At 37.4% G+C, this 69903-nt stretch overlaps 8 protein-coding genes across 11 annotated transcripts; 2 read left to right on the plus strand and 6 right to left on the minus strand.

The window, feature by feature from the left end:
- Positions 1 to 63: 63 nt before the first annotated feature.
- On the minus strand, positions 64 to 5790 carry LOC122036329 (integrin-linked protein kinase 1-like). Its single transcript, XM_042595624.1, has 12 exons — positions 5129 to 5790; positions 4977 to 5051; positions 4797 to 4901; positions 4169 to 4254; positions 3775 to 3895; positions 3488 to 3567; positions 2992 to 3054; positions 2755 to 2876; positions 1945 to 2030; positions 858 to 982; positions 601 to 732; positions 64 to 260 (listed from the first exon to the last, which is right to left on the minus strand). The coding sequence occupies exons 1-12, from the start codon at positions 5555 to 5557 to the stop codon at positions 254 to 256; spliced, it is 1431 nt and encodes a 476-aa protein (XP_042451558.1). The 5' UTR covers positions 5558 to 5790; the 3' UTR covers positions 64 to 253.
- Positions 5791 to 6914: 1124 nt separating this feature from the next.
- LOC122036332 (KH domain-containing protein At1g09660/At1g09670-like) lies at positions 6915 to 10833 on the plus strand. Its single transcript, XM_042595628.1, has 7 exons — positions 6915 to 7289; positions 7849 to 7934; positions 8416 to 8561; positions 9629 to 9760; positions 9836 to 9952; positions 10129 to 10272; positions 10350 to 10833. The coding sequence occupies exons 1-7, from the start codon at positions 7174 to 7176 to the stop codon at positions 10494 to 10496; spliced, it is 888 nt and encodes a 295-aa protein (XP_042451562.1). The 5' UTR covers positions 6915 to 7173; the 3' UTR covers positions 10497 to 10833.
- Positions 10834 to 11189: 356 nt separating this feature from the next.
- On the minus strand, positions 11190 to 14078 carry LOC122036326 (PHD finger protein ALFIN-LIKE 8-like). Its single transcript, XM_042595621.1, has 6 exons — positions 13917 to 14078; positions 13730 to 13829; positions 13621 to 13653; positions 12752 to 12980; positions 11795 to 11924; positions 11190 to 11716 (listed from the first exon to the last, which is right to left on the minus strand). The coding sequence occupies exons 2-6, from the start codon at positions 13827 to 13829 to the stop codon at positions 11435 to 11437; spliced, it is 774 nt and encodes a 257-aa protein (XP_042451555.1). The 5' UTR covers positions 13917 to 14078; the 3' UTR covers positions 11190 to 11434.
- Positions 14079 to 15016: 938 nt separating this feature from the next.
- Positions 15017 to 18047, minus strand: LOC122036331 (inactive glucose-1-phosphate adenylyltransferase small subunit 2, chloroplastic-like). The gene is made up of 9 exons (XM_042595627.1): positions 17797 to 18047; positions 17395 to 17685; positions 16878 to 17141; positions 16582 to 16743; positions 16364 to 16464; positions 16154 to 16265; positions 15853 to 15951; positions 15457 to 15579; positions 15017 to 15223 (listed from the first exon to the last, which is right to left on the minus strand). The coding sequence occupies exons 1-9, from the start codon at positions 18037 to 18039 to the stop codon at positions 15107 to 15109; spliced, it is 1512 nt and encodes a 503-aa protein (XP_042451561.1). The 5' UTR covers positions 18040 to 18047; the 3' UTR covers positions 15017 to 15106.
- Positions 18048 to 18943: 896 nt separating this feature from the next.
- LOC122036321 lies at positions 18944 to 19932 on the minus strand. The gene has a single exon (XM_042595613.1). It carries the CDS (start codon positions 19907 to 19909, stop codon positions 18944 to 18946), a length of 966 nt encoding a protein of 321 aa, XP_042451547.1. The 5' UTR covers positions 19910 to 19932.
- Positions 19933 to 20326: 394 nt separating this feature from the next.
- LOC122036327 (UPF0301 protein pc1755-like) lies at positions 20327 to 23260 on the plus strand. 2 transcript variants are annotated; one of them, XM_042595622.1, is made up of 3 exons: positions 20327 to 20629; positions 21400 to 21557; positions 22459 to 23260. In XM_042595622.1, the coding sequence occupies exons 1-3, from the start codon at positions 20392 to 20394 to the stop codon at positions 23131 to 23133; spliced, it is 1071 nt and encodes a 356-aa protein (XP_042451556.1). In that variant the 5' UTR covers positions 20327 to 20391; the 3' UTR covers positions 23134 to 23260. The 2 variants fall into 2 exon arrangements, with proteins under 2 accessions (XP_042451556.1, XP_042451557.1); XM_042595623.1 differs by having other exon boundaries at positions 20328 to 20629; positions 21403 to 21557.
- A 2074-nt stretch (positions 23261 to 25334) lies between these two features.
- On the minus strand, positions 25335 to 31552 carry LOC122036322 (probable serine/threonine-protein kinase At1g54610). Of its 3 annotated transcripts, XM_042595615.1 has the most exons (9): positions 31376 to 31552; positions 30030 to 31167; positions 29286 to 29570; positions 28872 to 29189; positions 27921 to 28148; positions 27421 to 27521; positions 27159 to 27237; positions 26655 to 27092; positions 25335 to 25878 (listed from the first exon to the last, which is right to left on the minus strand). In XM_042595615.1, exons 2-9 carry the CDS (start codon positions 30657 to 30659, stop codon positions 25675 to 25677), a joined length of 2283 nt encoding a protein of 760 aa, XP_042451549.1. In that variant the 5' UTR covers positions 30660 to 31167; positions 31376 to 31552; the 3' UTR covers positions 25335 to 25674. The 3 variants fall into 3 exon arrangements, with proteins under 3 accessions (XP_042451549.1, XP_042451550.1, XP_042451548.1); XM_042595616.1 differs by having other exon boundaries at positions 27159 to 27234; positions 30030 to 31552; XM_042595614.1 differs by having other exon boundaries at positions 30030 to 31552.
- A 31766-nt stretch (positions 31553 to 63318) lies between these two features.
- On the minus strand, positions 63319 to 64798 carry LOC122036323 (F-box/LRR-repeat protein 25-like). Its single transcript, XM_042595617.1, has 3 exons — positions 63857 to 64798; positions 63595 to 63756; positions 63319 to 63495 (listed from the first exon to the last, which is right to left on the minus strand). The coding sequence occupies exons 1-3, from the start codon at positions 64796 to 64798 to the stop codon at positions 63319 to 63321; spliced, it is 1281 nt and encodes a 426-aa protein (XP_042451551.1).
- Between the last annotated feature and the right edge of the window lie 5105 nt (positions 64799 to 69903).

A 69903-nucleotide genomic window follows, 5' to 3' on the forward strand; every position in this document is an offset into this window, starting at 1 on the left:
TTTACAATAAACAGAACAGACATATAATACAATGTGGAGGAAGGCCCTCCATGTTACCTAACAACTATGATTCTAGGAAGATAAAGAGAGCAATAGAACATATAACTTCGGTCATGTTGTATTTTAACTATCAACAAAGTACACTGTCTGAGGTTTGAGAACGAGTAAAAGTGTACATCAGTTAATGAATGATTTGTTGTGTCAAAATTGTACAAGTTCTAGTGAAACAAGACCTTCCGGTAGCTCTCTACCTTCACTTCCTGCAAAAGGATGCTGAATTTCGCGTCAACATGAACAAAACAAGAATGAAAATTTGAGACAGCGAGGAACAAAAGTGAAAGGAGTTTCTTTTGTGTGGTGTGGAGCAAACATTAGATTTTCTTAATGTGATTGAATGAAGCATTCACAACTGGCATTTGGATTAAGAACAGTTTCGGAGGAAGAAATGCACCACAGTTAATATTATGGTTTTAATAGATATTCCTTCACCTGAGAACAACCATCAACCATTTCAAGAAGGATTCTTATTGAGGCTTCTTTCAGAAAATTGAGTTCTATATATGAATGTGTATCCTCAAGTATCAGTATATGAGGACGTACCAGGGGAGTTTAAAGGTGTCTTTCCACCGTCCCTGCTTAGCACAAATGGAATAGACTTTGTCTAGTCGAATAATAATTTCTGAAAAGGTTGGCCTAATTACAGGCTCAGGATTCCAACATTCTTCAATTAACCTGCAAAAGGAACAATTTAGGATAACATTGTTGTAGGTTGTAGTTTGGATTATATTGTTTTAAAAACTCTGTGATTGAATGGCTCTGGTAAACATATGTATTGATAAGCAACATGTTAAACTCACTCCTTAACATCCTGAGGATAGCTTTTAGATTTGTTCTTTAAAGGAGGTCTCAGTCGATCCAAGCAAATCATCTTGGTAGCTTCCTCTGGGCTTTTTGGGTGGAATGCCGGTGCTCCTTCAATCATCTGAGACCATTAGGAATGAATGTAACTGACAAAAGAATATAAATGCAAATGGAAACACTTTGTAAAATAAAAAAACAAAAACATGAAAACACTTTGAAATAGAATCAACTACAAGTTTCCAATCTTTGACTGGGAATGTGATATAAAAATCTGATTCTTTGTTTAAGATGATACTGAGACTGTATAAAAATTAAAATATTCATCTTAACAATGGGGAGAATTGCATTCTTACCCAATATATTGATAAAATATATGCTGATAATTGAGTGTTGGAACAATCATAGAAATGGAGTTTCTTGCTTGGAGAATCTACCATCATTGCGAAACATGCATGCATATAATTCTCAGATACAAGTAGAACAGGAAAATGATTAATAGATATAGCCTTAATGTTTTCCAAATTACATTTGCAACTCCTGAAGAAGAAACAAGACCCCAACAATGACCATCAAATTGATCAACAGTTTTATAAAATAATAAATGCTAATCAATTCATCCTATCTATTCTGAAACTACAGCTGGTAAGCTTTCTGCCTTTCATTTCCTACAAAAGCCAAATGCTACATAAGTTACTTTGGTAGTTTAGCATGATCAGATTACACAGACAATGTCAATGGTACTTCATGAGGTTGCAAATTTCAAGAAAGAAAGAATGCATAAAAGATACAACATTGGCCAAAATATCATCTATTTAAAAAATTGCCAACAGTTTAACTATAGAGCCACATAGTGCACAAGCTATTATGTTATGAAGCATCACTAGCTGACATGAGAAAGGAGATACTTTAGGTATCTCTCTCAATATAAGCTTACTCTTCCAACTCAATACAGAAATTAATCAAATATTTTTTGAATTGCATGTTACACTTCTTTTTGGTGCTAAGAGATATTATTGGATATAAAGATGGTTTCTCGAGAAATCTAAATGGTAAACTTGGAAAAGAAATTTAGCTTGAACAAACCTCAAAAAGAATGAGACCAAAAGAGAATACATCGACACTGGCATCAAATACTTCATCCCTGTAAATTTCAGGAGCCGTGTACAAACCTATCAGCAGATCAAGTCGCTGAGTCAGAAAGATTTGTAAGATCACTAATTTGGATTAAAACAAGGGTCTCAGTTTATTTGCAACAATGAGAAATATTAAGCAATGCATAAATGCTGTCCTTCTTTATAAGGATTATTTTTTAACACGTACTAATAGATGAAGATACCAATAATATACTATTAACCCATTTCTTCTCTCCAAGAATATCAACTTGTTATCTTTGATTCCTTAACCTAGATCAGTTCAAGGATATGAAAGACGAAGTGTGATTGGACATTTAAAACCAAAGATAAATTATGTTGTGTTCTACTGTTATGTTAATGGAACTATATTATTAAATTAATGAAGGTGGTCTATCTACTATGAATTAACATGTATTCTTATCTTCAGGTCTTGCATTGAATTAGTTCAAATTTGAGGAAACTCAAACAAGATTTGAAGCACCATATGTAATGTATAGGAATCTCTAGCCATCATATTTTAGACGATTCCACATTGATAGTAAGAGAATATATAGTAAAAAGGACAATATAACCACATATGGAGGTTGAAGGATAGTTCTTAGCACCAGTATATATGTACTGGCTGTTGAACAACTGATTTTCATTTTTTGTGTATTGAACAATATGTGTGAACTGTGAAGTAAAAGAAATTTCACACTTCAATAATTTGTTTGTTAGTATGAATTTTGGCAGGAAAATTATAATAAATCAAAAAACTTACTGAAGTTGTCAATTTGAACTTTCCCATTATCCAATTTTACTTTATCAGGTGAAACTTTTAAGAGATTCATCATCCCAAAGCCTGCCACCTTCAATTGTCCCCCATAGTCGAGCAAGATATTTCTGGCACCTTACCAACACTTTGAATAATTAAGTACTGTACATAACCAAATAAGGACCACAAATTTTAAAGCATAGTCTATCTAGTTTGGAAATGAGCTCACTTCCTCATTCTTACTTTGGCTTTAAATTGCAATGAATAATTGGGTCTGGTTTACATTGATGAAGATAATTCAATCCCCTGAATATCAAGCAACATCATAACTGTCAGGAAACCTTCTGTTTATTGGAAGAGCATTCAGATTTCGAAATGATGAATGAATAAAGAGCGTCTACTCCAGTTTATAACAATTTGGTTATATGTCATATTTTCTAGGGGATCGTAACTCCTTTTTGTTATTTAGTGCAGACAAATTTGGTTGATTTTGTTATATTGCAGTGTTAGATTACCTACTAATATCTCAGTAGCTAACAAAGATTAATTTCTTCTCTTGCTAGGAGTGCCATAATGGACCTTTGTTTGTTTTATAACCATAACACTGTATGAGCACATGATTAGTATCACAACAAAGACTAGGAATTATGAGTTTGGAGCATCATATTAGCAACAAATTTTCTTTTGTTCATGATCCTTTTTTCTAGGAATTAAAGCTGTGAAAGAGTGTGTGACATGCCTGGCAATCTCAAGAGCATATCTTAAAGCTTTATGGGGTTGCAGACGTCCTTTCTTTTGAAGATAGCTCCCTAAGTCGCTCTGATTATTAACATAGATAGAATTGAAACATTAAGATTAAAACCAACATTAATCTTGGTTGGAAAATATTTTTAAAAAATTGTGACAAGAGGAAAATTAGCACAAATTTTTTCAAATAATGCTAAGAGAGACACATTAATCATAGATCATAAGGAAATGAACCACAAAGGTATAATAATATATACATAACAAGCATTAAAAACTTACTTTTGGATGATACTCTACCGCAATCATCATAGGTATATTTTGAGTAACAGCTCCTACAAATTGGATAACATTTGGATGCCTAGCCTTTTGCAACAGATTCAATTCATGCTTGAAGGCATTTCTGTATAAGTGCAAGTGACAAACATCTTAGACATCTAAAAATAAAAAAATAGAGAAGATCAAGAAATTGGACTAATCAATTTGTGCAAGTAAGGGACGGGCATATAGAGTAGAATGAAACATGGGAAAGAAGTCCCCTAGTGAATCAGAAAAGTCAGGCAAATATTTGATGAGGCATCTATACCATCATAACTCCCAGATAATATTGAAACAAATCACCCTAGGTTAAGATAGTCTAAGAGAAGTTTCACAAAATAGTCATGTTTGAACTTACACACTATCAGGATCTGAATGGCTATCTTTGTCAAGAATTTTCACAGAAACCTTCGTGCCATTCCACTTGGCAACTTGATAAGTACCCTGACAAAGTGTGTAGAAGAAGTGAACTTTCATCCTTTTACTAACTAATATGTGATTGAAAAGAAATACCAAGAATGAAATGAGCAAGTAATCACTTTTGAGAAGAATGTAACTTTAGTACAAAATAATTTGTTTTGTATTTTGTGCTGAAGCCAAGGCAAAAAAAAAATGACAATGAAACCAACACACATATCAAAAGAAAATTACAAATGCTGCACTGTTGCCTTCTGATGCAGTTCAAGTACTAAAATCAATTTTTTACAGTAGATTGATCCTTTATGGCTCAGATAAGAGTGACCAAAACTTAATCATGGTCTTTTAAACTGCTCAGGCCATAATTCCTGAAACACTAAGCTAGTATTGTCACCCAAAGACTGCTGCCAGGAAAAGTGAACAGATAGAAGCAGGACAAGATTGTGGTGGAAAGTGAAAAACTGGTAAATAGCACAAATTCATGTTTTTTTTTTGTGTATGCACTAGTTAAAATTTTATTATATATGTTTAGTTCGATATGCCAGGAAAAAAAAACAAGAGATACGTGCCTTTAAGACTTCTTCACCTCGACGGAATTGTAGTTCCCCTGGGTTTAGCTCATACTCCGGAACTTCTCCGGGATTTGACACGGCCATGGGAGTCCTCTTAATCTTCTGAGGAAGTTTGTGAGGAAACTTAAGGAGGTTAATTACCCAAATGCAATAGATGTCAAGGAACAGAAGAAATACCGGGACTTTGGCTCCTCGAGCTTTCAAGACATTGTAGACTTCAACATTACCATAGTACTTGGCATCCACGGCAGCCTACCATGCAACACCAGGAAATCAAACCTAAGTTCAATAGTCTAACAATGGATGTTGAAGAAAAACAAGATTTTTACCGTGCTCCCCCACCGATCCCTTGCGTCGACATTGGCTCTCCAGCTGAGCAACAACTTAACGACGTCCACATTCCCCTCGCACGCCGCTATGTGCAGGGCCGTCCTGCCATCCAGATCAATGCTGTTCACATCAACGCCATCCTTCAACAGCTCCTCCACACCCTTGGCGTCCCCTAGCGACGCGAGAAACAATAGCTGCATGGTGGAGTCCAGGTTCTCCGGCACCGTGAGCTCATCCATGCCGGTCGGGCTCCTGCACTCGCGGTGGGGATCGAGCGAGGACTGCCTGCCGAAGCTAAACCTGTTGAGCCGCGGGTTAAAGGAGAGGTTGCGCTTGAAGCTGAACCTCCCGCTCCTCCTGCCGGAGTCGCCTCCGGAGAGCTGCCGCGAGATGCAACGCTTGACCTGCGCCGGCGGCTCCGCCTCCATCGATCCCCTCGCCTCAGATCAAACCCCTAGAACCCGACCGGTTGCACGGAAACAAGAAGGGGGCAAAGGGACGCCAAAAAAAAATCATACCTTTTTGGGGGGAGATTGGGAGGACGAAGAATGTGCGAGATCGAAGGTTGCAGAGGAAGGAATCAGGAGCGGGCGAAGAAGAAGGAGAGGAAGAGAGCGAATGGAGGAGGAAGCAGGGACCGATACGCCATTACCAACCCTACTTTTTCGCGGGAAGAGAGAGGGAGAGACACGCACTTTATGGCGCCAATAAATAACGGTAATATAGTTATTTTAACCGCTTTAACCATTTCTCTTTTTAAATTTTATTTTTCTTTTAAATTTTAATATTAAAACGATGATAATATATTACCTCGATAATCTCGCGCCTAATTAAAAAATTAGCTAGCTTAATCGCGAGTTTAGCCACACGGCCTTGGGATTTATAACTAATATTTTAAAAAAATAAAATAACAAATAACAAATGTTTTATTGACTACGTTACATTCCGATCGATGTGATCATCCAATAAACAATTGCTTTAAATAATTCTAATTAATTATCTCATGACATTAATTTAATTGGATTCTCTTTTAAAAAAATATTTGATGCATATAAAAGGCACAAGCTAAATTGGGTCAACTAAGCTACAAGTCAACTTAGCTAAGTCAATCAATGAATTTATTCTCAAATTAGAGTTAATTAAAAGTTTTCGATGAGTATCAAATAATCCTTAATCCATTGACTAGTTGCACTATTTCAAATTTATTTATTTTTTAATTTTAATTTTTTTAAGTGTTTGATGACTTAAAATTTTCAAATTGAATCGTATATAGTCGTAACAAGTAAAAGGTAAAATTATTTTCCAATTGTTGTTCCCCTCCCGAGGGTATGTTCTTACCTGTTACTCATCTGTTCGTCACTGGAAACTTCATTTCCCGTTCGACTTGCATGCGTTAAGCATATCGTTAGTGTTCATTCTGAGCCAGGATCGAACTCTCCATGAGATTCATAGTTGCATTACTTATAGCTTCTTTGTTCATAGATAAAGCGGATTCAGAATTCTTTTTCATTCTGAGGCATAACTTATATCCATGCGCTTCATATTACCCTGGAGTTCGCTCCCAATAATATAGTCATCCCTATCCTATCACGTCATCTTAATGACATTTTTAAGACGGTCTTATGTATTCTAAAAAGACTTATTTAGTCTTAGTTAAGCGACCTTCCTAGACAGGGACACGAGAACTTGTGCGAGATTTAAATGGATAAATTAAATTAGTTTGGAAGGACAATAGTTTAAGAAAATTAGGGCTAAATTTGAAAATGGAGTACTGTCTTTGATATTCTAGCAACTTAAGCAAAGCTTTGAAAAAATTGCCTAAAGGAGAATCCAAAGTTCCCAAGGTCCTCTTTTTAGGTCTCTCTCCTCGCTACCATCACAGCCGCCGCCGCCACTGCCGCCTCCAGCAGGGAAGCGGCGAGGATCAGCCTGGTCTCCACTACTTTTCGCTTCTTTATCTGCAGAAAGTAGATATCTTTTTTGCACTACCTTTTCTTTGATTTATCGTTCCCAATCAGTCGATAACGTAGGCAGCCAAAAGGCCATGGATGAGAGGATCCCACCTCCTGGTTACTTCCACTATTCCCCCTCTGGCGTCCACTCGTCCCCTTCGCCTCACCACTCCATGAGGCCTTCCGCCGCCACCTCGGATAGAGAAAGGTTCCTCCTTTTTCTCTCGATTTATGAATCATGTTCTGTTTTGTGAGATTGGGTAATCGGATACACTAATTACTTGGTGTCCCCATTTACGACTCTGGAATGGTTTCGGATTCCCCACTAGTTGGCGATCCTAGTGCTGAAATTTTAACTGATTAAATTGGTTGTTAATAAAAAAAAAACTTGTTGCTTATCGTGATACTATATGGATGTTCTTTGTTTGTTATGATAAGGTATGTTGCATTTCTCTGCTGAGGAAAAGGAACTTACTTTAGGGTGTAAACGCAGTTGCTTGTATTTTTAATTGGTTGATGTGGCATGGGCATCTTTCAAACCACTCTGACTTGGTTAATTGTGATTACTAAATTGGCGTGGAATCTGCATATTTGGAATTTAATGAAGTTTTGATTTACATCCGAGTGAATGTAGCAACCAGCATATGACAGATGCAGCAAATACGTATATGATAAGCATAGAGAAGCAAAGTGCTCGTTGATTTTATAGTATTCTTCGTTCAGAATTCATTGACTGTCGATGTGAAAGAACTGGAGCTATTTTGCAGGTATTTAGCTGAGCTACTTGCTGAGAGGCAGAAATTAGGGCCATTTCTGCAAATATTACCATTTTGTTACAGGCTTCTAAACCAAGGTATAGTTTCTTATGTTTCACTTGTGGAAAATCGTTGTGTTTTAGTTGGTTCACTTTTTAATAATCGAAGTTACTCATACTGAAGCAAGGTTTTACAGTATCATATGGTTTCAGTATAGATGAAATTGTAGTCCAACTTTCTCCTTTCTTTTGAAAACGGGTTTTTTTTTATCTTCAATATCTTATTTTCTGGATCGACCTATGTTTTTAATCTTCAGAATTTGTGGCCTTTATTTTTCCAGCTATGCCAGCCTTTAAATTTCTTTGGCTCTTGATTAACTATAACAACTCTTGGTAGAATGTTCTGCTTCACCATCTCTCCTTATCCAGAAACATAAGTTCCATTGAAGCCAATTATTACGAATCATTTATTTCATTTGATAGATTGAAAAGAAAATTCTGCATCTTGGATCAATGAAGTCTCTGCCACATCCAACTTAATTTATTATTATCCTGATTAAGATATCAATTATTGTTGCAGAAATTTTGCGGGCTTCTGCTTTTATATCTAACCCATCATTTATTGATCATGAGAGAATCGAGCATGCTTCTCCTCTAAGGTTGACTGGGCACCCTTTCAATGGTGGACCCATGGATTTGGAGGCAAGGTCAGGAATGCACACAGAGGTATGCTGCCATTTGCTTTTCTTTCAGAATCATAGTCAATGCAACTTCGTGTTCAATCTATGAATGAATTCATCTCTTCCAACTGCATCTTCATGCAATTATGATCCTTCTATTTGTTCTAGGAGATCACATATTTTTGTAAGTTAATCATAGAACTTTTTCGTCGATCTCATCGTTTTGCTGCTGTTTATGTGTAATCTTCAATATGTTCCATTCTGATCATGCTTCTTTTTTCCACAAGTTTAAGCAAGATGTTGTTTATTCAAACAAGCACTTTCTCCTTAGAGTTACTCATTCCACCTCCAAGGGTTCAACAAGTGCATCTGATCGATATGATATACAATGGAGCTAATTGAACTCATATCAGCAACATTCTTTTTTACTCACTCCGGTTGTTGTTGTCCATTTGTTTCCTTGTCGTCTGTAGCTGCCTCCAACATCAATTGATATTGCAGCCTAGCTCATTGATTATCTCAATCCTCTTTATTATCACTCAGTCTCAGCCATGTGTGATGTCATTCACTTCCTCATTTCATCATTGCAGCATCTTGCTATTGACCAATATCTGCAGCCCCAAACTCATCGCTTATTGTCATTGACCAGCCTTCACAGCCCCATGGTGTTCCAAAGTTCCAAAAGGCATTCTTTTCCTCTTTCACTCACTTACTATGTACTGAAAGGAGTTTGAATTACAAAGAAAAGTCGAACGAAGCATAGTAGGTGACATAAAGGCACCATTTGAACATTTTTTAAATAATTAGAGAGAGAATGAATTTCATGGTTAAATATTACAGCATTTTTTGAATTGATGTATTACAATCTTTGTTTTCTGCAGTTTGGCATAGTTATAAATACTAGTTTGTCACCGGATCCATTACTATGCTTCCTGCAACTTGACTACTTTATGAACTTCTGTCTTGATATTGTTTGATTTAAGAAGTTACTCAATAAGTTGTTTTATAAAGCATAGAAAGTTCACTGCTGGAATTTTATTGCATAAAAAATTGTTACTTAATTATTTTTTTTTAAAAAAAAACAGTTTCAGATAATCTTACTTTGTTTTTCAGGAAAATGAATACTTACACAGAGTGGGGGTCCTCCCAGCATCAAGTCCTGGCTGGGGTGGAACTCCTGGACTTGCTAAAAGTCTTGTAAAGAAAGTTGTGAGGCTAGATGTTCCTGTTGACAAGTTTCCTCATGTATGTTAACTTTATCTAGATTCAACTAGTTGATCTATCAAACAGGAGCTAAACTGCTGGTTTCGTGCAATTCAGTTCAACTTTGTTGGTCGTTTACTGGGACCACGTGGGAACTCCTTAAAAAGAGTTGAAGCCTCAACTCAATGCAGGGTTTATATACGAGGTCGCGGTTCAGTGAAGGATTCTATAAAGGTATGTGGATATCATGTATTATATACATCTTGATGAAAAAATGTGTTTCAATCTCCCAAACCTCGATGAGTATTTTTTTCCCTTTTGTTATGCGAAGTGTTAGACAAAGACATTTTTAACTGGTTAGCAACATAGTTTCTCATCTTGAACTCATGTCTTTCACCGTTTCTGAACAGGAAGAAAGCTTAAGGGATAAACCTGGCTATGAACACCTAAACGAACCACTTCACATACTAGTGGAGGCCGAATTTACAGCAGATATAGTCGATGCTCGCTTAAACCAAGCTGTCGCCACCCTGGAAGACCTCCTGAAGCCTGTGGTAACTAAAAATTTCAGCTGGGTTGTGTTTGCATGTTATTCTATGAACCCTATTATTGGAACATTGTCACCCTTCAGGACGAGTTTATGGACTACTACAAGAAGCAACAACTTAGGGAGTTGGCCATACTCAACGGCACGCTGAGAGAAGAGAGCCCACAAATGAGCCCAAGCGCATCCCCATTCAACAGCACGGGCATGAAACGCGCAAAAACAGGATGGTGACTGTGTAGTTTTGGGTTCCAATACCTTGGTCACAGATTCTCAATACATATGGCAAATACGAGATGACATCTCTACAAGCAGGGCCCTCCCATCAGTTCAAGTTGGCGAGATATCATTTGTTACTCAGTAAATTCACATTATAATTCCTTAAACTTCTCCAGGCAAATGACTAGTGAATTTGTTTAATTGCTTATTCTTTATGAACTTTTCCTCTGAAACTGAAGAAAAACTCTGGTCCGTGTGTCTCACACATTGACCATTGTGTTTATTGTATCGTTGCTGTTGTAATCACTTATGTACTGAAAATCAATGACATGCTTAAAATCTGATCTGTAAATTGCCTTGTAATTTTTTGTTCTTATTCCGACGTGCGGCTATATATGGTATAGCTCTTTTGCTCGATCGAATTTTAACTTGGTTACAAGCACAAACTTGATTCATGGTGAAGTTTTAGATGATCTCCAGAGTTTGCACCAGTCTGAGCTAAAAGCAATTTTCAAAGTTGAGTTTTGATGTTCCAATCTTCAACAAAAATGAAAATGTGCTAGGTACAGGCTCAACATTGCCATTGTCACCACTGTCATTGCAAATCTCATAGGTTTCATGTGTCACTACAATAAAGCCAGCTCAATTGTACTGGATTTTTTATCCAGACTCGATCAGAAGTATCACTCAACCAATTCATCCTCGGCCTGATTTAAAACACTGATCACAGGCATTAGCAAATTTAAACATAATTAGATTACACATTAAGTGAATCCTAACATTTTTTCCTTAACAGCCAAATTAGCGATATCTAGCAAAATAAAACAGGGACAAGTACCAGACTTTAGCCTACAAGCTGACAACAAAGCCGAAAGGGTTTAGTCTACAAGTTCAGAGGCATGCAAGAGTGATCTTTTGGTGTTAGAGTAACCCCGTCCTTCTCGCCTCTTTCATCATACCTTGGCCCGCTTAGTGTTGCTGCAACTCGGGCATTTGTACTGCTTGATGTGCTCGGCACGGGCGGGTGTGATCCTAACGCACTTCCCGTGAAACCACTGTTCGCACAAGTCGCAGCAAATCCAGAACTCATCCTTACCGTAACTTTCTCCGCACGCACCACAGAGAGTGCTGTCATGCTCGTCATTGTAGTCTTCGGGACTCTCCCTAAGGTCGTCTTCTTCTTTGAAAGAAGGCATCGACGGTGGTAATTTGCCAGACTCTGCTTCACTGTACCGCTGAGAGAAACAATACCGAGAGATGGTTGAGATGGATATTAGCGAGGAATAAAATATGGAAAAGAGAGTGAGCGCTACCTTCTTGGAGCTTGACTTGTTGCTCTTGCTGCTGCTATTAGGGTTCTTCTCTTTTGACTGCTTCTTGACTGTTCCGGTTACAACTTCATATATAGTAGACAGATTGTTGATCATATTAAAAAGCCGCCTCCTGTAGTATTGAATCGTTGCATCGCAAATAACATCAGGTATGCTATTATTTGGTAAGTGAAATTCTGAATGATATAAACCATGATATTAATATCAAGGTAAAGCACAAACTCCTTGAGCTAGATCCACACAAAAAAAACAACCTGATAATAGTCTTTACATTTGATTGCTATGACCTATTCTATACTAGATTGTTGACTTCCATGTTGATTCGCCAAATCCAATAAAATTAGAATGGAAGAAAGCCAAGTCCTTTAACAACAGCCAACTGCAATACCAGAGTCAACGATGTACCTCCTTCTAAAGATTAACACAAGAGGCACGGATAGTATGATATATGCATTAAAATTATCAATTAATTATTCTTCTAAACTACAACTGTCAGTATCAAATACCCATAGCTTATAACAAATGTGCTGAGATGTGATGGAACAATATTTCACTTTGTGTGCCTTTAAATTCCAGATGAATATTGAGTAGACAATAAAAAAAATCAAAACTACAGGCTCAAATTTGTTGAATAATAAATCAAGTTTCAATCGAAAAATATGGCTAAAATTCCGAGTATATTGGCACATGAAACATAAGACTGTAAGAAATGTTATTTTCCATGACCTCATAAAGAGGAACAATCATCCAAAGAAAATCACAAAAACTAGTAAAATAATTACAAATCGCGACAACTGAAACCATTATTTGATGTGCTTAAACTACAAAATGTACATCAGAACTTAACATATCAAATTTATTAGTGAAAAAAGACAATATAAATGGATGCTTTGAAGAGCAAATAGATGATAAAAGCCTCACTGTGTGATGATCAATTACCTTGACTCTTTGTCAAATCCAAAACGTGCACTAAAATAGAAGGCAACTGCGAGTAACCATGAATCACTGTGAACCGCAACTAGTGCTAGCCAATCTTTCTCGGCCATTCCATCCCTAGCAAAATTGATTCCTAAAGCTGGCTCAGGTAGTTCTGGTGGCACTTCCTCAGCTGGCAAGTTCACTTCCCAAGTCTCATTAGGAAACCCATAAAGTGACAAGTTCTCTTTTTCTGCAATTGTTTTCCATACAATGAGAAAATGTATGTAATAATGTCCATGTTATTAAAGAATCAATATGTTTAAGTTCCAGATGAGATTATGTTATATAGTTTGATAGAAGAAAACCATCTAGTGGTCTCTTAAACAAAGCTACAAGTATGTTTAGCATTCACACAGTAGTCAAATCTTTCTCTAACCACACTCGCAGAAGCTCTTTGGAAAGAGGATACAGAACAAAAGCAGCAGAAGGAACATCTGTGAGTGATAGTACACCGACTATTTTCCTTTGGTAGGGGGTACTCTTAGCAATCGAACATAGGTTTCTCGACTCACAGATTAAAGCTCACAATTTACTATAACATAGTTCTAAATTACTACTGCATAAAAGCAGGGAAACAAAATCAACAATTTAAGAAAAACGGGGTGACAAAGTAGCCAAACTAGAAAACTGTCTCGGCTCTTTGTGCATGTTGATAAAGGTGAAATTATCTGCTAAAGTTTCAGCGGCTAAAATAAGCAGCTTGATGAAAGAACTTGTTTTCAGTCATTAATTACAAGCCGACAGTTTCTTGGATGAAAGAAAAAACACAATCAACGCAGCAGGGCTAGAGAAATTCGACCACTACACAAGCGCAAGGCCATCAGCCTCACCTGGATCGCACTTCTGGTAGAACTTCTCGACCTCTGCAAACCAAAAGGGGCCATCAAAAACCACCAAACAGAAAGAAGAACCAGAAATAGAGTAGGAAAGGAGAGAGACCAGTAGTGAGAGCCTTTATCATGCCGGCACGGCGGCCTCTGAAGTCCCGGAAGACGTCCTCGGGCGTGCGAGTGACCCGTGCCGCGCCACCGCCGTCCATCTGCGACCCACCACCCGGAGGCGCAAGGGGAATCAAAAAGGGAACTTTGAGAGCCGGAGTCGGAAAGGAGGTTAGGGTTTTGCGTACCTGGGAGGAGCGAAGGATTAGGGCTTTGGTCGGAGTCGGAGCCTAGGTGCGGCGGCGCCGGTAGAAGGAGAAGCAGAGGAAGGCGAGACGAAAGCGACGAGGAAGAGAAGGTGGCGGTGGTGGCTGTGGAAGATGAGTCCTTGCAATTAATAGATTGTGCGGCGAGGATACTTAGACGGGCGGCATAATATTACCGGGTAGGTGACCGGATTCAAGTGTTTATAAGGGGATAAGCCCTAAAAGACAAAATCCATCGATTTTTTTACTCTTTTGCAGAAAACCCCAAATATGCCCCTGATTTCCAATTTTTGTTTTAGAAAACGGGAAAAAAAAAAAAAATATATATATATATATATATATATATACTTATTTTCATTATCATTAAAAGTGTTATATTTTATAAAATATTAAAATAATTTGACCAAATTATTTATTCGAGAGTCAAACTTTCTATATAAGTTGTAATAATAATATTAAAATGATTTTAATCAACTTAAAAAATAATATTTATATGTAACATTTTTAATAATTTTACTTAACATTATAGCAACTTTTGTTAAAGTTGTTAGACCGAGCTTAGAATAAGAACATTTTTAATGAAAAACATATATTTTTAAAAAAATAATAGTTTTAATGATAAAAATAAAGACTTTTTTATTTTTACCAAAAAAAATATTATTTCAATATAAATTGGGTGGAATATAAATAGATAATCATCAATTTTATGTACAAAATTAGCACCTTTTGTATATTTAAAAATACTACTTTTTTAATTTCCATTGTAAAATTTTTGTGAGATGGGATTGGTCATATTTAAAATTAGTCAATTAAAAAAAATTAGATACTTGGATTACCAAAAAAAATTGTCACTTCTATAATGAGATAACCCTTAGTAACCATCAATTAGGTCAAAGTACCAAGAGAAATCTTTACACAATTGAAGCATTAAGCTTTAGAATATGGTTCTTTTCAAAAGGAAACACAATGTCAAATGCTTCTGTAACAATGCATAGTGATCATTACTTCAAAATGCAAGAAACCATAATATTTATTGCTAAACAATATAAATGTTTTGCACATTTCTTTATTTCACCTTTTTCTTTTATCTATCGACAGGCATTCAATCTTTGTAGTGGTTTTGGCCAAAACTGAATTAAGTTTCACAACAAGTCTAAGCTATGTTAAAACAATTATAGGATGCTACCATCAGGTATGATTGCATTCTTCATGACAATGACAATGCCTCCGGAAATGATGTATCCGCATGCCTCTCTATCGCATTGTTGGACACCGTCTCGGTTAATGATCTGTTAAGAAGATAACAAACAAGAGAGCTGATATCTCTTATGATTCTTCTTTCTAATCCTTCAATTGCTTGTGTAGAAAATGGCAGTAAACTTAGTTTATCAGAATGCAGTGTTTCAGGACACACTGATACTTTGATCACAATTGCAATATTTGAAATAAAATCTATAGTTCTTTTTGTTTGTTGATTGTCAACTGAGATGATCAAGCTTCAAATTTGATGAACTTTGGTTACCTTAACATTCTTTCCAATTCTTGCATTTTTATCGATTATAGCCTTTTGAATGTGAGTCTTTTCTCCAATGCCAACTGGAATATCTGAACCTTGCAGCAATGTTGTGTTCCATTGTAACTCTGCCTGTTCACCATTGAAAAAAGCATTTATGGCAAGTGACAACTTGGTATGAACTTGTAAGTGTTGAATCGATTGGTATGAACTTATAAGTGTTGAATCGATAGGTACAGGTTTTTTTTTTTCAACCCTCTTTTGTGGCGAGGTACGAACCTATAAGTGTTGAATCGATAGATACAGCTTTCTTCTTTTCAATCTTCTTTTGAGGGGAAGGATTTTGACTCTTACTTAAAAGACAATATCATTAATGAAACAACATTGATGTTAAACAAGACAGACCTGGTATATATCGCTCCCCATCACCACAGATTTCTCAATCGTTGCTCCATCTCCAATGCATGTTCCCTTGCCGATCACAGAGTGACTGATCTTGCACCTCTATTCTTAACATAATTAAATATAGAATGTTAAATCTTGGTATTGATTCATAAACAACTATCTCACAAGTCTGAGCTGTACACGTATGCCAGATTCTATCGAAATGAATTATACAACTTTGAATATGGAAGATAGAACCATCAACTTCTTAGAGTGTGTGTTTACTAGATTTTCTTGATGATGGTAGAAATTAGTCACCTACATTTAGGAGACAGCCGTCACCAACAATGCTGCTCTTTACAACCGCATCGGATATTGTAGTTGGAGGAACATAATTGGGCAATGTGTACACTGCAGGCTGCTTATTGTGGAAGCTAAAACCAAAAAAACATTTTTAGTAGAGCAAAAGATAGATATATCGTAGTTGATTGATGAAAATAATGTTCTTTGTCAATCTAAGAAGAAACGTTACTTGATATTGAATGGTTTAGATAAGCTCTCCATATTGGCCTGGTAAAATGCTTGGATGCTCATGAGATCATCCCAATGTCCATCAAACATATAAGCATGGACCTAAAAAACATTTTAGAAAATAAGAACAACAACAAGTTTCCTATTTGTTGGCCTGTCCAATTTCAATGGAAAATTTCTGAAACAAGTGAGATCAGTTAAAGTAATCAGGGTGCAAACCTTCATCCCCAAGGAAACTGCACCTTGTATAACTTCAGTTTCAAAGTCATACGCATCGGGTAGTTCCTCTTGTAGAAGTCTGAACAGCACATCCTTGCTAATGACATATATTCCCATGTTCTTGACATCCAAATCTGGATATGTTCGGGTGCCGGTGGTGACCTGAATGTACCACAAACAATGGGCACAATTTAGTTCAGAGAAAGCTACATCTCTTTCTCTCCATTTGCTCGGTTTAATTTAGTGTTCAAAGTTGTAGCAACGAGCAAAGTTTTGGCTTAGTGTATTGAACTTACTACGAGAGATTGATCTTGAATTGAATCCAATGTCAACTTCAGTTCATGAACAGGATCTCGTAAAAGGAAATTTAAAGATGTATCATAATTCCTCCTGCCGTTAGCTGCCATTGCCATCGTTATGTGAGCTCCAGTATCTCTATGAGCACTAATTAATCTTCCATAATCCATTTCATAGAGATGGTGACCAGGAAGAACCAATACATCTTCCACTTGATGCTCTTCCAATCTCCACAACCATTTTCTAACTGCATCAGCATTTCCCTTCATACAAAAATAACAAGTCGAAACAAAATAGTTTATTTTGTCGGATACAAATTGAACTAATGGGGGAATGTCATGTTGTAATATGTTTGCAAGAATCAAAGATTCTATTCTTGAAAAGAAACTTAAGAAATCTGAGAGAGTTATTTTTCAGAGCTTGTGTGAAGATTGAAGACATTCTCAATGAAGTTGATATCGAGAAAGAGATATGTTGATCCAGAAAAATATGAACACACATTTTCACCATGCTGACCTTAAACCACCCTAGATCTTCAGTGCTCTGATAAGAAGTCAAGACCTCTACAAAACCATCCTTTCCAAGGCCAACATCAGAATAAGCTCTTGATATGTGAGAATTTAGAGAGGTAGAGTTAAACTGAGTTAGAGCATATATCTTCGTGATGTCACTGTTGATACAGTTGCTCACCACAAAGTCAATTATCCTATAATGCGCCGCTATCGGAAGCGCAGATTTCGACCTTCTCTTTGTCAACGGATACAGCTTTGTGCCTGGTTCCTCATCACATATAATTGCCAAGACACTCTGCAACGATCATATGAAATTTCTTTGGTCTCATTTCAACATCTTACATTCGCTTGAGAAGTTTGTCAAACAATAGAAATGCAACACTGAACCAGCATGAAAATAACTTGCCTGATTCAGCAGCTTCTTCTCGGACTGCCACAAGCTTCTGCTGTCCACCCCATCCGAGGACACCTGCGACTGCTTCAAGCTGCTTCTTTGGAGCTTCAACTCTGAGTGTTGCATGGAGATGGAATTGTGCCTGCGGATCAGATAGGAAGGAGGAGCCAAATGCAGCATCACCATGGCAACAAACTTGGGCCTCCTCCAAAGGAATGTGATGCCTTTGCTGCCACCATGAACCCTAAACTTCATGGTATAAATAGTAATGCTTGAAGAGGAAAGAAAAAGTATTAGAGAATATGTAGCTTTCCTCCTCCTTCATGAACACTACTTGGAGAAGGTTTCTTTTGCCAACCTCAAAGGCCATGTACCTTAAAATTCTTGGCTTCCTAAAGATTGATGAGATCATGTTGATCCAAAGACAAATCTTTCATAGAATTGCTATAAAAAAAAAAAAAACAATACAAGATCTTGGCTCCTCCCGGTTGCCTTGATTTTTTCTTCTTGGGAAAAGAAAAGGAACTAAAAAGGCAGTATAACTCCACAAACCAACACAATTAAAGAGGGAGACAAGAACTCAAGAAAGCTTGCAACTTCAACCACTGATAAAGCTTCCTCTTCGAGCTCATCATTTGATCAAATGGATTGGAATGGAGTGGTTAGCAAGATAAGCATGTTGCCACATGAACATGGACAAGAACAAGATTTTTATTCTCCGATAAAAGAATTAATGCTACTAGTAAACGACCATCTGTACCGGGTCGACGACCGGTTCAATTTGGTGCAATCGCGAGCTGAATTTTCCCACCAATTTCAAAATTTGGCGCGCACTCACTTCTCCCAGCGCTGTCACCTACTCTACAACAAAGGCATTTTGATATTGGGCGATGTTATTTCTTCTGTAATTTGATGATTTCCAACTTCTCTGTTATCTGTTTTGCTCCTTTTGAATTCTTTTTTCTTTGTTCTTTTCTGATGAATATTTGACATTGATTCATTTGATTAATGTGAGAGAATTTTTAGTTCGAAAGGAAATCACAGAAGATTTAGAGTATTTCTTGCTGTTCGCTACGCAATTGCTTGCCTTCGAATTTGAATCAATTACGGTAGTTTAGAATTACAGGAGATTTTGAATCGATCGTCCTAGATTTCTTACCTACGCCAACTGCGCGGTTTTCTTCAAGGCTTCCTCAGAGTACTCCGAGTTTGCCGTGATGGTCGGCTCCGCAATGTCGTCTCCGGGCATCTTCCCCAGCCGCAGTAGGCTTCTCGCCGCCAAAATTTCTTGGGGCTTCATGTCGTGCGTGGCCCGGAGGTATAGTCGCTCCACCGCGGTGTATGCCACCGCCTTCAGCTCCTCTGAGCTCGACGGCGCCAGAAGGCAATGCCCCACGATCCTTATCGCCGGCTGGAATAGCTCCCATGGAAAGGGAACGTTGTAAGACCTCGCCGGCGCCGGCTCTGGCTCCTTCCCGTCGCCACTCTCCTCTTTCCCTTCGCAGGTTTTTTGCCCCTGCCAGACCCAAGCCAGGCAGAACTCGCAGAAGGCCAGCTTCGACGACGCCGGCATCGACGAAATCTTGTTGTAGTACAATTCCAAAGCCACGCCCACGATTCTCGCTCGCTTCGTCGATCGAACAGTGCCATAGGGCTCCAGAACCGGCGACAACACGGCCACGGTGAGCTCCGCCGCCGACTTCTTCGGCGACGCCTTGCCCTCGTGGTAGACGCTCGGATTGGAAAGGTCGGGGAGAGTCAAACTCTCTGCTTCGTTTCCCCGTGTAACGGTCTCGTACGCGTACAGGGCCAACAGCACCGCCTCGAATCCGGCTAGCGGCTGTCGCGAGACGGCCCGGGAGAGATACACGCCGGCGACGGTGGGCATGAACTTGAGGACGACGAGCTGGAGATCGGGGTCGTTCGATTGAAACGTGTCGTAGAGCCATCGACAGAGATTATCGTCGCCGGCGCCTGAGTTCGGCCCGCGAAGGCGCGTCGATATTTCGGCGCCGACGGCCTCGTCGTGGAGCAGCGCGACGGCAGGACTGTCAGCGACGGCGAGGGAGTCCGCTACGGCTCCGAGGACCTGGGAAAGCGATTGAACGGCGTCGACGGTCGACATGGACGGGGAAGGAAGGAAGCAGAGGACGGCGAAGGTCCGATTCGATTCTCTCGATTGATGAATTTATACGGAGGCGAACCAAGCCGGTCAACGGCGGGTCGAGCGAGCTTGTAGCTTTGCATGTTTGACCAGGAGATTTATCAGCAATACACGTGTCGCGTCTACAGCGAACGTGAAAGTTTTCAATATATTTCTACGAATATTTTCGTAATTTACAAAATAAATTTTATTTAGAAAAATGGATAATTCGTGATAATTTTTCTGGGATTTATCGAAGCACATTCTACTCCGGTTCGGTCTCCCCCGGTCTTCTCACTCGCTTCTTCCGGACTGGCGTTCCCGAGCGACTGAATTTTAATTCCTCCCGTAGCCAGAGAGGTTATTGTCACCTGGAAGTGACGGGACCCGCTCTTATCGTTTTCTTCTCTCCTATTGCGCCGTGATCGATTGGGGGAAAAAAAATCCTCTCCGGATCGGCGCTCATGGACGTGTGGGCTCTAAACCTGAAGGGCGCGGCCGGGATTCCTTTTCTCGGGGCGGCGAGGAAGTGCGAGAGGGGAGGGCGGCTGGTGGCTGTGCGACGAGCTGGCGGAGGGATCGACGTTGGGGTTTTGGTGCGAAGACGGAGGTGGAATTCGTCGGCGCCTGCGTATCGGTCGCTCGTGGTGACGGCGAGCGGCGGTAAGAAGAGGAGCAACCGCGGGGGACACTCTTCTTCTGGTAAAGGTCTCGACTTTGTAGTTGATTTAGCTTGTTGATTGGAGAATAGAAGGTATTTCATCAGGATCGGATGGGAAAAGTCATATAATGATGCATTTTTTCTTTCTTACTTCTGCATGTATCTTTTGGATTCAGTGATGATTGATTGTGTATGGCAATCTTGGTTGTAGAATATATACGTTCCCTTACTTCTGCCCATCACGCTAAAATTTATCTTTTGAGGTTCTAGATTCATAAAAAGTGATCATTGGCACTGAGGTCGAAAGTAAGTATTTTTGTAGAATACTGACAACGTATGGTGTAGTAATATACGTAGTCAGATACTTTGACCTTGGCTAAGCTAGCCCATGAGATATGGCCATGTCGAGCTGATAAATCTGTGGAGGAAGAATAACATAGGAAGAACGGGAAGAACGAGAACGATTAGGAAAATAGGAAATATAGAACTAGGTTAGAGGAAGAAATAGGTGGATACTTTATAAATTACTTTCCTTCATCTTTGTCTCCAACCCCCCTTCATTCGCATCTATAGTGACACCAGAGCAATTGTTCATAGCTTTCTTTTCTAGCATGGTTGTTTTTATGTTTCATTTCTCTTTTTCCTTAGTGGCATTGTCAATTCGTGGGCTCGATACCATTTTATAGACTTTCAGTGTACTTTGATGAGGTAAGAAACGACCTACTTGCTCCAAATTGCTATGCAGATCCATTAATATGTCATCATCTTTGGTTGATGTTTGTAGCATTTTTTACTTGAGCCTTTTGGTCAGCAGGGGAAAATGATCCTTCAATTCCTGAAGAAGACGGTCTTGATGTAACTACTCCTCAATATGATGACAAATCAAAAACCAACGATTGCTCCAGGAAGCCCCAATTTACATTGTCTAATTGGCGAGATGTCAGAGCAAATCTTGTTGCCAAAGAGCAGGTTAGTTGAAAAAGGATCATGGCATTACCCTAAGGAATCTGGTGCTGTGTGCTTGTTCTCAAGTGCAATCCATGCTATTTTATGTTCTAATAACTTTTATCATATTTTGAGCGGTCTATGCGACTTCCACATAACTGGTCATTCCTGGATTTGAGTGCAACAACTAGGAGCCTGTGGTTTCTTTTTTGAATTAATGCTTTTTATGAATTTCAACCATAGTTGTTTAAGACAGTCGAATCATAACTGCAAGTCCTTGTTGTTGATCAATACTTGTGAGTATTTTTGATGGCCGAGTGTTCATTCTGAAATAGCACTTAATTTTTTTACGTTTTAGTCCTAGATAACCAATATTTATGGTTTAATATAACCACATTTTATCATTATTATTGCTTGATTTACAAATTTGGATTGCAGATATTATCATTCTTGTTACTTACCCTGCATGCATCTCTTGTTTTATTATAGAATCAGTTAGAAAATGATACGAGAAACAAAGCCCAGTGCACTTTTGCCATACTAAAATTAGTAAAATATCTATTTACTATAATGGAATCCCTCTTTCCCAATAGAATCTTGATTTAAGATCTGAAAACACTTTTTTTTTTATGTTGATGCAGAAGTCAAGAATGCTAAGTTAACTGAAAACTCTAATTAGGTTATTTATTATGTACAGAAACTAATTTCCATATAGTCATAAGATTTTGATACTTGAGGTTAGTTGGAAAGCTTCATTTGATTGCTTTGCATGTTCTGTTTATTATCATTACTCTTAACACCATCGCCACTGTTAGTTCTTAGGGATTTTTTCTTGTCTTAGGCCTGTCTTTGATATACTTGTCAGTTTCAGCTATATTAGCCAAAAATTGAATTGAACATTTACTCCTTTTGTTTAATTCTTTAGGAACATCTACTTGATACTGATGGCCAGGGTATCACCTCAAATGAGCAAACCCAAATGCTCGGTTCCAAGTGGGCACACCCCATCCCAATGCTGGAGTCTGGATGTGTCTTACTTGCTACTGAAAAGCTTGATGGAGTCCCAATGTTCGAGAGGACTGTGATCCTTCTTCTCAGTTTGGGATCTAGAGACCCAAGAGATCGCCCTTTTGGAGTCATCCTGAATCGTCCACTCCGTCGAAAAATCAAGCATATGAATCCATCAAATCCTCACCTTGCAACCATATTTTCTGACTGCTCCGTTCACTGTGGCGGACCAGTTGAGGCAAACATGTTCTTACTGAAATCGAGCGACGGCTTACTGCTGCCAGGTTTTGGTGAGGCAGTGTCAGGTGTTTACTTTGGTTCGAGAAACAACTTAGATGATGCTGCAGTGCTTGTCAAGAAAGGAGCATTCATGCCCCGAGATTTCATATTCTTTGAGGGTTATTCGGGTTGGGAATTCGATCAGTTGCTCGATGAGCTCGAGTCTGAATACTGGGTTGTCGCTTCCTGCAGTTCACATCTGGTTCATCAAGTTTATGGAACATCGTCATCCAACTTATGGGAGGAGATTTTGCAGCTAATGGGCGGGCAATATTCAGAGTTGAGCAGGAAGCCCAAACAAGATGATCCTTGAAGTCTGAGGTGTAGAAGTGAGGCTATAATTACCTTTTTGTACAGTCGTTGCCTAAGGATTTGTAGCTTGTATGTTATTCTAATAACAAAAGTACTTTTTCATGGAATAATACCAAAAGTTCTTGGTAGTTTTTCCTCTGGAAGAATGGTGTTTGCCTTCTCATTACTCCTGATTTCTACTTTGTACTAAAGGAAAAAATGAATTGCCTAATTTCCATCTTGCTCCTATTGCTTGGACCTTTTATTCTGAGAAAGTTGCTGGTTGTATATCTGTTATTTGCTGGTTTGGTGTTAGATATTTGGCTCAAAGTTAGAGAAATAAAGATTTTTTTTAAATTTTTTTATAATCAAGATGTCTAAATTTTGTGAGATAGATAGCTTTCCCTTTGATTCACTTGTACATATTCAAATGTCAAATATTTGTTCTATTGGAATTCATCTATCAAGGGGCATGTATTACATGAGAATTGTGGATTTTGTCTTTATTTCTTTGGCAATTTATAAAGGTGTATCCAAATTTTTGAATTTATCAAAAAATATTTTATTATTTATCAGAAGGATGTACCTTTTTATATATTTTTCTCATTCTATTCTCCTGATTATTTTTCTTTTTATTTTTTTCTATCATTTCTCTCTCTTTTCTTTTCTCTTATGCATGCAACGTTTTTCTCTTTCCTCTCCTTTTTTTTCCTCTCTTTTGCACGTTAATTCTTTTAAAAATATTTTAACATCTTTAAGAAATCGAAATAAATAATGAATAACATATTTGAACTTCTTGCAACCCCAGAAATCCATAGAAACTAAAATGAGTGCAATCGGAGCTCTCTAGATCCATTAGTGGATTTTGGTCGAAACTCACGGATGGACCTAAAGAGCTCCGATTGTATCCATTTCAATTCCTGTGGATTTCTGGAGTTACAATGAGTTCAAATATGATATCTCTTGTTTATTTCAACTTCTCAGAGGTGTTAAAATGTAATAAGAAAGAATCGTCAAAATTCTCCACATTAGACCCGATATGAAATTATACCAAGCCCAATGTGGGCCTGATATGGAATTATATCAGGCTCAATGTGGGCCTGATATAGAATTATATTAGGCCCAACATGGAGAATTTTGACGATTCTTCCTTATTACATTTTAACACCTTTGAAAAGTCGAAATAAACAATGGATGATATATTTGAACTCCTTGCAATCTCAGAAATTCACAAGAACCGATATAGGTACAATCGAAGCTCTTTAGGTCCATCAATGGATTTTAGTCAAAACTCATTGATAGACGTTGAGAACTTCGATTGCACCTATTTCAGTTTCTATGAATTTCTGCGGTTACAAGGAGTTCAAATATACTATCCATTGTTTATTTCGGCTTCTCAAAGGTGTTAAAATGTAATAAGGAAGAATCGTCAAAATTCTCCACATTAGATCTGATATGGAGTCATATCAGGCCTAACGTGGGTCTTATATCATTCCATATCAGGCCCACGTTGAGCCTGATATGATTCCATATTAGGCCTAACGTGAAGCTCCGATTGCACCCATTTCAGTTCCTATGGATTTATAGGGTTGCAAGAAGTTCAAATATGCTATCCATTGTTTATTTTGACTTTTCAGAGGTGTTAAAATATTTTTAGAAGAATCGACGTATAAAAGAGATGAAAAAAAAGAAGAGGAAAAAGAAGAGGCGTTGCATGGATAGGAGGAAAGAGAAGAGAGAGAGAGAAAATAAAAAGAAAAGTAATCAGAAAAATAGAATGGAAAAAATATTATAAAAAGATACCTCCTTTGATAAATAACAAAATAGCATGCATCTTTTGATAAATTCAAAAATCTAGATACGGCTTTTGATAAATTACCATTATTTTTTTTCTCAAACCTTTTTACCCTTTATTATACTTTCTTTTTATCAAGTCTCATATGCATTCATTTTTTAAAAATAAATCAAAATAAACTCTTTCCCAATAAAATCATGACAAATGTAAAATTATGATAAATATACCCAACAATAAAAGGGAAAAAACTTAATTAATAATAATAAAATAAAATAAAATTTATTTAAATATAAATTATAATATAATAAAAAAATAAAATTCAAGTAAAAAAATCTATACAACGGACCTCATCTAGATTTGATTGTTTGTGTTGTTCCACACGAAAACCATAGAATAACCGTACAACAAGACAAATTTATGTCAACTGATAATGTTGCATGTTTTTGGTTCTCTTTGTAGAAATCATTCATAAATTGATTCCCAATCCAGAATACACTTGGGTAACACCAATAGAGGTGCCAAATTTTGCCATAAATAGTTCCTGTGATATATATATACAATTTATCATTGGGTAGATTTCACCTACACATTGGGCATCCAGAATCAAACCAATGCTAAAGCACAGAATCAACTTGGTTCCGCAACTTACGGTTCCTCGTAGAGAAGTGGATGAGTTGATTGCATCTTTTATGTAGATCCCAGGAAAGTGATGTGCTTCACCGAATGTTGTTTGCATAGTTCTATTCTATTTGTGCACGTTTGATGAGTTTAATTGCCATTTCTGCTAGCATAAAGCAAGGCCTCAAACTGAGCCCTCTCACCATACTTTCGCGGTTTGGTTCTGTTGTGGCGGGCTCTGCGTACAGCCTGCTGGATTTGTCGCTCGTGCTCTTTGAGAATTTCATCAATGTTTCCTCTTGGAGGCATCAGAGGTCCAGAGTAATGGATTCGGTTCTTCCTAGGGGCATGACCCTGAACAACATGCAAAAACATAAATAAGAGATATAACCATGTCATATACAAGATTAAGCTGATCATTCGATCTGAGGATTTGGATGAAATGCATAAACATAGATCCTATGACAATATGACGAGTTAAAAATTTGAACTACAAACATGTGTAGTGATTTCCATCTTCTCTATGCTTTCTTAAAGATCTCCCATAAAATAAGAATACAAAGGCCCCATTTACTCAGGAATTCCAAAAAAAAAACAATAGAGGTCCAGATTGTACTTAGGGAAGAAAGAGAAAGTAGAGGAAAGTTGTTAGTTCGAGAAGAAGAAGAAAATAAGGTTAGAAATCTTAAACTACATAATTGTCACTCTTCCTTTTTCTTCTGCCTTTCTCCTTCTCAATCCATTCTCCTCTTCACCTTGACACATGCTGCCCATGAGCTCAGTAAGCGCTTGTCGGCAGTTGGCACTTCTACAAGTATCGAGAATGGAAAAGTGGAGAATAGTGTGGGGGTAAATGGGTTATCTCAAATCATTTGAGTATCTACATTTTATTCCCACCCCGAGAAGCTTAGTTGGGGAAAAAGGAGAGGAAATATTTTGATTTTTATACTTTTCTTCACACTATTTTCCCTTGGATTCACCAATATATTTTTAGAACCTTAAATCTTTCCAATTTCCAATGATAAAGATTCAAAAACTAATTAAAAAACATGCATGCATATCTAAGATGTTTCAACTTTCAATAAAATATGCAGTATTTTGCCAAATCTCTAAGTCGGACGAGCACTTACAGTTGTTTGTTCCTCTTCTCCAGTTTTGTCATCGTTCTTACGAGAAGATGAAGGGACATCCAGCAAGTGGTGAGTCCATTCTGGCTTCTCAGATGAATCGGATTCAGGTTGACTGTATTTGGAGGCCAGATGATTCTCTGGCAAATGTGCGTGCCTAGCGCTCTGTCTACGGTCCAACTTCGCAGTATGGCTTCTTGCAACCAATAGACCTGTGGTGAGAGCATTCCCCCCACCCTGGGGAATGTATGATGCATGTGTTTTTATTTCTTGGCCAGCGGGCAGTTCGGTTGTAGATAAACGACCAGAGTGCATCAAAAGACCACCATGAGGGAAACCATTCTGAGCTGTTCCTCTTGGATGATCTATTCGGAAACCTGACAGCACATCATCTTTTGGTTTGTACTTATCACTGCTTGTTCTAAGACTTCCATGCAATTTCTGTAACCGCAATGAGAAACATCTTATTTCTGTAACCGCAACGAGAAAAATTATTAGTCAATATACCTGTGACTCAATGTTGCCGTCATGAGAAGGCATTTCTTTCCGACTTCCATACTCTTTGATGGCTGCTTCTCTCTGCCTGCTAAAAAGGCCGCTCTGTTAGTTATCTGATATATTTCAAGGCATGGTGGAGATCATAAACCACAGACATTTTTATTCTAAATGGCTTCCAACTTTGGGTTAATCATATATTTCTATTAGCTCGACAACACATAACAAGAGAGTAGAACTTTCGCATAGCACACTCAAGCTTATAGTAAAGTACCTTCTCGCTTCCTCATTCCGAAGTTTAGCATCGTATTCCTTGCTTGGAGGATACTTGGGCAAACTTGAAGGGTCACAAGCAAAAGGCTTTGTACTGAAGAACTGAGAAGAAGTAATAATCAAATATTAGAAAAGGATATATGGAACTAATATGACATCGTATTGGAAAATTTAACGAGGAGAATGAAAAAAAAAATATCAACTTTTGGAACTGAAAGAGAATATGCATAAACAAGTCTAATGCAACATATCCAATGTGCAACATAATTACATATAGGAAGTTTTTCATGCTTTTCTTTCACAAACGCATTCATGCAGGAAAAAAAAAAAATCTTAAATGTGAGAACCACTGTAAAAGTTTTCAAGGTTATATAGAAATTTTAACCTGCCTACATGTTGAAGCAATAAATGCAAAAACACAAGAAAGGACATTACAGCAGAAGGAAGAATAATCTACAGAGAAGGAATTAGGTGAACCAAGGAAAGGTAAAAAAAATTTACATCGCTCTTAAGGGCAGAAATTGCTGTCCCACGAAATAATGGATCTATTGAAAGTAGACAATCAAGAAGCGCTAAAGCTGGAGGAGGAAAATCCTTAAATGTCTCCTGAATGCAACGTGGATAGGGTTGTTGGGGTTTAAATGATGTAGCATGGGGCAACTTTGATGTTCTCCAAAATTCTTCCGCAGGTGAGCCACATAACTTGAATATCTTGTGCAATTGTTCCACCTAAAAGACAGGAGATAAAGTTAGATTGTCAAGCAAATACAAGTTGGACATAGCAAAAGAAACAGAGGCATGTATAACTTGGATTAAAACTAGCTTTGCAGTACTCATTGTGAAGTGCTTGTAGTGATTGTACGAAGAAGCTTTTATGCACATTGCATATATTTCTTTTACTAGTTGAAAGGGTGAAATAAATAGCATAAGTTTCTGGATGTTATAATGTGTGGATGAGAATGCAAATTGAATGAAGTCTAATTCAGTTCCTGTGCAAGGATTTGGGGATCAATAGTATTAGTCTAAGACACAGAATATCAAAACTTCTCACTGCCAGTTCAATTAACAAAGAAAGTCAGCGAACAACTTCGTACATAGAAGACTTATGGAGTTGGCCTTATTTATGAACTATTCTTTCTCATCGACATGTTTACCTCTTCTTAGAATAGGCAGCTTGGTTTATTGTGTTTCCGGTTAAACTAAAATAGTATTGTTTATCTATTCGATTTAGATTAGTCCTTCCCCATACATCTTGGTTATGAGTGTTGTCTGCTTAATCATGTAGTTCTGTGTTGAATGTCATTCTAGAAGATAACATTTGGATAAAATTAGACAAGTTTACACAAAAACTATTTAGATATGATAATCCAATTCTTTAACACACCACACTGTTCGCTCTAGAGGCTTCAAGTCAAACCTATTAATCTATAGGTCCGCAAAGACAAATTATACCTCGGTTCTTCCTGGCATAATAGGTCTCCCAGAAAGCAATTCTGCAAGAATACAACCAGCACTCCACATATCAACAGCAACACCATATTCTGTGGCACCCAGTAAGAGCTCAGGAGGACGATACCACAATGTTACTACTCGACTAGTCAAGTGCTGCTTCTGGCCAGGATTATAAAATGTAGCCAGTCCAAAATCTGCTATTTTTAAGATCCCATTGTTGTCAATCAAAAGATTTGAACCTTTGATGTCACGATGCAACACACCATGATTATGGCAATGTTCAAGACCACAAAGTAGCTGCTGCATATAGCACTTGGCCTGGACGTCATTATCCACAATGAGTATACCGAAGAGGAAAAACATGGAATCAGTAAAATTATATAATAAAAAAAGTATTTGTGTCATGGCAAACACCTGGGGTTCAGTAAACTTGATGCCAGGCGTCCCTAGAAGTCCTGCAAGATCATGCTCCATATATTCAAAAACAAGATACAAGCTAGAAGATATTTTCGAGGTAATTAAAGCTTCAAGCTTCACAACATTTGGGTGATCAAGTTTACGTAGAATGTGTATTTCCCTTGCCATGAACCGTACACTTTCTGGATCCATATTAGCAAAACGAACTTTTTTAAGTGCGACAGTTTTGCCAGTTTCGAGATCACAAGCTTTGTACACAGTGCTATAAGTCCCTTGCCCAATCTGCAGGAATAATAAAGATTATCAACAGAAAAGTTTAAGTTTCAGCCATCACATGTTTACAATGAACTCAACAGCACACATGAAAGTACATATTTAGCCAAACAATAATTTTAACAAAGAGACTGAAGAAGGCAAAATTTCACCACTGAGCTTCCCGGAACATCTAAAATAAACCCATTGCTTATAAAGACAGTAACACCATCAGTATGATTGGTAGCTCAAATAACACAAGTCAGTTGTGGAAAGGAAGATCTCTAAATAACAAAATTCAGTCCTACTTTTCATGCTTCCAACAAGATAGTGAAGAGAAAACAAGAGAAAAGTGACAGCAACTAACAGAAACTAAGCAAATATACAAACAAAAGATTCGCCATATACAGCATGGAAGAGACAGATAAGTAGCTCGATATGTAATCATGTGAAAGGGCAGAAAATGATTCTACTGAGGCCATTACCGACCTTGTTTAACTTCTCAAAGGAATCTGCCCTTCGAGGAAGCCAGCCTTTCACTGCATCACCAGCAGCTGCTGTGAGCCAAGAAGGCCAACCAGCTGCAGCATGCTCGAACTTGAACCCATTTGATACATGAGAGATCACTGTTTTGTATTCATCCACTGTCTTAGAACTGGCGACTGCTGAAGATGGCTCTGCCATACTCGCCTGAGCATCGAGTGCAGCCTGTCTTTGCAGCCCAACACCCTTGGAAGTGCTAACCGTAGGGGATACCTTTCTTTCTCCATCATCCACCGAGGGGTTCAGGACTCTACCATTCTTCTCGACAACAGGCAACACCTTCCTCTCTCCAGAGCCAACCAAGGGGGCAGAAGAAATGGCTACATTCTCTTGCGACATTGATATAAGCTGTGCAGTGCTCCCATTAGTGGCAACAGTAGCATCGACATCTATCACGTCGACTTCATCCCTCCTTGAAGAAGAAACCAACCTATTCAAAGAGTCCTCAGTTGTTGAAGAAAGCAACCTACTCAGGGTCCTTCGTGAAGCTTTAGGCCTCTGAAACTCCGGGACATCATCTCCCTTGAATCCTTTTGATGAAACGCAGCCCATAAGAAATTTCCTAATCCTCCGCATTACAATCGGGCGATCGTAATTACTGATGCACTTAGATCAAAAGAATCGCTTTTTGCACTGAAGGGAGCCAAAAAAAAATTCTGAAACCTTGAACGAACCACGTGCTCCTAATAGTCTGAAGCCAACGATGCCCGAAGAAACAATCACGAGATCTCCAGAAGAGCCTATCACATGTCTCAAGAGCAAAATCCAAAATGCAAGCCACCACTTTAAACAAAAAGAACAGCTAGTCAAATACCGAATCTAGCAAAAACAACCTTTTTCCGGCAAATGGACAATCACCAAAATCACGATTTCCCTCCGTCGGTCAATTGCAAGTCTGCAAACGGCAAACTAAAAGAGTAGAAGACGTTCACAACGAAGATCGCCGGAATCCGATAATGATCCTACGTAGGCGGAGCAAATCTGAGCCTTTTACCCGAAATTCCGCATCGCGGCCTCTGATTCTCCCACCTCAGATATTTTCCACGCCATGATTCTTCCGGATGCAAAAATCACAAATGAGAAACTGCGAAAAGGACCGAGAAACTACCGGTATTTTCCCTCTTCAAAAGGTAACTAGGTAAAAGTGGGTATAAAGGGCAAAAGGAGTGATTTTTTTTTTTTTTGGATCCAATGGAGAGAAAAAAAAAAAAGAACCAGGAGATCGCCGCAGCAAGAGGAAAGATCTCGCCAACAAAATACACGCAGAGATTTACAGAATGGAATCAACGAACCAGCAGAGGAACGAGATGGATCAGAAAACACGCGCTTTTAGGGCATAAAAATTACTCCGGCGCGAAAGCGATAAGACCAGAAGCAGGAGCACAGCGAGGAAGAAGGAGGACAGCCGCAACGCGAGGAAGCACGACATTCCTGTCGAGGGAGCCAATGAGGAGGGCGAGCTCCTCTTCTCCGAGCAATTTTAATAAGCTCTAGTAATTTTGATTCTAATTATAATAATTTTTATCAAAATTACTTCAATAATATTTAATCAATTTTAATTAAATTAGAATAGTTTTCAGCAACTTTAAATATTTTTAACCGAGATTAAAATTAAAATAATTTTAACTATATTTAATAATTTTGAATATGTTGAATAATTTTGATTTAAAAAAATCCTATAATAAGGTTGGGGCGAGAGTTGTTGGTGTTTTTCGATATTTTTCAAAATAAAATACTTATGATAATAAAAAAATATGTAACACCCTTTTAATTTATTTTTTTAATCAAATTTCATTTCATGTCTTTCAAATTTATTTACTTTTTTTTTTTTACTTTCCAACTTTTTGAGAAAAATAAAACCGTTGAAAGGGTGGACGAAAATTGAATATAAATAATTCGTTAAAACAGTATTAAACAGATAATGGTCTGTCTCGAGGCAAAGACTCCTAATAAATTTAGGATGAATTCTTGAGATAGATGGATACTTTTTGTTATTACGGGAGATATGGACCATAAGAATAATTGATCTTTCATTTAAGGAGAGATTGTTATTGAGAATATAATAAAAGTTCTATATTAAATATATATAAAAAAAATTATGACTTATAAGAATGGAGAAGTAATTACAAGATTATCTGATTCGATCCTCTAAATGCCTCCTATTGACACGTGGCACTGGATGATTAAGATGGCAATCCACCACGACTATCGGATCTAGCTAATCCTCTCACTTGCTTTTACTATGATGATATTTAATTTACGTGGAGATGTTCTCTTGAAAATTATATAGACACTCACAAAAGTAACGAGAGAATTTTTCAAATTCTCCTAATTTCATCAGGTTCTATATCCTTTTTCTATTTTCATTCTTCAATGGGATCCCTCTCTGACCAATCTAATCCTCTTCATGAGTGCATGCATACATCTCATTTTCAGGTACCTTCATCTCTTTCATCGATGGTTTCCGAAGCAGATGCACGTTAATTAATTCGTTAATGGATGATTTAACCATCCACTATATTGGATTGTAACACTATTAATTACTAAATAGTAAAGAATGTTAATAGCTATTAATTGATATTTATATTATTTAGGATAGTTATAAAAAATGATATTAAAAAATTGTATGTTTAGCACAATAATTTTTCTAAATATATTTCTTAATATTTTTTAAAAAAACAACCTCTAGGGAGACAAGTACCGTTCTAGTTGCAGGTTGATTCATTGTGCATGGCTTTAAGACACAATGGCTCATATAAGCCTCCATCGAGATTTTTTTATTATTTTATATTTATTTAAGGGGCTAGCTTGAATAATATTTTTTACAAATAAATATTAATTAGCTTTACTCTCAAAATTAGATCGATATATCATTCAACACAGATAACTCATATCATCAGATGTATTGCTATATGATACGGCAAATAGGATGAGGCTCCAAGGTGGATGATGAAAGGTAAATATGATAACTTAGTGGTTTTTTAAATATCAGTTTCATATATATAGAGGGAGGTATATATAGGTACAAAGGTTATAAATGCATGGTAGAATAAACCTCAGATCATTTCTGAGAATCAAAACCTGATCATTATGTTAGAGATGTCATGTGTCCATCGTCTGTACTATACCTTGGAAGTTCCAAGATGGATGTTGAAGTTAGGAGGACTGATAGATATGACGGTTAAAATCGAGAAAAAATCAAATAGTCGTAGGTGGTCGGTCATACCTCTCATGTTCTCCCATGCCGATATGACACTGAGCGGATGTTTTCCATCATTTGGTCTGTGGATCCAAGGTCCTGAAGTCTGATCGATTCCAAGATCCTCTCCCTACTAGTTAAAACTAAGCAAAAGTTACTTGTTTATAGATCTGAAATTTCCATGCACAGTGACCCAACTATAAAATATATATGCTAAAGAAACTAAAATCAAATCAAATTCCTTAAGACAGTAGAAATGGTTACATTTTCTTGCAACATTGATACAAGTCGTGCAGTGCTCCCATTAGATCAGTGACAATAGTAGCATTATTAAAAGAAAATGAAAAAATGATTAATCAGATTGGGTAATGTTAAATCTGGGATGATCGGTTCGGTCCATGAAAATTTCTTATCAGATTTGAAACAAAAAATATTAAAAGAAAACAAACACTTTGATTTGGTTGATAAGATGATAAGTAGTAAAAAAAAATTCAAATTTAGCTCGTAGTATCATTGCATGCAATAAAAATTGAAAAGTATGTTATAGTAGCTACTCAATGCTATTAGGTAATAAAAGAAGGCTCAATCAATGCTTTGCTTTATCACGATCTTTGCGATTCATCATAGATTAAAAGGAACTATCCTTCACAAGAGCTAAATGTTAAGAAAAATAAATATGAGAAAAAGAACCTTACGGTCAGAAATAAAAAAGAACACGTACGTAATTGATGTTGATTATCTTTGGTATTCTCTTAGTACACTTAAAATAACTAGGAATACCGATAGAATTATCAAGGTAAATATTTTTTCATCGGTAATTCCCGACCGAAATATTATTCCACCGAGAAAACAAGGCTATAACATAAAAATCCTAACGTTACTCATAGAATCACAATTCCGTCGGTAAGCTCAATGTTTTATTGATGGAATTACAATTCCGTCGGTAAGGATGTATAATGTGTCATCATGAGCATGAACATGAGCATAAAGGAGGTATAATGTGTCATCCTTGTGATTTTCCTGTATGAAAACATCTTGATATTGAATTTCTCTCTTTTGCAATGGAACCACGTAGTGTAAGATTGGGACTTTCCGCATATGAAATTTAGTCATTTGGTCAGTCAAGACAACGATATTTATCTTGGCTAGTTATATTAATACCGTATAAATTATCATCATAGATGAGTATAAAAGATAAATTTATGTTTCTTACTGTCTTTATTCTTAGTCCAATCAATCTCAAAGAGAAGATAGATGTTTTCTTGCAACCTCTGATTGCCGAGTTAAATGAATTATGGAATGTAGGGTCGGTGACTTATAATGTTGCAAGTAAAACTAATTTTAAATTGTATATTGCATTATTATGGACGACCAATGATTTTTCAGCATACTCAATGTTATCAAGATGGAGCACAGCTGGTAAATTAGTATGCCCACACTACATGACAAAGTATAATGAATTTTCATTACCTTACAGTGGGAAGGTATCTTGACTTGATGATCATCATAAATTTTTATCAGTTGATCACCCTTTCAGGTGAAATAAAAAAAAAATCTAAAGAATGTTATAGTCAGAAACCTTCTCTAACAGTCCATACTTCAGGTGAACAAATCATTAAGTAAATAGACAGTTATGTATTTTTACCAGTATCTCAATCTAGTTCCTATGAAATAAATAAATATATTGTTAGAATGTGTAAGTGTAGTTGAAAGAAAAGGAGTATTTTTGTTAGAGTTGTCATATTAGAAGTATCTACTTACATAATTTAGATGTCATGTATATTTAGAAAAAATTCTTCGATAATATCTTAAGCAATGTGATGAACGCACCTAGAAGAACTAAAGACAATACAAAATCATGTAAAAAATTAAAAAAAAAAAAACTAGTTAACAGGCCAGCTGCAAAGACTTGTTTCAGTAGTTTTTGATGTCTTACTTCCTCAAAATGTTTGACAAACACTTACAGAATTGAGTCTATTTTTTAGAGATTTGACAACGATATGTATTATGATTGATGATATACTTCAGCTAGAAACAAGCATTCCTTTCATATTTTGTAAGCTGGAGCACATATTTCCATCAGTTTCTTTGATTCGATAGAACATCTATTAGTACATTTACCATACGTGGTACAAATAACTGGTCTTGTGCAGTGTATATGGATGTATCTATTCGAACGATTTTTAAGAAAATTAAAGAATAATGTTCATAATAAAACAAGAGTTGAGGGATTAATATGTAATGCTTATCTGGTTGAAGAAACATCTTCTTATTATTTTACTGAAAGTGTGAAAACAAGACATCACAAGTGTCCTAGAAATTCTGATAATTCTCATTAGCCGATAAATCCATTGATGTTTTTTATTTTCAAGTTTCCTGGTAAGCCAATGAGTGCATCACTTTCTAGATGGGTAGCATAAGAAAAATATCATGGTAATCTTGACAAAATCGTAGAGGTTGAATATCCTACATTACCTATAAAAAAATATGTGTTGTTCAAATATTCATGATATGATCTAACCCCAAGAACAGGTACTAGAATACATCCAAATTATAATCTTGTTGAACTTTTCATTTTCAGGATACAAGCGGGTCAAGTTTTCTATCATAAATACCCTATGAAAAGAAGAAGATCTAGTTAATGGTTATCTTTTTATCGAATGAAAATCTCGCTCGACCATCAAATGTCGAATGTCATCACTGCTCAGAACTATGATGCATTTCAGAATGACGAAGTGAAGAGATATTCAGTAGATTCACAACTCCAATTCACATCTCAATGACTTATAGATGTTAATATCACTTACAAGAATATAGATGATGGAGAGATATTCAACAGTGAGGATCTTGTTAAACTAACAGAGTTTAGCGATGATAACTTATAAATTGCTAAGGCAGATTACTCATACGTTAATGATAATTAAATATTAGCATTATTGTTAATCAAGTAAGTTATGCTTTTATATTGTTTTGTATTTATATTATCATGTCAATAAACTTTATTATGATGTATTGTAATATAATTTTGTAGACATTATTATATAGTAGAGCGGCAGATAGTAGCACTCCGTGGCTATAAAGTGTTACGAGTTGTTAGAAACTCATAAGTATTTTTGTTATTAGTAATTTAAGTTTATATATCACTTTCTTTATAATATTTCTCATACCTTAATATTTTTTTCTTATAGGTTTACCCTATCATCGAAAAATTTTAAAAAATGAGTTTGTGCTTCTAATACTACATGGAGGCATGTAGAACAGGAGACGAAGTCATTTTATGATAATGAATTTATCATAAGTATATTTATTATATTTGATATTTAGTTAATATATTTATCTTTTAATATACTAAATTTTCAACTTATAATTGCAAAAAAGATATACATGGAAGGAAGGGCACGAGGAACTATTTTAAAAAAAATGTGGAACCGCCATATCAACGGCCCCCCTAGAGTTGGTCCCACGGATATGGAGGGAGGTAAATGCAGGTACACATAGGGTTGGAAAAAATCCCGAAAATCCCAACCCTTCCCGAATCCCATCCCATTTCCGACCCGAAAATATCCCGACCCGACATTTTCCCGACCCGAAGGTTCGGGATTTTTCCCGTCCCGATCACTATCGGGAAAGGGATCGGGAATTTTTTTTCTCCCGACGGAAATCCCGTCCCGACCCGATTATATTATAATATTATTTTTTATATTAAAAATATTTATTTTTTATATTTAAAATATTATTTTTTATATTATATTTTTTTATATTTTAAGCATCTAACTATTATGTTTATTTTTTTCTCTTCATTTTTCTCATACTTCATCATAATTTTGTTTCTAAATAATTTATTAACGATGTGTGAAGAAGATAATCAATTAGTTTATTTTAGCATATGAAAACTGATAAAATGATATAAAAAATAATTTTTATGATCTTTTTTCTGTAAGTTGAATCCAAGTATTTCTAAGGACTAAGGTCACCATATCATCAATTCATTATTGATACAATGGTTGACATGACAACTTTTATTTTTGGATTTTCTTGTATTAGGTATAAAGTATAAACTAAGTAGTAGTTTTAGTTTTTTTATTAGTTTTAATATATTTATGATGTCCTAGGAAGATATTTTAGCTTTTAATGGTTATGTACCACGAAATCGTTTTAATTTATTTGTATTGTACTAAAAAATTGTTTGAGTCTCTATAGATTTTTTTTTTAAAAAAAAAATTTCGGGATATTCTTACGGGTCCCTACCCGATCCCGAATATTCGGGATCCCGAACATTCGGGTCCCGACACTTTTCGGGTACGGGATCGGGAGAAAAAAAATTCTCAATTTTTATCGGGACGGGTATTGGGTAAGGGGGTTACGGGACGGGTCCCGACCCTATCCCACCCCTAGGTACACAGCTGAAAGCGCATAGCTAGGACGCTAACCCCAGGCAATGATACCCCGAGGATCGAACCCTAGACCTTTCGACCACGAAACCATGTGCCCCCAGCTGTGCTACATCCTGGGGACACGAGGAACTATTTAAAGATACATAGAACAGTTGTTGTGCCAAACTTTATAGAGGTCATCTTTGCTATTTCAGAAAGAACGACACTAGGCAGGCTTATATGTCAGTCGATATATGGAATGATGGACGGTCATCTGAGCTACACAAAGATGGCAAGAAAATGCTGAAAATGTTTGAGCAAACAGAAATACAGAGCTAGGTGGCCCAAGCACTAGAACCGTTCGACATACGTTATGATCCAGATATATTGTTAAGCATGTCATGGATATGGTGAGTTTAAGTTAAAATTAAATAAGCAAATTTTATATTTATTATTAAATTTGTATAATTTCATCCTAAATTATTTGTGTATGTAAAAACATAAACTAGTCTACCAACCTACTTACATGAAAGTCTTTTTTAAGACCCACAAGAAGAAGAATGATATATTTGTTTGTCCTAGATTGAAGGTCATATATATAAGATTATTTACTTTATTACATTTAATTGTTTCTATCTTGATTAAATTTAGTAATTATGATAAAATTGAATAATATTCATATTATATTTTTTCATACAGGATCAAATGATAGATAGAGTGACTCAAGCATCTCAACCACCAGTAGAGGAGAGGGGGTCACAACTGTTGGAGCAATCTAGGTGCCCTAAGTTTTGATGTTTGGGCAAAGGTTTAAGTTAGGTTTATTGTTGTATTTGATGTGCATTGTGAGTGTGCAGGATACAGGTACAACAAGGAAAGTCCAAGGGTGAGTCTTGGCGGTGTAAGTCCAAGCATGTAGTCTTGGCAACGTAAGTCCAAGTGTGATCTTGGAAAATGAGGAAAGTCCAAGGATGAGTCTTGGCGGTGTAAGTCCAAGCATGTAGTCTTGGCAACGTAAGTCCAAGTGTGACTTGGCAATGGATGAAGTCCCGGAGGCGCGACCTCTTGGCAAAGGAAGACCCGACAACAATGACAAGGCCGATGGAAGCTCCAGAAGGCAAGACGTGAAGGATGGGGAGGCATCCGAGGGACGCAAGGCTGATGGAGGAGGCTAGAAGGCTAGGTCTAGGTTGGTCGGGCGAGAACGAGTGCTGAGTGAATGTACTCGAGGTAAAATCCTAGAATTAGGGTTTACTGTAGCAGTCGACTGGTGACTGTAGCAGTCGACTGGTGCACTGTAGAGAGCCGTTGAGAGAGCCGTTGGGCTGACACCAGTCGACTGGTGCAAGGACCAGTCGACTGGTAACGGCCAAATCAGCTTACTGATTTGTTCCAAGCTCTATAAGAAGGAGCTTGGGATGGCCGACCAAGGTGACGAAATTAGACTTGGTTAAAGCCTAATTAGTAGTCACCAAACGTGCTCAAGGTTCTCTTGTGTCCAAGTGATCTTGATTGGTGTTGTGGTGAGGTTTCTCCACCCACAAGGAGGTTGAGCTAGCCGGAGTTTGCCGGGGACTAATCCACCGACGGATTGAGGGATCGCCCACCTTACGGACACGCCGTGGAGTAGGAGCAAGTTATCTCCGAACCACGTAAACGCCTTGTGTTAGAGTTTGTGTTTGGTTTGTTGTCTTCTTCCTTATTGTTTTTAGGTTAACTTTCGTATTTGTTAGTTTGTTTTTGTATTCCGCTGTGCACTAACATTATAGGAAGTAAAGCTTTGGGTGAGACGCTATTCACCCCCCCTCTAGCGGACGTCAAGGTCCCAACAACAACCTCTATCCACCGAGGCACTAAATGATATTTATTGTAATGTAAGTGAACGAACAAAAAACTTCACCTTCTACGACTTTGGATCCTAGACTAAAGTTGCATTTGATTGTTTGATGACTCCTAGGGGACGTGATGGTTCTTCTTTCTATTCTTCTACTAAGGTACAGTCTTTAAGATGGGAAAATAAAAAACTGCGCACTCAAATTACCTCAATGGATCAGAGGATAGATCAGTGGATGACTGCTGAGGATCGAAGGTGAGCTAAGGAGGTTCAAAGTTGAATCGAGGATGATTGGAAGCGAGCGGAGGATCATGATGCTCTCATGGCTCATATGCCAGCGTTCATAGCTAATTTATCCCCCGCCACTCATTCCATTTCATTTTGATTCACAAGATACTCAAGATCCATTAAATCCTATTAATTTACTTTTTCTAAGGTTTGTTCAATTTCAACTTTTTTTATCATACATAAATTATACAAAATATATTTATTCTATTTTGATAATCTAATATGATAATTTTTAAATATTATATTACTATATATTTCAGAAGTCCAGGCCTATTGACATTGATCATCATCATTTATTCATTTTTTTATTCCAGGTATCAAAATTGTTTATACATATATATAAATTTTTTATTTATATATAAATATGATGCAAATCTATCGTATTTGACTTTCTATAAGATTTTCTATAACTATTTTATATATGAATATATTATTTGAATTATGAATATGAATGAATAGTGTAGTTTTTTTCTATTAGTTTGTTTGTATAGATGTTGGTATGAATGTTTAGGTTTTATTTTTTTAGATAATTGTGATTGTTTCTATTATGGATATTTAGATACTTTTTATTAGTTTATTTGTATGGATGTTATTTTATTTTTGTTAGTGATATTATGGATTGTATTAAATGTATAAAATGTATTTATTAAGATGAATGAAAATGTGTTTGTATGTGTGTATTGTGAAATGTAATCATATGGATGAATGAGAAATGTGATTATGTGAATTATGAAATACTTTAAATCTTTCGTATGTATGAAATGTCATTGTTTGTGATGATTTATTTTATATATGAAAATTGTAAATAGGTTAGGGCTCGAAATATGATTTACCGACGGAATACGAAAGTTTATTTTTCGTCGGAAATTAATAACTACGGAAATTTATTCCTTCGGAAAACTCTTTTTCGATGAATTATCTCCCGACAAATTATTTTCCATTATAATTTCATCACTAAACATCTATATCGATGAAAATTACGACAGAATTATTCACCGATAATCTTGTTTTTTTAGTGGTATCCTATAAAATACATGTTGGTATAAAATGAATCATAACAATACAGTTTAAAATCATTTTTGAAAATAAGATGACATCTGATTTGAGACACACTTCAGATAGTGTTCCCAATACAATTTTCTTGCGATCTAACTTCACAACGACTACCAATTACTATTTTTGATACCTTTCCCACACTTATCTGCATAAAACAAACAAACTATAATTATAACATACAATAATTAATCAGTATAACGTATTAAAAAACAGATCACTTGAGTAACATGTAGATATAAGTTATTTTTCTCTGCTTCTATTGAAAATGGGCGAAGATCCTCACCTATGAACAAAAATTAAATTAAAAACTTATCTCAAAACTAGGGAGATAGGTCTAAAAAAAATTGTAAAATGAATTAATCAAAGATGATGAAATTACTCCAATGATATGGTGTACATTTAATTTGTAGACTACAAAATGGACAGTTCAAAAGGATAGTTCGAGTGGAATTAATACGGGTATACAAATTTTATATGCATAGATTATTTTTTTATTTCAAACTCATAATCATTACAAAAAATTTCTTCATTAGAGACGGAATTTTCCGTCGCTAAATTAGATTAGCGACGGAATCACTGCGTCGATACGAGTTTTGTTCAGACTGTATTTAGAGACAGAATTTTAAATTCCGTCGCTGGTTAAAGACAGAATATATATTTCATCTCTAAATTTAGCAACGGAATATATATTCCATCTCTAAAATATAGCAACAAGAAGTTAATCATCAGTCGCTAACCATAGAATCTCGTCTCTAGTTAGATTAAAGTTATGTCTATAATTAGAGATGGAATTTTAATATTCCATCTCTAATTAGAGACGAAAGTTTAATGGTCTGTCTCTAATTAGAGACGGAATTTAAATGTTCTGTCGCAAGGTATCTCGACATTTCAGACAAATTCAGATCACTTAGCGACGGAAGATTAACGTTTCGTCGCTAAGTATCGTTATTACAATAATTTTCAGGGTGAAATTAGAGACGGAATATTAAAATTCCGTCTCTAATTAGAGACGGAATTTTAATATTGCGTCTCTAATATCTGGAAATTTCAGTAGCACAATTTGGTTTCTGGAGTCATCCTTGTATACATTTCATATCAGTCTAAACTATCACATACGATGGTTTTCAAACAACACAATACATACACGATTAGACAATGACAATACAAAATAATATATGAATGTAAATATCAAACCAAATATCCAATCCAAGCACAATACATTCCTACAACATCTCTAATAACAATAATCCAAGCACAAAACTAAAACTAAATATCCAATCCAAAAACAAAGATAAATATCCAAACATCTCCAATCATAAACACCTGATTGTATGGTACTACAACATCTGAAATTTAAAAACACAATACAACACATTCTAGCAAAGAAAATTCAATCCTAAGATAACGAGTAGTAATCAATCCTGCAAAAATATTAATACGATAGATTACTAATAAAACAAAGAATAAACTAATACACAATTATGAGTAACATATTAAATTTAATATTATGAATTTATTTTACATAGCTGAGTGCTAGTTTGGATATATGATGATGGTGTTGTATAGATATCAACGTGTCTGAAAAAATATAATACAATGTTAGACATAGTTTCATTAGTGAACAAAAAAAATTTAAAAAGTTAAACATCAAGATACCTATGACAACCTACGAATCAGGGGGATTATTAGGGTCTTGAGTCTCCTGAGAGGTAAAACGATGCGGCGTTGCACTCATGTGATTCAAGAAGGCTTGCATATCCCGCCCAATTTTCTCAAGATCCAATCGGGATTGCCGCTCTGCTTGAAAATCTGCCTCCAAGCTTGATAGTCGGGTCTTCAAATCTGCGTTTTCTTGCTCTAAGGCATCTACTCTAGCAGATGATTCGGATGCACTCGATGATGTGCTGGGATGACCTCTAGCCCTAGGAGCCATCACCTGATCATATACAACTCTCGCATGGGCCCCAAGACCATAGAGGGTGGAGGTCTTTTTCCTTCCACCAACCACATCATAATAAATTTCATTTACCTGGTCAGTGGATAAAGTTTGCTCCTCACCTTCCTCTAAACTAGGCTGAGACGTCTATGCAACCCTAGCAGCAATTTCTTCCTATTTAAATTAAAAAAAAAAGTATTATCAGATATTTACTAAAATGATAGATAATCATTGTTAATAGTTAAATATATTTAAGTGTAGATTCTTACGTCTAATGCCGACGATCGACGATCTATAAAGTTGTCATCTTTTGACTTGTGTGTCTTGGTAAATATCTCCCAATAAGTAAGAGGTCGTTATAGATCATGTTCCTGAATATTAAAGAATGTAAATATTTTCAGCCGTATATTCTAGGTACAAAACTCTTTTAGAATTTTAAAATTGATAACTCACCAAGTCTAAGGCATGCTCGACGATCGATCGAGATCCAACAGTATATTTTGTCGCTCCGGTACTAGGGCCAGCCAACTCACTCTTTCTATTGGCTCGAGCTATCATTGCATTTTTTGCCATCTGTCTGCAGCCCAGATGGCTCGCCATGCATCCCAAATGTTCTCAGGTACATAGGATGGTTTTATTCCCTTTTGTCTTGCTTTGTATAACATGTCTTTGTATAGTTTGGCACAAGTTGCGTTCCAGGTAGCATAAAATTTTGCCTCATGCCCTGTCTCCCAAGTATATCTTTTCTGCAATAATATGTTCACAAATTATTATAAAAAACATAATAAAATCATGATAATTAAAATGGCTACCAAAAACTCATCGTAATAAAATTGCTTCATATCCGGGTCTACTCGCTTCCATGTAGTACTAGCGGGGCTAAATCGCTCTTTAAATTTCGAGGTGATGTATGCAGCTACTCTATAACCATTTGGGGTAAAACTGCAATAGTAGAATATAAAATAAGCCTCTGATAATTTAATATGGATGTAAGAAATTAAAATTATCATCTAACTTACATAGATTTGAAACCATAATGCAAATTCCGTCTCTAACTTTTCAGCTATCTCACTTGCAAGAATTGATGGATTTTGTACTTGTAGTTATTGTTCATACAAGCAGAAAAAATAAGGTAATTTTAAGAAAATTACACTATTGGGAAACAACTTGTTTTTTGATAAATGTTTGATTCAAGAAGTCAACTTACTTTATGTAGGGTTTGACTTCATCACAATTTAAGAGTATATATGTCCTCGCAGCATGATATTCTTGTGGAGTTAACCATCTAGAAACAGATGCTCCCATTGGCTTGCCAGGAAACTTGAAAGTAGAAAGCATAGATGGGTCTATAGGCTATGCATCATCTGAATTTCTAGGACACTTGCGATGTCTGGTTTTTACATTATCAGCAAAATAATAGGAGCAGAATAAATATGCTTCTTCAACCAGATAAGCATTACAGATTGAAACTCTAGCTTTGTTACGAACATTATTCTTTAATTTCCTTAAAAATCGTTCGAATGGATACATCTATCTGTATTGGACGGGACTAGCTATTCGTGCCTTGTATGCTAAATGTACTGGTAGATGTTCCAGTGAATCAAAAAAATTGGGTGGAAAAATACGTTCAAGCTTACATAGTATGAGAGGAATGTCTATTTCTAGTCGAACCATATCATCCATCATAATACACCTTGCAGTCAAATCTCTAAAATATAGACTCAATTCTATGAGTGCTTACCAAACATTTTGAGGAAGTAAGTCATGAAAAGCTACTGGAATAAGCCTTTGCATAAATACATGACAGTCATGACTATTCATTCCAAAGATCTTTAACCTATTTATATCCACGCATCGAGCCATATTCGAGACATACCCATCTGGGAATTTGATTTCTTTCAACCAATTACATAAAACTTGTTTACCGTCTTTGTCCAATGTATAACAAGCCTTTGGGAATTTATTGGTTGTTTCATCCTAATGCAACTCTGGTCTGCTAACTAGTTTTTTTAATTTCTCACGTGATTTTGTAGTGTCTTTAGTTTTTCCATGTACATTCATCACAGTGTTAAAAATATTATCAAAGAAATTTTTCTCAACATGCATTACATCTAAATTATGTCGAATAAATAGATACTTCCAATATGGTAGCTCCCAAAAAATACTCCTTTTCTTCCAACCACACTTGCACTGTCTAACGATGTATCTATTTATTTCATCAGAATTAGTTTCAGCCACTAGTAGAAAATCATAACTGTCTATTTAGTCAAGGATTTCTTCGCCTAACTTGATTGTTAGAGAAAGTTTTCTGACTACAACATTCCTAATGAAATTTTTCTTATTTCTCCTGAAAGGGTGGTCAACTGGTAAAAATTTACGATGATTATCAAACCAAGATACCTTCCCATTGCAGGGTAATGAAAATGCATTAGACTCTGTCATGCAGTGTGGCATACTAATTTATCAGACGTGCTCCATCCTGACAATATTGAGTATGCTGAAAAATCACTGATCGTCCATAATAATACAGCATGCAATCTAAAATTAGTTTTGCTTGCAACATCATAAGTCACTGACCCTACATTCAATAATTCATTCAACTTGGCAATCAGAGGTTGCAAGAAAATATCAGTCTTTTCTTTTAGATTAGTTGGCCCTGGAATAAGTACAGTAAGAAACATGAATTCATCTTTCATACACATTCATGGTGGTAAGTTGTAAGGTGTTATTATAACTGGCCAAGATGAATATTGTTGTCCAGACTGACCAAAAGGTTGAAATCTATTTGCAGAAAGTCCGAGTCTCACATTACGTGGCTCCATTGCAAACGAGGAAAATATTGTATCAAGATGTTTCCATGCAGGCGAGTCACAAGGATGACACATTATACCTTCTTCGTGCACATGCTCATGATGTCACCTCATGTAGCTTGTTGTTGCAGTAGATGCGTACATGCGTTGAAGTCTAGCAGTTAGCGGGAAACAATACATAACTTTCCATGAAATCTTTTTATTTTTCTTTCCTGCTATTCGACTACTATGCTTATAACGAGGGTGAGTACAGATTCTGCATTCAATCAGTTAACTGTCTTCTTTCCAAAATATCATGCAGTTATTAATGCAACAATCAATCTTCTCTACTGACAAACCTAAACCTCTCACCAATTTTTTTGTATTGTAGAAGCTATTAGACATTATGTTATCAGCAGGAAGTAACTCAGACATCAATTGGCAGATGTCATCGTAACATCTTTCTGAAAAATGATGCTCTGCCTTTATGTTCAATAATATTGCAGTAGCTGATAATTAGGAATGACCAGACGGAATCCCTTCCCATACTTCTCTTTCACTAGCCTTTAACATGTTATACATTTGCTTAACTTCAAGTGTTGGTACATCATCTATATTTGAATGATCAACAGCATTCATAGCGTTATAAACAATTGATTGCATTGCATTCTCATAACATGATGATCCCCCTAAAGGAGTTGTGCCTGATGATGAAGCATCCGAAGTTCCAATACGGTGAGACAAATAAGGCTCTCCATGACAGTACCAGTTGTAGTAATTTGGAACAAATCCTTTTTTACATAGATGTACTTTAACAGTATGCTCGTCATGAAAAGCTTTATTTCTACATTTGGAATGATTACACGGACAACGTAATATGATACCATCCATACATTCTGGATGACTCTTCGCAAAATTCACAAACTCTTCAACTCCAGCAAAATAGTCATCTTGGATAAATCTATTTTCTAATCTATTGTACATCCAATCTTTGTTCAAGGACATTGTATCATAATAAACATAAGATTAATTACTTAGTAAGTATGCAATTAATATAATTGTCGGTAGGATTGTTACCGACATTGCGAAGCATTGTTCATGGATCTTATTTACTTGTATGGCATAAGAAAAAATACTAACCAGTTTACATTTGATCATAATATTATTTCTCCCTAAATATTGTTCTACATCAATATTTATTCGATCAAAACAGTTAGCTGAGCGAGTAGAAAGCATGAAACAAAAAGCAACAAGAGTCAGTTTGTCGCCTCACTCAATCCATTCGATTCACCTTTCTAGCTTCGTCCGGTTCGCCTATCTTATTTCATTGAATTCTAGAATTTGAATATGAAACTCAATCGGATTTTTATTTCTCCCAGTTGAACTAGTTGAACTGAATAGTCTAACCCACTTTTAAAAAGAGTAACGATAGATGGCTGAAGTTTTCTACTTCTTGCAAAAGTTATAAGAAACAATAATCTCTTGTTCACATAATTGTCGCCTCAGTGTCCCCCAAACCTTTTATTAATTTCAACTTGCCCAACCCTTTTCGTTTGTATGTACAACTCGAGCAAACAGTCCTATTGTCCAACCTGACTCGCCTATTTGATCAACTTTATCAAAATGGAAAGAAAATGTTCTAAAATAGACATTTAAATTGTTACAATTAGTCGAGTGACAAAAAAACAAACAAGACAACATTAATTAAATCAAACACAATTCAAGCTAGCTGAGGTTGTTGCGAACTTTAAACTGAAACAACATGAAACATAAACTAGTAAAATCAATAGAGAAATTAGCACTCAAGCAGCATGAATGGCATTGAGATTAGAGAGAGACTTGAGGTACTAAGTAAATTAGTAAACTAGCTTTAAACTGAAACATAAACTAGTAAAATCAATTGAAGAGATTACCAATCGCACCTCTGGCAAGGAACTGGGAAGGAGACGAGCTGCTGGGGAGATGAGACGAGCTGCTATGGTCTGCGGAGAGGAGACGAGCTGCTGCGGTCTGCGGAGAGGAGAAGAGTGAGGGAGGGCAGAGGAGAAGACAAACCAAGGTGGCGCCGATGAGAAGTCAAGGAGCGCAGAGGAGAGGAGAAGGAGGCGAGGGCGTAGCTTGCTGCGAACTTACCGAGAGGGAAAGCCCTAAGTCGCTGCGGAGAGGAGATGAAAGGCGAGCAAGGGAGCGCCGGTGCGAGGGTCTTGTGCCCTAAATCGCGACCATAGCGATTAGAGACGGACATTTTGATTCCGTCTCTATTTAGAGACGGATAATTTATTCTCATCGCTAATATTTACAAATTCACTCTTTTTCAAATTTAAAACGGATAAAATAGAGACGGAATTATACTTCGTCTCTAATTCCGTCGCTAAATGTCATTTTTTTTTTGTTGTTGTGAAGTTTCATATAGTAGTAATTTTATCAAAACTCTCTTTTTTAAAATCACTTCAATTTTTTTTATTAGATATAGGGATGATAATGGTACAACTTAAAATTTGACCTCGTAATAAATCCGTCCCAGCAGGATGAGTTTAGACCCGCCTAAAAGGGTCTCAAGACTGATCTGGGGTGGGTCACGGGTTTAACCGGACCTGCCCCATATAATATTTTTTTTATCTTTTTTATTAATTATTAATTGAATAAAAATTAATAATTAATTTTTAATTGATCAAAATTGATGGATTTTAATTTGTGATAATATTTCTTAGTTGGAAAATATTATTAATATACATGTTGTAAATAAATTTAATGTTTAATTAATTTTTAAATTTTTTTATTTTATATTTAAAAAAATATATAGAGGGTCTAACCCAGATCCACCTCACCGGATTCGCGGAACGGGTCCAAAAAGAGGCCGGGCGGATTTCAGATTTAGTCAAACCCTTCCTAACCTGGACCTATTAGGTGTTATTGGGGTGTTATAACACTCCTTTACTATTCAAAGCATTGCAAAATGGTATGCTTGAATGCCTTCAAGCAAAAGTGGGTGGCCCACCCCATGTTTAATTTTTTTTTATTTGATTTATTAAAAAGTTATAAATTTTAAAATTTAAAATTTTAAAAGTAAGATTATTATTATTATTATTATTATAAATCTTTTAAACATATTTAAAATGTATTTATTTAATTTTATGTAATTTTAAAATAATTGAATGCAATATGGAACTCATAAATAATGAGGGTTGATGTTAAAAGGAGTATGGGTAAAAAAAAAATATTATTATAATGATCATGCTTTTTAATTTTGTGTTATAAAGTAAGAGGAGAGGGAGATATTTATTGAAGTTTAATTCTGTCTTTTATTTACACTAAATTTTATATTTTTTAACTTTGCAGAAATCATCCTTAATTAATTGCGTCTTTAGAAAGTAATTAAACAAAATCGATATTAACATATCATATATATATATATATATATATATATTAAAATTTAAAATTTAATATAATTTGACCCAAACAATTAACGGCTGACGATAACGTAAAAAATAGTTTTACAATACTATAAATTCCTTAATTATGAGAATGATTATATTTGAATTTTTATATATTAATGGCATATTATTATTTTGACGAGTTAAATCTAATTGTATATTAGGCTTTAAAATTTTAGTCAGTGGCAACTTTATCATATGGAAATAAACATTAAAGTAATCATAATACCCACATTCATCCTAAACTAAATAGATCTTTCATATTTTAACCATTCATCATATATAAATTCATTCTTTAATGAAGCAGGCAATGAAAAAAAAAAATCTAAAATAAATCCACATTAGCATCAAAACTAGCAATCAGTACTAATATTGAAATTAAAATTAAGAAGGTCTAAACTCTAAAGTGAACTAAACTTTTGAATAGCTCAATCTTCAAGGAATTTTCCAATTCTTTGAAATCACCAGTGCATTGTTGCTGAATTAAATTCAGATGACAAAGATAGAGAAGATTTAGAGTTGAGGGTTTAGCAGTTAGTGTTGAATCATAATGACTTTTATGTGAAATAATTATGTATTAATTAAATGCCATTAATTAAGATTTTGGATATTTGAATTTTAATGTATTTACGTGCAGAAACATAAAGGGTAAACAAGAAAATAATCTTTATTGATTTTAGTACATAATTAAAATTGTTTGCATATAAAAGTTTTAGCACATAAATTTTTATTATACATGAAAACTTTTGACACACATGAATTTTTATGTATAAAAATTTTAACACAAGGTATTTCGCATATATAAAATTTTCAACACATGAATTTTCAGTATATATATGAAAATTTTGACCACATAAATTTTTAGCATATATAAAAATTGTAGCACATAAAATATTTCACGTATATGTAAGGGGGCGTTTGGTTTATGTTTTTTACGCTGTTTTCTGTTTTCATTTTCTAAAAAAATGAAAAATGCGTTTGGTTTGCGTTTTTCACATTCATTTTTAAGAAAATGAGAGAGCGTTTTCTAAGAAAACGAAAAACGTGGAAAAGTCATTTTCTGAAAAATGAAAAACATACGTTTTTCATAAAATGAAAATGAAAATGGGACAAACCAAACGCCTAAATTTTTTTTAGCACATATGGAATTTTTTCTCATTTGTTAAAATTTTAGCACATGGATTTTTCTTCTACATATATTGGCATAATTAAATATATATTTTGGGATAAATTAATTGAAACAATATACGAGTTTATAATTTATGTGAATATTTAATCGACTGTCTTATTAATACTTAACAGAATTAACCATAAGCTATCTTAAATTATTTTTTTTCCCGTATTATATTCTTCAATTGTATTATTAAATAAATAGAATATACAATATAGGTAAAATAGCTAAAAAAATCAACTTCTAAGAATCCAAGGAACAACTTGTGGGCCAAGTTCGGTCTGATTTTTTTTGTATAAAATAATAATATTATTATAAATATTAAATATTTTAAATAGTGTTTAATAAATTTTTAAAATAATATTATTTACAGTACTTTCATGTGATTACCACTGTTTGCCATGTGCTGTTTTCTAGATGTTTTTTTGTTCTCGTTTCTGTCAATTGTGAACCCCTATTTGGCAACTTTATTCCAACAAGATTGAAGCAGATAGTTGACATAACTTTTGTCTATATTTGTGTTTGAGATTTTTCTTTCTTAGCTGTCTTATCCATATAAATAGTTTTAGTTTGATCGTTTTAATCAACAATTTTGTAAATAGATATTATTTTGACCTTGTCAGTGTCTTTGTGAGAAGAATGCTCTGGAGCAAAAGCCATCGCAGGAAAGTACTTCGTCAGAAGATAAGAATTTGGTCAAATATTTACAAGAGCAGATCCGAGGCTATGTGAGTGATATACATTCATTATGATATAAGCTAATGAAGCTTCTTTTGTCACTTTAATCAGTTTCTCTGCATTATCTCTAGCACTTGCAGAGGTTCTGTTGGTTCTGTTGCTTTCATGAGCATTTCATAAACGTCAATACATACTATTCATCTAATCATCTACTATTGCAATTCTGGATTATTTGTCTGTTTGTATTGCTTGATTCATCAATATTTTCCCCTTTAAGGTGTTACCTAGTTCCAAAGTGCCTCAACTTGTTTTACTAGACTTGAGGAGTCATTTTCTTCAAATTACTTTTCCTTTTTATATCTTAGTTTAATAAATGTTAAAGTTACAGACAAAGTGGACCAATACCGTGTTTTTCCCATATGTTAGTCATGTGTATAAGCTGTCAAAAGTAAGTTGAAGACTCTTTATGGAGCTTGCCGGTTTTGATTTTTTTTGCACATTATGCTGATCAGCTAAATTACCTAATAAACTCTTTTACCACATTTATTCACTTCCTACCTTGCACATAAAAGGTTGTTATGGAATAATCACATTTGCTTTGTTTATTGACTTTTAAGTTTCATCTGGTTCTGATTTCAAACTTGGAATCCGGCCAATCTAATCCTAATCTAATCCTAGTAACAACAAGTCAGACTCAATCTACATGTGCTGCCTGCTATCTACAGGCTTCAGAATGCGTTTTTACTTGAAGGAACACACAACAATGGATAATTAGGTGCAGCCTCCATACTAAGCTAGGCAGTTTACCACAATTTGTTTTCAAATTCTTGCGAAACTAGCAAATCATCCAGATTTAGCAGGTGACTGCCACTCGATCCCACGCTGGAACTGTCTCTGTTAGCGTCTTTAGAAATGCCGACCGGATTCTTTCACTCTTTATATTCACCGAAACCCTTTCCAGACTCTCCGAGGGCTTATTAATCCTTGACGATGAATTCTTCTCCCACCCGTCGAAATCCTCATCATCACACGGTCTCTGAAATTGATAAATGGTACCAAAATTAAAGATGATCAGTCAAGCAAAAGTTAATATAATGCTTTCCGAAATCAGTATCCCAAATCCAAACCTTTTCGCACTCAGTTAAAACGAGCGACTGCAGATTAGGCGTGCATCGAAGAAGATCAAATACGATGTTCAAGCTGAACTTTTCTGCCACATACATTTTGATCTTCAACTCCAGCAGTTTGCGAAAGATGGGAAACCCTTGGAGATAGCAGTGTTTTTCCGAGTGGTGGCCAGACTTATCTTTTGGTCGAGCGTCTTGACTTGTCGCTCGAGCTCGCCCAAGGTATGGGCCTGATCAGCCGTCTTTTTCTGCTCGGTCGCCAACAAGTCTTGGGCCTTCTTCAGCTCCTTCTGCAGTTCGGCATATGAGGGGCCTTGAGAGCCAGACGGACCGCCTGTAGCCTTCATTTTTCTCAACTCTTCATCCACCATCGCCAGGCGGTTGGAGACATCCATCTCTTCTACCCATCTCTGCAAACAACAAAATCATTAATAGACTGATTGGAAAGCATGCATAAAAAACTTGGGAGAAGACGAACTTACCCCCGTGGCCTCTTGCATATGACTGTTGGCCAAATTGCGGAGGGGGATCAGCGCGACGCGCACCCGAGCGTCGGCCCACATTTCGGCTAGGGGCCCCTTCAGGGTGATTGTATGCTCGGGCGCTGTAGGCCGCTCGGACTTGGGTAAGAGCTCCTCGGTGGGGAGATGCAAAGTGACCCTAACAGTGCGGCCATGACCGGGGGTCGTCCGAGCGGAGGATGGAAGAGGATCGGAGGTTGGTGCCGAAAATTGAGATAAAATTGTTGAACGCGGGACTCGGTGGGGAGCGGGCGGAACGACGCTGACGGGAACGACCTCAATAGGGTCCGCCGGTGTGTCCAATTGAGAGGGGGTCCGGTCGGACGAAATAGCCTCGACCTCTGGAGCCTTGCCGCGAGCGCTTGTCGTGACCCGGGCGGACGGCTGAACCGCGGACGTGGCTGATCGGAGGGGAGTCTCCACTCGGCGCCTCTTTTGTTGGAGAGGCCGCTCTTCTTTCGGAGCGGAGCCTTCATCCCGAGCGGAAGGCTCTTGGCTAACAGTTGCTCCAGTCGCTGGCTCTGGGAGAGAAGCCTGAGCGGCCGACTCCCCAGCATTTGTCCCGCTCTCTTCTTCATTAGAGCCGACCGGCTGGATGCCGAGCGTCTCCATTTCTCTAGCAGCCGCGGCCTCGAGCGCCGCCGCCTTCTTCTTCAAGATGCCAGCCATCACCGACTCCATGACAATATTCGCTGCAAAGGAAAAGGGAAAAAATCAGTTAGCAAGCAAGGCAAATATACAAGTAAAATTCTTACCGAAGCCGCTCGACAGGGGTGTTCTGATGGGACTCAGCCCGAATATGTACATGACCCCCTCTGGAAGGAATTTGTTGAAGTCAATCCGTAGACAGACAAGCATGTTGGCCGCGTGAAGATAATCCGGCCGGGTCTTGAATTTTTTGAGTTCTGGGGAGAGAGGATTTCCGACCTGCCATTGGGTTCGGAAGGGAGCCCGCTCGGGAAGGCGAATGTAAAAGTAAAATTCTTTCCAATGCTTATTGGAAGAAGGAAGTTTATTGAAGAAAACCAAGCCGGGTCGAGCTTGGAACATGTAAGTGCCCCGCTCAGACTGTTTAGGGTAATAGAAGTAATAGAAGACCTCCGGTCGGAGGGGAATGTTATGGATTTTAAAGAGAATGACTACACCGCATAGTAGGCGGAAAGTATTGGGGACTAGGCTTCCGAGTGAAATGCCGAAAAAGTTGCAAACTTCTACAAAGAAGGGATGAATGGGGAGTCGCAGACCGGCCGTGAACTGGTCACGGAAAACACAAAACGCTCCGCGCGACGGTTTGTGTGGCCGAGCGGAATCTGTGGGTAGGTTGATTTCAAGGTTGGAGGGGATCTCAAAAGCATTAATCAGAAGGTCGGCGTCACGCCGATCGAAGCGCGACTCCATGGTAGTGTACCATGGGCCGAGGGTTTGGTCTTGAGATTGAGAAGACTGGGCCATTGTCCGAGCGGACGAAACCAAAAAAGATGAAAGGCAGAAGATAAAGGCGAGAAGATGGCAACGAAACAGTATCTCGAGGACGAAAACTTGGGAAAGGAATGCAAAGAAAACCAGAGATAGAAAAGAAAGAGGGCCTTACAGAGAAGAATAGAGGTTGAAGAAGAACAAGGAATCACCGGAAGAAGCAGCAACAGGATCACCGGAGCACCGAAATACCAGAGACAGCAGTTGAACTCGCGCAGGCGCAAATGCGGCGATGAAGGGAAAAGGCGAAGATTTTATAGGGAGGAGCCCGAGCGGCCTCCACCGTTGGATCCAGGTCGCGAGAATCGGAGCACTGATCGCGCCGTTCATTTCGAACCGCCTCGATCTCATCACCCGCAGCGTGCAAGGACACGTGGCATTCCGCCACGGGAGAGCATTTAATAAGCGCTTTATCGAGGCGCAGAGTGCGTGCTTGGCCTTAATGATGGAGATTGGTGCAGCTTCCGAGGAGATCCGGGGGATAGTGGCATTAACTGAGGCCGTAGTTACCGCCATATCTGTCGAGCGGAGGATGGTTTCTTGGAAGAGCCGCTCGGCGAAACAATCGTCCAGTCAGTCGGACTAATCGCCTCCTTCGACTAGACTTGAAGGGAAGGCAAGTGATTCGGCGGTAAGAATAGGGGACCCCCGTTCCGGGGAGTCAACGCCACGTGGAAGTCAAAGGGTCAGGTGGCCGACCGGAGAAGGGTGGACCGGCTGCCCCGCCGGCCGACCGGTGTCTAACTAAAAGCAAAAGGTGCCTCGGCGGGAGTCAGGGTTCCGACGCTCATGTTGAACAGGATCGTATGGCCGAGCAGATGGCACGCTCGACCGAAGGCATAAAGTAGCAATACTGCTAAGTCTACACAGAGCAGACTACCGGGAATCTCCCAAGTGGACCGGCACCTGTGACCGGCCGGACGTGAGGGGACTTCCGACCGGCCGGGCACTCGGCATGGAGTAATAAGAGACAAAAGGGCATAGGAACATCCTCTGAGAGTGGGTATGTCCGATGAGTAGGCCATACGCAGGATCTTGTGACAGAGAGTGCCGCTGTCCCATCAGAGATGTGCTCGGACTGTAGCAGTATGGTGTCAGGTAAGCTTTTCTGACAAGCCCATACTGAGGTATGGGCTGAGGACACGTAGTCGCCTTGGGATGTGTGCGTGAGCTCCTTCCTAGTTCTATATAAGGGGCCTCATACTTCGCCGGAGGTACGCATTCTTGCATATTCGGAGCCACTTCTTTGCTATCCACTTGCCTGACTTGAGCATCGGAGGGTCGCCGCCGGGAACTCCTTCCCGGCCTGACTTCTTTGCAGGTTCGCCGGAGCTCCATACGATCGGGCGGAGATCTACGTCAGCAACTTGGAGAGCGCCACGTGCTCAGCGTCCGTTGATTCAGCGATTCGAACAGGATCAACGAACATTCAGTAAATGAGTTTAAGACCTTCAAACATATAATATGTATTCAAATAGTGAATCTATATTTATCAAATAAATAATAAAACTATAAGGTGATTGCCTTAGAACTTCTCTCAAAATCTAACAGCTAGGACCTCCATCGGCCCCTCACCATTGCCTCTTTAACTCTCGGTGTCACCAGCCAAGTCGGGGAACCGCTAAGCCGGGACCGAATTTACAAGCTTGGTTGGGTCGACTTCTCCAACCAAGCCTCGCACCCCTGAAGGATCGTAAAAGCACTAGGGGGTGAATAGTGCACATCGCTTTTTCAAAAATTCGAGAGTTAAGATTACGCAGTGAAAAAGAAAGAACAGAAAATGAAGACAATCACTAACATAAGTCTTTTTACTTGGTTCGGAACCTTCGACAACTCCTACTCTAAGGTCCACACTCGATGAGTGCTTTCGTTGGACAATCATTATAAGTTCAAATAGATTATAAAATTTAAGTACAAGAACTATAAATAAAATGATGCCAACAATAAAAAGGAGTAGAAGCTTGGTCGTTAGTTGTCGAATCATGCTTTCGGTATCGTAGGAGTCTTCTCAGAGCAGTTCGTAAGTATGAAAGTCAGAGCAAATAATCATATTAGATGCTTATCGAAATCATTTTTATAGGCCCTCTTTGGGCGCCCGGACCACCCTCGGGTGCTCCAACGAGGCCTATCAAATCCAGGGACTTTGCTGACTTATCCACCTCTACGTGCCTGGACCATCCCTAAGCGCCTGAAGTGTTGATGTGACTGCATTTTTGTGAAAATTCATCTATGAAAATCTATCCATCTCTGAGTACCCAGACTGGTCCAAGCACCTAGACTGGTCCGAGCACCCGAACCCTGATGTGTGTTGTCTAATCAGCGTCTGCCACCTTAGCTGCTCACCCTCTTGATTCAGCTCACTATAGGGCGCCTAGACCATGCTCGGGGCGCCTGGAGCCCTTTTTCTAACTTTGGATTTCCTGCATCGTAAGGTTAGCACAACCAGCAATAACATGAAAAGAAGAGTAGTAATATATTTGACAATCTCCGGACTGTCTGGTCCTCACTTTAAGTTTCGCTGAAATCCTAGGTCGAATAGACGTCTACTGTTCCCTCAACCGAGAACACGTTCTCGCTGGATCTCTCCTCTAGTTACTTACTTTCACTTAATATCATTTTTATTTACTTGGCTTGCTTCTTGGCCCACCAGATTTCTTGTCGATTGTCAAGTCCGCAGATTCAACTAGACTTCAGTCAACTGTCAAGTTCCACAGATCTAATTGGACTTCCTACTAGATATCAGGTCATACCTTGACCTATCTAGACTTCGTGTCAATTATCAGGTCTGTTCGGACTCGTTTTTTTAGTTTATTATTCTTTCTATATTTATGCAAATGTTATTTTAATTAAGTTATAAGTCGGGAAAGATTTTTGTTTGCTTAATTTATGCAGGGGCTATTCATCCCCCCTCCTCTAGCTGACTACCAAGAGTCCTAACAAATCGGTCGTGCTGTTATATTACCTAATCTACAATGCTTGAATGTGTCATGGTAGTTCATCTCGAAGGATGCTCTTCGAAAATGGAAGACCTTGAGGGGCCATAGTTTTGTTAGATGCAGGGGCTTTTCGCTTCAAAGGGTCCCGATGTGGGGTTTCTCCTAAAAATTCCTAGGATGATTCTTGCTCAGCTGTCGTCCCGATTAGGGTGGGGATCACTCCATGAGGCATTCTGGTTGGTTAAGTCAACCTTTGAAGAGGTGCCTCCAGCACTTCAACTAATCGAGGCGATGTCTTAATTGGTGGAGGATTGGACACGAGAGGTGTTAGTTGTTGGGGATGTCTCTACAACACTGCCTACACCGTTGTGGTGACCAACTTGTCGAAATCCTCTATTGCCATGGCGATTACATTAGTTTTTCCAAGTGTCATTCATCTCAACGTCTCAGTCTAGTTCTTAACTCAATGTTCCTATTGACATGACAATTTGATCTTGCCTGAGAATGCCGACAAACGAGCCACAAGTGAGTTGGCATCAATATTGACTTGGTCATCAACCACCTACCAATAGTAAGGATTTATAAAGAGATCTGTAGGAGCATGGATGGGAGAAGGTTAGGAGAAGAGAGGGGTTAGAATAACGGTTAAGGAGTTCACTAGCGCAGTCACGCTAATGCTCAAGTAAGTTTTCGACAGAGGATAAAGAAAGAAGAATAGTAATTTAGGGTTTGTGGATGTGCATGCACGTACCTACGCATGTAGGGGCAGGCAACCTCCTAGAGAGTGACGACTTTGCTCACACGTTCTCCAAGTGTCCTAAGATCCCAACATGTGTTGACCCCTTTGCCTGAAATAAATGATGATATTATCCACCTCTTTTAGATGAAATGGTCATGTTTCTCACGATCTTCAGGGAATAACGACTGCATTGTTTGTATCTTCCACGAGTCACACCTTATCATCAAAGGTTGGGGACTATTCGGAGTCGAGAACGTCACAGAGTCAGTGAGTATCATGGAGTCGGTAACACCATAGAGTCTGCGAATGTTATGGAGTCGGTAGCATCATAAAGTTAGGGAATGTCATGGAGTACTCGGTAATACCGTAGAGTCAGGGAATATCATAGAGTCAGGGAATGATACAGAGTCAAGGTGACCTTTTATTGACTTTGGCCACCACATATACTGACTTTTGACTTCTTAACCACGTTGCACCTTTTAGACTTTAAAATATTAATGTTGAGTAATCTTTAAAATTGAATGAAAATTAAAATGTCACTCTTTTGTGTTTATTAACATAAAAATACCCCTATTTAAAAACACCTTTTATATATATATATATATATATATATATATATATAAAAGTCGATTATCCGTTGACTCTATTGGCCGATTAACTCTATTTGATGATATAGAACTCTACTGATGAGCCAATTAAGGTTTCAGTTCAATACAAACTATAAGTCGATTATCCGTTGACTCTATTGGACGATTAACTCTATTTGATGATATAGAACTCTATTGATGAGCCAATTAAGGTTTCAGTTCAATACAAACTATAAAATAGATAATTTAATAGGTACTTCAGTGCATAAAATTCTAATTAATATGCTATGAAAATATTTATTATACTCAATTTTATGTAGTTATTGTCGGGGTCATTGGGAATCTTTCTGATTCAAGTTTGACTTGTGAAGCGACTTGAGCAAATAATCTCTAAGTTGTCGGCTGTAGCAAGTCGAGCTACGCATTGAGTCGGTGATCACCTTTTTTAGCGAACATTATGAGTTGTTGAGTGACGCCAAACTGTTGCTGAACGTTGTCGAGCGGAAAACCTCTCTTCATCGAGAGTCGCCGAGGAGCAAAGGAGATTCCTGACTTGAATGGATGAAAAGTCGATGCTCCGATGCTTCCGAGTCCCCGACTGGATGCCAAGAACTGCAACACAACACCGAGTGGATGCTGAATCCTACAAAGTGCAATTTTCTTAAAACATATTCATCCCCTTCAATAGTACTCGAAGATTTCCATAGACGTCTATTTTCCAAAATAAAATGGTAAAATCACGAACACAACCTAGCATCGATTATCGTAACGAACTGACCATATATTTGAACATTATCATAAGTTTCTATCAAACAAAAAATTACATGACGGAAGGAGAGAAAACAAGGGGATTCAAGGTTGAAATAGCAATGTTCTCGTGTCTCCGTGTCCCGTCCCAAATATTCAGATCTTCTGCCCAAATATCTTGTGTCCCTATGTCTCCTCGTCGAGCAAGCGGTCATGACATCTTCGAGATGTGTGTGATATCATCATGATGTGTACTATATCCTTGATGATGTGGATATGGTTTAGGGATAGACAAGAAATTAGGAAAAAGAGGAGGGATAATTTGGTAAAATCAATGCGTAGGGTTTTAAGAGAGAGGTGGCACTGTTGAGAAAGAGGCTTCTTCTTCTTCGTGGAATTTTTCTCCGCCGCCACAGTGAAGGGGAGATCACCTCCGCCGACTTCTTCTCACGCCACCTCTCCACGCCTCTGTCATCGCCGACCGCACCGACGCCAACACTAACGCGACAGGGGGTGGGGGTGTTCGTTTTTGGGGTTGCATCGCCACCACAAGCAAGGGGTGCTTCTTCTCTTCTTTCTAGGACCTCGTCACCGCCCCTCCACTCCTATATCCTTCTCCTCTTGCCAGGCATGCCAACGCCGAGGTCACCGACATTGATGCGCTGCCTTCCTCACGCCGTCGTGATCGAACGCCAACTCCACCCCCTCCTTTTCACGTCGTGGTCGTCGCTGCCTTTTTCCTCGTTGCCAGCAAGCCACTTGTCCTCCCTTCTTCTCCTCTCTCTCTATGTTTCTCTCGCACAGCCTCAACAACGCCAATGACGTCGGTCGCCGCCTCCCACCTTCTCCAAGCTGACATCGTCAAGGCCGCACGCAAGGGAGGTCTCCTCTCCCGGTCGACCGCAGGCGTCGACGCCGAGGCTGACGTCGCCACCTCCTCCCTTCTCACACTCGCCGATAACCCATACGTCCTCTTCCTCCTTGCACCACTGTCGGTCGACATTGCCTTCCGCGGCTGATGCCGCTCACAGTCGGTCGATGTTGTCCACAGCCAGGCAACACTGTCTCCGGCCGTTGATGATGTCCCCCGGACCGTCCTTGTTAGCGCGTGCCCCTCCGATCCATCCGATCATACACGTTTGACGACGATCCAACATTCCACTTGGTCCCTTTGATTTAGATTGTCTCTAGATTGTGAGTCGTTGTTGTTCCAGGCCTTTGTGTCATTATTATGTTCCGGCCTTCGCGTCGATCTGGCTTGTGCACTGTGTTCCAACCTATGCACTGATCCCACCCGTGTGTCGCGTTTCGGCATTCGTGCTGCTATTGTATCCCAACCTACATGTTGATATTATATCTCGGTCTGTGTGTTGATATCATATTCCGGCTTGCGTGCCGATGTCATATCTCGACCTGCGTGTCGATGTCATACTCGGCCTGCGAGCCGATGTCATAGCTCGATCTGTGTGTCATCTTCCAGTCAAATCCAGGTCGTGCTCGGCTAGGCGTCGTTAGATCCAGCTCTTCATCCTGCTCAGAGCCATCTACTCTTCTGGATCACAACAACTCGAGTAGTGTCCCATTCGAGGACGCCTCCATGGGATAGGGTATGTTCCCGTACTCACTCTTTATTTATTTTATTATTCTAGTATTAGTCAATTATTTATATATTCGTTGTATCTGGCTTGAGTATCGGGATACCAAGGACCGGGGCGACCCGGTCGCTGGCTACAAGTAGCGTTGACTAGAAGACTTCTGAAGACTTAGTCAACATATAAACCATCTCGGCATACCCCCCCCCCTCCGGGACGTCGTAATTCGATTAATATTCCATCTACCTCATCTGACGGTCCATCTGATTCAATTTCTGACAAGATCATTTGAGATATGATCTAACTCGTTCGATCAACAAAGACATATAGGGACAGATGAAATATATTTCAGAAAAATATCCAAACTCCGAAAACAATCACTTGCTCAAGCTTTTTCTTCATTTGCTCAAGACGATCCTCTCTTTTATAGATAAAGTTTTCTTACTCATCAAGAACCCGTTACTTGAGCCATAAGCAAAGATGACTTGGTGCCCAAGTCTTCTTGCGCATCAAGTCTTGTTCACCTTGCTCGCCAAGTTTTCTTGGGCAACAAGTTTGTTCATTTTCTTGAATGACAAGTCTTGAGCGAAGACTTGAGCCTCAAGTCTTCCAATTACTTGCGCAACGAGTGTAGTTTCCGCGAATACTTGCGCAACGAGTTACAATATATTTTGAACACGTGTGCTCTAGCATCGAAAGAGAGATGTGTCAGGGGGAGTTTGGCGCTTTCCTAAGAATAGAAATGGATATGAACATGGATATCACTCTTAAAAGCAATGTTTGATTAGTTGTATATTTTCTATCGAAATAAATAAAAAATTTCTTTTTTACCCTTAAAGGAAAATAAGAGAAAAAATTAGATGTGAGAGAAAGATGAATGTGAGAGAAAAATATGATGAAAGAGAATGATGAGAGAGAGAAAGTGTGATAAGAAAGAATGAAGAGAGAGAAAGTGTGATGAGAGAAAATGAGAAAAGAGATCTCTAGAGTGTGATAGGAGAGAGCATGATGAGAGAAGATGAGAGAGAAAATATGATGTGAGAGAAAGTATGATGAGAGATGATGGAGAGAGATAAAATGTGATGAGAAAAAATGAGGAGAGAGTGTGTGATGAGAGAGATTGAGGAGAGAGAAAGTATGATGCGAGAGAAAGTGTGATGAGAAAAAAAAGAGAACAATGAGTGTGATGAGAGAGATTGAGGAGAGAGAAGGTGTGTTGAGGGGAAAAAAAAGGAGGAAGTGTGACAAGTGAGATTGAGGAGAGAGAAAGTGTGATAAGAGCGAAAGTATGATAAGAAAAAAAGAGAAAAGAGAGTGTGATAGGAGAGATTGAGGAGGGAGAAAGTATGATGAGAGAGAAAGTATGATGAAAAAAAAAAAAAGGAAGAGAGTGCGATGGAAGAGATTGAGGAAAGAAAAAGTATGATGATAAATAAAGTATAATGAGAAAAAAGAGAAAAGAAAGTGTAATAGGAGATATTAATGAGAGAGAAAGTGTGTGATAAAATGATGAGAGAGAACAAGGAGAGAGAAGTGATATGAAAGAAAAAATAAATAATTATATTTTGATATTTGATATTACGGGAGAAAATTTTAGTTTTAGGTCAAGGATATTTGTGGAATAAGGGAATATTTTGATTGATGAAAATAGGATAATGACTCATTGAAGGGGAGGTACATGGGAATAAGTTATTACCCAATTTCAAGGATTCATTCCCTTATTTGTATTCCTATTTTTATAATTCAAACATGATTCTTATTCTCATTCTCCACTCCTATTCCCCTAAACTAAACAGCCCCTCATATTTTCGACCGACTTTCGTAGATACATCGTGCCCCGATCGAGTTTTACAAGCAATTGAGTTAAAAAAAATACTTGGACTAGTACAACTCGGACCTAGATTCTCACCCCTTTACTTTGAATTAGCCGAAAAATCTTTCCATGTGGATGTGGGACTAAAACCCACATGTCACATTTCCATTCAAAATTTCCAACCATTATAATAATAATGGTAAATTGTAACCAATTTGGATAGTTAAGTTGTTTCAAATGTGATAATGTATACCTTTGATATTCGTAAAATAAATGATCTTTGATTTATAATGTTAATAAAGTGTCTTTTTTTTTCTTTTTCTTTACCTTAAAAAATGATTATCCTTATTAAATGCAATATTAATAAAGTGCATTTTTTAAATGAGATATTGACTATAAAATAAAAGTAATTTTTTAAAATGAAATGAAAAACAAAATAAAAAAATTACTTTATAAAATCTTAAATTCGAAACTCCATACTACCATAAAAAAATACATTTTAATAAATATCCCTTAATTAATTAATTATTGAATCCAAATATACTTTTTAAATAATATATCCCTTTAAAAAATTCCCTTCATTACCACTTTAAAAGTCTATAAGCTTTTTATTAATCGTACCATTCTACTATAAAAAAAATACATTTTAATAAATATCCCTTAATTAATTAATTGTTGAATCAAAATATACTTTTCCAATAAATATCCCTTTAAAAAGCAATCCTTCGTTACCTAGTCTATAAGATCTTTTTAATCGTTCATCAGAATTAAGATGAATTAATGATAAATTTTTTATTAAACATCCTATTTTTTTTTAAGTTAAATCTTTATTTCTATCATAACAAAAGATAATTAATTGAGAAATTTAAATATATACATTTCAATATGCTAAAAATGAATTAATCAAAGTAAACAAAATTAGTATTAAGGTATCCAAATTTAGCAGGTGACTACTACTCTATCCCACGCTGGAACTATCTCTGACAGTGTCTTTAGAAACGTTGACCGGATTCGCTCACTGTTGATATTCATCGAAACCCTTTTTAAATGCTCCAAGGGTTCATTAATCCTCGACGATGAATTCTCCCACTCGCTCAAATCCTCATCACGCGATGGCTAAAATTGAGAAATTATAGGAAGAGATGATCAGTGAAGCCAAAGAAAGAAACCATTAATAATGCTCCTTAAAAATCAATCAGTATCTCAAGCTCAAACCTTTTTATACTCAGTTAAAATGAGCGACTGCAAATTCGGTGTGCATCGAAGAAGATCAAATACGATGTCCAAGCTGAATTGTTCTGCGACATATATTTTGATCTTCAACTCGATCAATTTGTGAAAGATGGGAAACCCTTGGACGACGGCTTTATATTTTCCCTAAAACAAGCAAAAATATATATATATGATCAGTATCATAAGATCTGCATTAATTAATAGTTCTAAATACTTAGGAGGAGAAGACCATAAATTAACATACTAGGAATATAGGAGTCAAGCCTAAAAGGCGTTTATTTGACACCCTTATAGCTACCGTAGTCACATTGCATATCGTCTGAGCAAATGTTCCAAAGCGCCAAAGTCTGTATAATCGAACGGAGGTCAAAGAAGGGGCTTCCACATGCAAGTGCATTAGATTGGCGTCGGCCTTTAGCCTTAGATATTCAAGTTTCTCACAATTGATTTGAAGTTTCGACGGAACAGGAATCAGAGTCAATCGGAGAAGACTTGGAACTTCTATTTGAATGGATTCGTGCCGAGCCTGGGGATAATCTGCTTTTAATTGTAGTTCTTTCAAAATAGGACAGGCGGAGAGCAGATTCGCTAAGATCTCATTACTGATTGTATTTTTGCCGAGTGAGAGGGAAAGCGTATTGAGATTGCTCAATCTGAATTTGCAAAACTTAAATAATGTGAGATTCGTAAAGCCGACGACTTGCATATTCAGTGAGGCGAGCGATGGCCAATCGAACAGAAGGTCGAGCAAACTATCGCTGCAATACTCGAAGGAGAACTTGCGGAGAGTCACGTGTCGGGCATCGTGGGATTTGACATATTCGATCAATTTATAGACGGGATGGCCACGATTTATTCTGCGTTCAGCTATGATCCTGCCGCCGACGATAATTCCATGATCATGAATATTGCTGAGTCCAGAGAGGTGAAGACGAGAAACAGAGTCGCCGCCGCGGGAAACGAAGAAGTGCTTCTTGACGATGGGTTGTAGCTCGAAGTAAGAGAAGTTGATGACGGGGACGGAAGTCCAGACGTGACGCCATCTGCGGGAGAGAACGGAGGTGCGGATGGAGTCGAGGGTGGGGAGGAAGGAGAGGATGTGGCTGAGAAGCTCGTCCGGGAGATTACTCAGGTAGTCGTCTTCCGACTGCACGTCCTGGCGGCGGCGGCGGCGGCGGCTATCCATGAAGAGAGGAAGGCCGCGGCGAGGGTTAAAGGTGTTGTGGTGGGGCGATCTCTCTGTACTTGCAAATTTATAGCGAACCGAAAATCCCGACAAGTAATAACGAACCCAACGGTTTTTTACAAAATTATATAGGTATAAAAATTCTTTAACTTCCAATATTTCTTTCTGACAACAAATCCCTGAATTCTTGACCTTCAAACAAAATTAATCCTATTACAAAGTCCTAGATATACCACAAAAATTCCTTAATTATTGTTTCTTTATTTCATAACCCCCTTTTTTTATTTTATTCCTTTTTAACATTCTTTAAGTTCCATAAGTTGTTGATCCTATCAAATTTATCCTTTTTCTCATTGAGCCAAGAGGTATAATAATAACAACAACAATTTAGTCTTATCCCATTAGCTATGATTTATATGGATCCTTTACGCCATTGAACTCTATTTTCAATGATATCATCATCTATATTTAAATAAAATTTATCTTTTTTTATCATGGCTATCAAATTTTTTTTATCTTTCTCTTTTTCATTTAATAATATGTATGTTTATCATAGTTTCACCTCTTGATATATTGAACCAAGAGGTGCTTTTAAAATTAAAATTGAAGTAATACTTTTCCATAAAAGAAATGGGAGTAATATGTAAGCAATAAAAATGAAATAAATTAATACTTATAATGTAAAGATATTGCGGTAATTATTTTCCATAAAACAACTTGTAGTTTCAAAATTTTGATATATCATAAAGCTATCATATATGGATTTGATGTGTCTTTCTGACAAATCCCTTAATTCTTGCGCTAAAAAAAAATAATCCTATTACAAAGGACTCTTACAAGTTGGAAGCACGCGAACAAAGTAGTAGAATAGTAATTGAATTTGAATATAAGTGATATCTAACTATTGAGATCAGGTATGTATTTATAGTCATGCTCTGGATATTTGAATATGGATAAAATTTTATTCACATTGTAACAGAACCCAACAGCTTGATCAGGATAAGTTTTATTGGTTCGGGTGTCTGGACCAGCTCTGAGCTCCTGAACCCTCTTCAACCTGATTTGCGTCGCCAAGCAAGTCGAGGCGTCCCCGGGCTATCCCGAGGGTTCAAGCGCCCGGACCAAGTCAACTTTGTATTGACTTTTTCAGTTCGGGTCTTCCGCTCCGCCTCCGTTCGTTTGGGTGATTTCGACCATCTAGAATAGAGCTCATTCGAACTCATTTTCGGGTATTCTCCTCGAGCGGTCTTCCGCTCCGACTTCTCGTTCCTCGGAAACGCCGCGAGCTCCCTTCTTGTCCGCCAACGTACTCTTTTACAGTATCTCGTCCCTCGGACGTACTGAGCCATCGACTCTCTCCCGTGTCATCCTTCTCACTAGCTACATCTTTCGCTCGACTTCCTGTACTCCTAAGTTTCTGCACACACTTAGACACAATATATCAAAAGCAAACATAACATAACTTAACTCAGTTGATTATAACAAAACTATCTCGGGATATTTATAATTTCTATTTTTTTTATGTGTATCAATCCGAATTAGAGTTAGGGATAAAAATATATATTTAATAAAATGCAGATAAAAACTAGAATTTTTGCAGTCTGCAAAATTATAAATTACAAGTATAATTTCTCCTAGACTTAAGTTCCTATTCTCCCATTTGATTACATCAAAATAAAGGCAGAAAGATAGATAAAAAATTAAAAAAATTGTAAGGGTAAGGGAAACCAATTTCAAAGTAAACAGAATTTTGAAAAGATTTTTTCGAAAAAAAATCTGATTGTCCAACCTTTAATGGTGCAATTGCAACTTTAATTCAAAAATAAGTTTAACAAAACAAGAAAAAAGTTAAAAAATTTCTTAATTTTCAACGTAAGTATATGAAGACTCTGAAAATTTTTCAAAAAAATTTATAATTATTTTAGTACAACAAATTATTTTTCTCAATAACATAATTTTTGCAAATTAAATTTTTAATAATTCAATTTTTATTCAATTAAACTCCAAAATTTCCCCAAATGTTGAGAACGGAAGGCACAATTAATGAAAATTTTAAATTTTCAAAAATAATTTCTCAAGACTTTTTTGTTTTAAAAATAACATTTTGGTAAATAATTGATATCAAAATATTTCAAAACAAATATTTTAAGATAGGAATTCAAACGAGCTATCACTAAAAAAAAATTTGGATGAAAATTTCTAATAGAAGGAATGTACGGAAAAAAAATTTAAAATAGACATGATTTTTTTTCGAAAATAAATATTTAGAAACATATTTATTGATCCAAAAATCATGCTGATTGTTGTCTTGGTTCAAAATATAACGATAATTTCTCAAACAATCCGGTTTTGCAAAATACTATATGAAAAGTTTTAAATTTAAAATTATTTTTTTCAATAAAAAATTCATAGAACAAATTTTTAATCGGAAAAAATTCTGAAAAAAATTATGCTAAGAGATTATTTGTTCTAAAACATAGGAAAAAAAATTCAGAAATAAAAGTCAAGAGTAAGCATACGAAATAGAATTAATATGGGTAATCATTTATTTATTCTAAAAAAGAATTTTGGCAGTTAACAAAAATTTTTTAGGCATCTATTTTTTTTTATACTTTTCTAATTTGACCCTTATAATATTTAAGGTACCAATTTAGGTCTCTATAATTTTTCTATATTTTTTTATTAAAACATATAGAGTTTTTTATTTTTCAATTTGTTTTTTCGATTTTTATTTTTATTTTTTAATCTATCATACATTTTTAAAGGACATTTTTGCTAAAATTATTTTCAATTCCACAATTCCCTTTTTGAAAACATTATTTTTAGATTTAAGTTTATATAAATATTTACTCATGGATTTAATACCTGAATACAATTAGTCAGGAGGTAGTAAGCATACCTCACTTACTAGATCCGCTCTGAAGTTTGTCTCTTCCTCCTTATTGCAACTTTCTTTCGAGGAGGCTTCCCCTTCGTCTATGCTCTCCTCCTAATGATTTGCCATCAGTGCATGTCCAGTGTACTCCTCCAGATCTGATTCTGATGTTGACTTATCCTACGTCGACTTCAGGGTTTTGTGCTTTGTTGTGGTTGATCCCTTCTTGTTGTCCTTCTTTTCAGCTTTGGACAATTATCTTTGATGTGTCCCTCTTCATTGTAGTTATAACATCTTATCTTTCTTGCTTTTCTTTTCTTTGCCTGTACTTGATTAAATTTATTAGAGCCAACGGATTTCCTAAATTTTCTTACCATATATGTTGATTCATCATCATCAAGGGAAGTGTCGGATTCGTCCTTCTTGGCTTTTAGGGTAATATTGTTAGAATTTTCTATCTTGATTATCTACACAATGAGACTTGTGAAGTTCAAAAGTTGAAAATATATTTTCAAGAGTACTTATCTCTAGGTCCTTAGAGATGTAGTAAGCATCTACTAAGTCTGACCACTCTTAAGTTCTTGGGAAGACGTTAAGTGCATACCTTAAAGAGTCACAGTTTGTTACCATTTCTCCGAGGTTGTTGAGCTGGGTAATCATATCTTTAATTCTTGCATGGAGTTGGACTACCTTTTCTCCTTTGTTCATCAGAAGATTCATCAGTTGGCTTCGTAGGATGTACTCGCTTTGCAAGTTTGGCTTCCGAAGTACCTTTGTGAAGCTCCAAGAAATTTTCCCAGAGGTCTTTGGTTAAGTCATAGCTTCTGATCCAGCAGACCTCCTGGGAAGGAAGGACACTGAGCAAATGGAACTCTGTCTTTCCATTAGCCACGAAGTCAGCTTATTCCTTCTTTGTCCACGTGTATTCTTCTTTCTTGACTCTATGATGATCCTTAGGTGCTACAAAACCGTATTTTATAATTAATAGAATTTCGAAATTAGTATTGAAGAATATCTCCATGCACTTCTTCCACATTACGAATTCTCCCTCAAATTTCGGTGGGTAGATCCAACTTTCTTTTGCTTCAGATGACGGTTAGTCCTTCTGAAGTAACCTGACTCTGATATCACTTGTTAGGACCCGTGCGACCGGCAATAGGGGGTGAATTACCCTGAAAGAAAAAAATAGACCTTTCTTGATCTTTTGAAATAATGACACACTTGTATGAAAGAGATTGATAAACTAATTAAAAGAAAGAGGTTATCGATTTTATTTGGTTACAACCAGGAAGGTTGTTAATCCAAGACTTTGAAGCACTAATTGTTGGAGGATCTTGCGGCCGGCTTGAAGGGGGGTTGGATAGACGGCACCCCCAAATACTCGCTTTCTACACTATTGTTAGTTTACGCAGCGGAAATCTAATACTAACTACAAATATGAATACAAAGAAAGCTTAAGACAAGAATAAGAAATGGCAAACCAAGCTAACACGTTCGTTTACGTGGTTCGGAGATAACTTGCTCCTACTCCACGGCTGTCCGTAAGGTGGACGATCCCTCAATCCGTCGGTGGATTAATCCCCGGAAACTCCGGCTAGCACAATCCTCCTTGTCGGTGGAGAAACCTCACCACAACTCGATCAAGAGCACTTGGATTGCTAGGGCACTAGTTGACTACTAATTAGAGGTTACCCACCACTAATTTCGTCAACTTTGGCCGGCCAAACCAAGCTCCCTCTTATAGAGCTCGGGGAAACAGCCATGCTGTTTTGCTCGTTACCAGTCGACTGGTCCATGCACCAGTCGACTGGTGCCAGCCCAACGGCATTCCAACGGCTATCTATCAGTCGACTGGTCCCATGACCAGTCGACTGGTCCCATGACCAGTCGACTGGTCCCATGACCAGTCGACTGATCCCAGCCATTTCGGGCACAGAAAGCTTCTGTGCTCACCATCAGTCGACTGGTCCCAGTACCAGTCGACTGGTACAACCCTAAACTTAGGGTTTCCCATCCCGAGTACATTTCACTCGCACTCGGACCCTCACGACTCACTTGACTCTTCTTTGCAGCCTTGACCTCTTGCCTTCAAGCCTACTTCCTTTGGCTCTCGTCCCTCGGATGCATCCAAGCCCGCGGCTTGTCTCCAATGCCATCCTTCGCGTATGCCTCGAAGTCGCTTCCCTCGGCCCTTGTCCTTGCTGCCTTGTCCACGATCCCTCAGATGCAT

The sequence above is a fragment of the Zingiber officinale genome, unplaced genomic scaffold (genome assembly GCF_018446385.1).
Source record: "Zingiber officinale cultivar Zhangliang unplaced genomic scaffold, Zo_v1.1 ctg138, whole genome shotgun sequence".
NCBI lineage: Eukaryota > Viridiplantae > Streptophyta > Magnoliopsida > Zingiberales > Zingiberaceae > Zingiber > Zingiber officinale.

Excerpts from the sequence above, each read along its gene's own strand:
- LOC122036321 (XM_042595613.1), bottom strand. The coding sequence starts at position 19,909 with ATGTCGACCGTCGACGCCGTTCAATCGCTTTCCCAGGTCCTCGGAGCC.
- LOC122036331 (XM_042595627.1), bottom strand. The coding sequence starts at position 18,039 with ATGAAGTTTAGGGTTCATGGTGGCAGCAAAGGCATCACATTCCTTTGG. Across the intron at positions 17,142-17,394 it reads AAGATCTAGGGTGGTTTAAG|GGAAATGCTGATGCAGTTAG; the intron begins GTCAGCATGGTG and ends TTTTGTATGAAG. Across the intron at positions 16,744-16,877 it reads TTCAAGATCAATCTCTCGTA|GTCACCACCGGCACCCGAAC; the intron begins GTAAGTTCAATA and ends TGGTACATTCAG.
- LOC122036326 (XM_042595621.1), bottom strand. The coding sequence starts at position 13,829 with ATGGACGGCGGTGGCGCGGCACGGGTCACTCGCACGCCCGAGGACGTC. Across the intron at positions 12,981-13,620 it reads CTACCAGAAGTGCGATCCAG|AAAAAGAGAACTTGTCACTT; the intron begins GTGAGGCTGATG and ends AAACAATTGCAG. Across the intron at positions 11,925-12,751 it reads GGATTTGACAAAGAGTCAAG|GAGGCGGCTTTTTAATATGA; the intron begins GTAATTGATCAT and ends TCAATACTACAG.
- LOC122036322 (XM_042595615.1), bottom strand. The coding sequence starts at position 30,659 with ATGCGGAGGATTAGGAAATTTCTTATGGGCTGCGTTTCATCAAAAGGA. Across the intron at positions 27,522-27,920 it reads TTTCTGCCCTTAAGAGCGAT|TTCTTCAGTACAAAGCCTTT; the intron begins GTAAATTTTTTT and ends ACTTCTTCTCAG. Across the intron at positions 25,879-26,654 it reads GAGAAGAGGAACAAACAACT|GGTCATGCCCCTAGGAAGAA; the intron begins GTAAGTGCTCGT and ends CATGTTGTTCAG.
- LOC122036327 (XM_042595622.1), top strand. The coding sequence starts at position 20,392 with ATGGACGTGTGGGCTCTAAACCTGAAGGGCGCGGCCGGGATTCCTTTT. Across the intron at positions 20,630-21,399 it reads CGGGGGACACTCTTCTTCTG|CAGGGGAAAATGATCCTTCA; the intron begins GTAAAGGTCTCG and ends CCTTTTGGTCAG. Across the intron at positions 21,558-22,458 it reads ATCTTGTTGCCAAAGAGCAG|GAACATCTACTTGATACTGA; the intron begins GTTAGTTGAAAA and ends TTAATTCTTTAG.
- LOC122036329 (XM_042595624.1), bottom strand. The coding sequence starts at position 5,557 with ATGGAGGCGGAGCCGCCGGCGCAGGTCAAGCGTTGCATCTCGCGGCAG. Across the intron at positions 5,052-5,128 it reads GGGATCGGTGGGGGAGCACG|GCTGCCGTGGATGCCAAGTA; the intron begins GTAAAAATCTTG and ends GTTGCATGGTAG. Across the intron at positions 983-1,944 it reads TTGGTCTCATTCTTTTTGAG|ATGATTGAAGGAGCACCGGC; the intron begins GTTTGTTCAAGC and ends TAATGGTCTCAG.
- LOC122036332 (XM_042595628.1), top strand. The coding sequence starts at position 7,174 with ATGGATGAGAGGATCCCACCTCCTGGTTACTTCCACTATTCCCCCTCT. Across the intron at positions 7,290-7,848 it reads GCCACCTCGGATAGAGAAAG|GTATTTAGCTGAGCTACTTG; the intron begins GTTCCTCCTTTT and ends GCTATTTTGCAG. Across the intron at positions 10,273-10,349 it reads AAGACCTCCTGAAGCCTGTG|GACGAGTTTATGGACTACTA; the intron begins GTAACTAAAAAT and ends GTCACCCTTCAG.
- LOC122036323 (XM_042595617.1), bottom strand. The coding sequence starts at position 64,798 with ATGGATAGCCGCCGCCGCCGCCGCCGCCAGGACGTGCAGTCGGAAGAC. Across the intron at positions 63,757-63,856 it reads GCTTGACTCCTATATTCCTA|GGAAAATATAAAGCCGTCGT; the intron begins GTATGTTAATTT and ends TGCTTGTTTTAG. Across the intron at positions 63,496-63,594 it reads TTTTAACTGAGTATAAAAAG|CCATCGCGTGATGAGGATTT; the intron begins GTTTGAGCTTGA and ends TCTCAATTTTAG.